Source organism: Clytia hemisphaerica, unplaced genomic scaffold (assembly GCF_902728285.1).
Source record: "Clytia hemisphaerica strain Z4C2 unplaced genomic scaffold, Clytia hemisphaerica genome assembly, whole genome shotgun sequence".
NCBI classification, from domain to species: Eukaryota; Metazoa; Cnidaria; class Hydrozoa; order Leptothecata; family Clytiidae; genus Clytia; species Clytia hemisphaerica.
In genome coordinates, this window is record NW_027104192.1 from 251,696 (window position 1) to 323,784 (window position 72,089).

Sequence of the window (72,089 nt, forward strand, 5' to 3'; positions counted from 1 at the left end):
ATGTTTTCAAAAAAAGAAAAAAAGTCCGCAGAAAAAGAAAAAAAGTCAACAAAAAAAGAAAAAAAGTCGGCAAAAAAAGAAAAAAAGTCGACAAAAAAAAGAAAGTTTGGATGTCCCTTCTCGGCTTCCGTAGAAAGGGGAGGGAAGTTAAGAAAAACACTTTTGAAGTCGTTGCATTGCTTTTGAATTGCTTATGAGGGAACCACAAGCAAAAAATCAGCGTTTTGATACTGGTGTAAGCCTGTAATCAAGCCCTTGTGGTTAGCCCTTGTGGTTAGACTGCAGTGGGTGACTTTGAAAGCACTCAGAACCTCTTGGGAACTTGTTTTTGATCGATATTGAAGTATTTTGCAAATATTGTAGAAGTCTACAAACCTTTCGTCCATGATTGCAGAGATGTGATACTCGTTTTTTTTTATAAGGAACCTTAACTTTGCTCTGAGCCTGGAGTTCCTTATTTTTACAGAGAATTTAAGCCTCAAAGTTCCTTATCGAATTCCTTATTTACATAGCTGCTAAGTTTGGATAACCATCTCTTACTGTTCCTTAAAACTTGTTTTCTTATTCTCAGCCTGAGCAGTTCCTAAACAATTCCTTATTTTTTGGACCATTTTCAGCGTCGAGCTCCTTATAAACGTGTTCCTTACATAAAAAAAAACGTGTAGATTATTTCTTAATGTCTTAAACCTGTTCTTTATTCTCTGAGACGAGTATCCGAGACGGTTATCTGATATTCCGATGGCGTATTGGCGGCCGCCCACGCTAAAGCTCTGAAGGAGCGGGCCAATATACCATCGGAGACCTATAGTAGTCATCGTTTGATGTACCGCATCACAGTCGTGTCTAGCTGTCCTTACACTTTTTGCCTGACTATCGGCTGCACCCGACTGAATTTAGCATGAAAATCTCTGCTGCCTGAGAAGTCCTGAGAAACATTCAAACCTTCGATTGTTGGCTGTTTTTGGTTTATTTTGGTGGATTTATTGAAACTTGACAGTTTAATTACTTTTTCAGTATTATATTTAGTACTTAGTGTAATTTCTTAGTAAGTGCACCAAGTTAAAAATGCTTGACATTGATTATTATCGTTATTTATTTGTTTTTGGTGGTTGACCGGTTATATTTTCAAAGGCCAAATCAAAGAAAGGTATGTTTTATTTAGTTTTACCAATAATTTTTATGCTGGAATTTTAAACTGCTGCATTCCAATTTAGACCTTTAGAGCCTGTCGACCGCCCTCCATGCAGAGCAGCGGACCGCCCAACCCCAACCGACATCAACAAACTTGTTGATCATGACCTGTGTGTTGTTTATTTGGAAAAGCCAGAATCGTCCTTCATCAATAACAAAGTTGGAGGGAGGTTCCCATATATTGTATCAGTATCTTGGGGACAAAGCTTTTATTTTTTGGTAACAGGACCATCTTTGCCTATATGTTTCGCCAAACTCTATTTTTAGAGGCTGACATGCATATTTCAGGTAGTGAAAGATCTAGTGCAGGTGTAATTTTCATTTGGTGTGTTGAGGCAAGCTTAGTGATTCTGCAAATAGCAAAAAGTTCACATATTGCTGTATAAATTGGACTAGATTGAGGGAAATTTGGCTCATGGCCACTCTCTTCTAATTGTTTGGTTCGTGACATTGCTTGTTTACTTTTTTAGGCAGTGAAAGATCTTGAGAATAGGTGAAATTATCATTCGATGTGAGGAGACAAACTTATTTATTCTAGTAGCAGCAAAGAATTCGCATTTTATTGCTATAAACTGAACTGTAATTGGGTTTGGGTTTAGAGCCACTCTCAATAAATTTTTAGTTCGCGTCCTGCTTTGTTTACATATTTCAGTTCGGAGCACTATGTAGAAATCGCACGGGAAATTTTTTTTGCATGTGTACTCTTAGTTCGGGGCACTAGTAACTTTTTACCGTCTCCACTCCCTAAATTTTACGAACGCGGTCAGGAGAAATTCCGTAATCCAAAGGTTCCAGATGTTAAAATATGCCCGACCTTCAGAGCAAAGCGTGTCGTAGCATATTTCCACATCTGGTACCAGATAACCGAGACGGCCGCTTTATAAAATGTTCACTGCGGCTGCTTTCATCACTTTATGTTCATTTTTGGCATTTTTATGTTGATTTATTTATTTTTTCTCCAGGCAAGGTGCCCCTCGTTTATAATTGAGTGTGCAAAATTTTTCCCATTTTCGCCAAAAATTGTCCAAAATAATAAAAAATCGTGTATCTGTCCAGATACACTTCTTGAAAGTTAGTAAATTTAGGAACCTGTCAGATATCTTCAGAGCCTTAAAAAGGAACCCTGACAAGCGGAACGTCCCCGTACCCAGTTTTGCCTAAGTGCCTCCCCCAGGGCACGGTTAGCTGTCTAGTAATCATTTGAAAAGAATAGTCAATTGATTCAGATTGATTTAAATGCGTGTCCAGACAAGAAAGCCTCAAAACCAACCATAAAAAACTTTCTTTTACACTCTCTATTTATTTACAAGCAATTCATGATATTCATGATGTAATCTTTGCGCCTAAACAATAGATGTGACGTAACAACTTTGCCGCCATTATTGGTGGCAAAAAATTTGACCCGCTAACCTATTTTTGTATTGAAACCGGGGGTTTACGAAAAAGAAAGCTTAATATCTTGTGGCGTAATATAATAAAATTAAATATCTTTTGGAAATCTATTGTAGATAATTTAAGAATTTCAATTAAAGAGTTTTTTCTTTGATTTGGAGTATTTGGACTTTTGTATTAATCTTTTCTTATTTTTTTCCGGGGGTCCTTGCTTGGAAAACATTGAGGAACGCATTTGTTTTGCCACCAATAATGACGGCAAAATGTTTTGATTCGGAGTGTCAATCAACGAAAAGATTACATCATGAATATCAAGAATAGCTTTCAATTTATTGAATAAACAAAAAAAAATCATTTTTCACTTTCTTCCTTTTAAATATAGTGTTCTTTTATTACTAAGCGCAAATCTTTTAATGAAGTTATGTGTTTCTTTTCTAATTCCATAAAAAATATTTTTCGCGCCAAAGTTTTCCGAAAAGTTCGCCACATTTTGGTCTAAAATTGACCATAAATAGCATCTTCTGCGTGAATTATCTTGAGTTAGGTAATGAAATCGGCTATACCCGTTTAAATATACTCGGTGATGTATATTCAACTCGGCTCCGCCTCGTTGAATATTACATCACCTCGGGTTAATAAATCCAATAACCAACGAAAACCTATTGAATATATGTTTTATTATATACCTAGAGGCAAAAACAAAACATTAATTGTGTCAATAGTCGAACGTTTCACATAAAACACTCCCATAATCGAACGTTCGAATGTTTTTCTTTTTTAAAGATTTTCTTAATTACTTTGAGTCATAAAATTTTTCATGAAATTCACAATAGATTTTTTTAATGAATTTCTTTGATAACAACAAGAGCGACAAAAAAAATCAAACTTTGAATGCAAAATGTGAAAAAAAAATTCTACCGTGGTATAATAGCCATGGTATACCAGGAATTATTCAATGGCTGTTTTTGCCTACAGGTATATAATAATAACATTTATCTCCAATATTCTGAGATAAAGCATATGGAAAAGACACTGGATAAAAATGTTGAGTGTGTTCCCTCTAACACAATACAACTAATAATCTAAAGCTCTTCATATGGAGTAGTTAGAATGTTGAATGATATGTAACAGTTTGCAGTTGCGTTTCCATTTCAGGAATCCTCTTCGACCTCGGGATCTTAAAGAAGCCGGAAATAGTGGAAGTGCAACGAAACGACTTGATTTCGGACCACATTGGTGGCACTGAAACAGATACTGAAAAATTAATTAAATCAAGCTTCGGAAAAATCCTTTTTGTTGACGAAGCATACAATCTATCGTCAGAGAACAAATGCTCAAAAGATTACGGAAAGAGAGCTTTGGATTTTGATCATGAGATATCTTTTACCACCACCACCCAATTCCAAATTCCAATAGATCCCGTGATAATTTTCTGTGGCTATCAGTCAGATATGAAATCCTTGCTGAAAGTCAACAGCGGGTACTTAAGAAGAATAAAGCAAAGATTTCATTTGGATGATTATACCCCAGAAGACCTCTGGTGTATTCTGGAGGGTAAGCTTTAAGCTATTGATGTGAGGTGTCCATATGGACTTGGGCCCCTCGTTATTAAGTGCTTTAAAAGCTTGCCAAAGGAATACATTTTGTTAAACAATGCATCACTTGCCGATGATATGTTGCATGATATCACCACTGCACAAGAAGAGAGGCTTTTGGTGCCACAAAATCTGAACTAACAAAATTGGCTGTCGATAATTTTACTTTGGGCATTAACACTTTTCTTAGTAAACTCCAAGAGGACCTTAAGGTGGAAGTGCGACGCTTGGTGGATAAGTTGACACAGATGCCGGGGCCTGTTGATTCTGAAGTGGTCTTACATATCAAAGGAGTTGGGCTTATACCAGGCTCCCCAACGATGTGGCAACGTTCTTTCAAACTTACGAAAAGATGCCTGTACCAGGTTCACCGACGACGTGGCTAAGTTATTCGAAACTTTAGTTTTATTCATTTAGCTTTTTTGTTTAAAAACTTCTGTACATAAAAATAATGTTGGAAGTATTTTGTTTTGATTGTAATTTATCGCGAGATTTCTTATTGGTACAAATTGTTGCGCGTACTAATTTTCGAGCAATTTCGCGCAAAGGCCCGAAAATGCACGAAATTTAGTCCTAGAATTCCTCTAGAAAAATTTAAAACAACCAAAAATTCACGATCAATAGAGTCTTAAAGTTGTATTTTTTTATTTCATATTTAAATAATACCAGAATATTAAAGAAAATACGCTCGTGCGTGAAAATTAGCACCAATTAGCCAAATTCTGGAGCCGCTCGCTGCGCTGCAGTTGATGCGCGTGTCGGGACAAAAATCGAGGCGGAAGCCATTTTGTTTACATTTTTGGCTGAGGAAGCACTGCAAAACAGTGCTTTTTGAGTAGATTTGGTGATTCTTGGGAAGAAAGAAGAAGAATACTGCTTGGAACCAACATTAAATGTATTGGAATAGACTTCTATCATACATTGGAATAACAGACAATACTTTTTGAATATAAAATGAATGTGTGAAACTTGCTTTTTTGTTTACAAACTTCACTCAAGTAGTTTTGTCGATTTTGCTGCTTTCGAAAGCTGTTGATGAAGACTATTAACTTGCAGAAGTAACTTTATATTGGTACAAACAATGACTATAATAGCTTCACAAACATTCCCTATCATGGAATTCAGCTGGGAAAGATTTTTTCGATCGCAATGAACAGTTTTGATATTGATGATATGAGAGAGATATCCAAGATATAGGCTCATAGTTCAAACATGGTTTCACCCATCCCCTTAGATAAAAAAAAATTCACAATTCATCTTATTCATCTGAAAAATGGCTAAAGAGACACCATCGGTCGGATCGGATTCATCACTGACTGCGCTGACGGATAAACTTTACTTTTAACTCTCAAAATTTTGTCATTGAATCTTTCCATCCAGTCGTCAAAGACCGAGTTATAATGTTATAAAAGTGACTGATTTTGTAGTACGTTTTACGTACAGGCTTTGATTGGATCCAGGACAAGAAAAGGATAAGCAAATCCGAAGAAAGTGCCAAAAAATTCTGAAATTTTGGAAGTACCGCAAAAATTGAAAGTACGTTACGACATTGACATGACTGTGTTTATCATATAATGGATTATTATTGTTTTGGATATCCAGCACACCATCAACGGCTCTAACTTGGGACGAGTGGTCATATTATGGGATGGTTGACTTTCTGGACTGTATTTTCACTGTTAAGTCTCTGTTGACAACAAGTTTGTTTTCTATGATTTGCGACTATGTTAATTAAATGACTTTGGAGGTTCGGTAAAATGATTGCCGAATTGCTGTCCCAAGTTAGAGCCCTTGACGGTACAAATCCACTTTGTAGTCATTGCATTTTCAGGCAAAGTTATGATGCCTAAAGCACTGTCTGAAATTATTTTTTATTTGGATTATCAGTGCTCAATTCTGTTCGGTGGAAAAGCTTCCAACTTCCCAAGTACTGTCACAAAGGATTATGATAAAAAAATTACGAGATGTTTTTACTTTATCATTAAATATATAAAATTTGTACAAAGTTTGCATCAGCCAAATATTTTTATGCTTGAAAATAGTTTATAAATTCTATTCTGTTGGATAATTTTGTGGTGGTAAAGATAAGAAAAACATAACATGAAGTCAAAATACTCTCAAACACTTAAACATGTTTATGTATCATTTTACTTTTTACCTATTTCCCAACCCAAAATCTACTTATCATACTCAACTGAGGCCCAAAGTGAGCAGAAAAAGTTTTTCTAAGAAAAGTAATAGCCCAAATAAAACATATACAGTACAAAAAGTTCATAGGCTATAGGCCAAAGACTGAGGCTGGGATAATTGAAAATTCCACAAACGATGAGTGATTATAAACGTTTCATGTTTGGAAGAGGCTTTTTCTTGAAATCCAATAAAAGTTCCAACATAAATCCAATCTCTTTTTCCAATTTTTTGCTGGTAAAAAGAAGGGGGAGTCTCACTGTTTTCTTACCAAATATCTGCGAATGCCGCCTAAAAACGAAAGCGAAAGTATTTTTTGTCCCTACAAGCTGCGCACGGCAGCGCAGCGAGCGGCTCCAGAATTTGGCTAATAAAGTATGAATTAGAAAAGAGCAGAAATCTCACAAAACATGGAAACAAAAAATGGCATACAGGAACGGTTGAAAGAATCGCTTACTATGAATACTCGTACAGAAAGGTCAGCAAAATTAACTTAAGATGATTTTTTCAACTAATATAATTGAGTTTAAGAAATTAATCACAAAGTTCGAGGACCTAAATATGGTAAATCTTCTAAGCATCTTTATGATAAAACTCAAGGCGAACTGAATCAAATTACAAACGCTAACATAGCGTACACCCCTACCCCTACTCTGGGGGGGGGTCTGTATTAGTCTGTAGTATGATTTCATCCCTTACTGTAACTAATTATTTTAATTATTTTAATTATTTTAGACCTGAAGAAGAGCAGAAAGCGTAGAAAGAAGATTTGCAACACGGCAAGAAAGAAAAAGATGTAGCTTCGGGCCCTTGCATAACCCTCAAATTTCTAGTAGCTCAATGTTCTGCAAAATAATTCGCATGGTTTTCCTTGTTCAGCAACCATAAATTTCATAAATGTCTCATGATCAGCTTTACACGGAAGTTCACCCCTGATGAAGCTAAACAACAAGAAATCCAACACCCTTCAATACCAACAGTGGTGAAGTTAAGCCAATATGCGTATACTGCCCGTATGCCGTCACTATCCCTTCTATTTAACTCCTCCCCTTTTCAATTCAAATATGAAATCAAAATCCTGCAAAATCAAATACTCTGACTTGGCGACAAAAACACCGAAATAGACAATGAAAATCAAAATTAAATGGCCGTTAAATAACTGGACTTTGGTGCTGAAAGACCAGGTGTTAGCAATGGAAGCTTTGTTCCTGTAAAGCAAGACGTTACCGTCGTTTAGTGTAAGATTCCCATTTCTACACTAAGATTTTTGTCACTTTTCCGTAATCTTTCCACTTTTTTTCCCGGAATAACCGGCATGAGATTGGAAAGGGTTTGTTTCTAAAGGTACGGAAAATACCAACAGTGGTGAAGCTAAGCCAATATAGTTTCCTGCTGATTTTTTGCTGGTGTTTTTTTTTATGTTTTAATTCATCCTATTTTTCTGGAATTCAGATTTAGTGAAAAAGACTTGGATGGGGTAGCGAGAGTATACTGCGAGGTGAACAAACTGAAGCGAACAGTTATAAAACAAGCTGCATTTGATATGGATATCAAACTGAACCCTACCCCTTAAAGATAAAGCGGCGGTTCAAGAATTCGCAAAGGCGGTTATAAACAAGCGCTTGGATGTGGTGTCATCGCAAAACCAGTCGACAACAGAGACAAGGTTGTCGTATTCATTGACTGGAAGAATGAAGAATTTAAGAAAAGGATGCAGTGTGGTCACATCAAAATAAAGACGCGTTTTAAACTCATTTTAAAAACTGTTCTATTGTTCTTTAGACGAGTTGAGGGGTTTCCTCGGAAAATTCATTTTAGATTTTAAAACGTGCTCTGGACCACGTTTTAGCGGCTAAATTCTTTTGTTTTGTTTGAAATGACAACAAAGGAAAGTATACCATCTTGAAAGAAAAGGAGGAGAGACACAAGAATTCCCTGGTTGAGATCTGGAATGACCTAACGATCGACGAGAGAAAAGCCAATGATTTAGCAGAACTCAAAGGGGCATCAAACTGGCTTACAGCCAAACCTCTTAAAAATGAACATTTTGACCTCACAAAAAGGGAATTTTTCGATTCAATTGCTATATATCGCTGGCAGCTCAAGCACCTACCAAGCATTTGCGCATGTAGTACAAGTTTTTCTGTTGAACATGCTTTGTCTTGCCCCAAAGGTGGCTTCATATACCAGCGTCATAATGAGATCAGAGACACTTTGGCCATGACACTAAATGAAGTCACCAAGGACGTCACCATTGATTCGCAACTGGAACCCATCATCGGAGAATGTCTTGGTCGAGGTGTAATCAAGGAGGATGGCGCCAGAGCTGACATAAGCGCAAGGGGATTTTGGACTAGAGGCCAGCGGGCATTTTTTGATATTAGGGTATTCAATACCTATGCCCAACGGTACTCTAGGGTGAGTCCTACTTGTACTTTTGAAATGAATGAACTCATGTCAATGACTTTAAATTTTCTGAGAACAAAGATTTCTTTTGCATTGGCAAGGTCAACTGTCCTATGCATCCGTGGCAGTAGAATTCCAAAGAACAGCATCACAATGGTTCAAAATCAGAACATTAAAATAACTGAAGTTATACGCTATATTTGAGTTTTTTTTCTTGTTATTCCAACAGTATTTTGAAGTCAATTTTTCAATACTTTTTGAAGTACTTTTGTCCACTTTTGTTTTTTCGCCTAAAGAATACTTTTTGTATTTTATTCTAGGATTAATGGGAGTTTCTAAACATCGACCAGAAATGGCGACCACGACCAGTGACCACGACCGGCGACCAGATAAATTTGGGTTATCGAGTTTATCTGCTCTCTCCACCGTAGAGAATGTTTAAATCAAGTCCTCAGAATACTAAAAAGTGACCTTTGAAGTAACCAGTCATTTTCTTGACAAAAAGACACTATTTGACAAAAATATTGACAGGGTCATTAAGTATGATGTTTGTAAGCTTTGTTAAACCAAATATTTTAATTATGCTGAATGAGATGCCTTTAGTATGAATAGATAGAACTTGTCAGTAAGAAAAAATTGGGAAGGCCAGTTTTAGAGATATGATTCTAATCAATTATTCTATTGTCTTTACGCTGACAAAATGACTAATTTCGACAGAAATAACAATCTGATGATGAAATACAAAGCTTCTCAAACCATTTTCAAAAAATCTTGTGCCACTAATTATTGTGATGCTGATAATACAAAAGGATAGAAATTGACACCATAATCAAGCTCCAAGAGCGTCGAAATAGTTGTTTTGCGTATTTGGCACGTGGCTTTGATTAGATGAGACAGGGGTGAACTTACTCTTCAATATTAAATATATTCAAATGATTAGAGACACTCTACGTTGGAGAAAGAGAAAAAACTGGGAGTTTCTAAACATCGACCAGAAATGGCGACCACGACCAGCGACCACGACCGGCGACCAGATAAGTTTGGGTTATCGAGTTTTTCCTCTTTCTCCACCTTAGAGTCCTTCTCGCTTCTCCTATGATCATTTATTTATCGAATTGAAGAGTAAAGCTCACCCCTGTCTCACCTACAGTAATTATAAAAAAGCCACGTGCAAAACGTGTAGGACAGCCATTTCAACGCTCTTGGAGCTTGAATAGGGTGTCAATTTCTATCCTTTTGTATTTTCGGCATCAAATTAATTAGTGGCAATTTTTTTGCTGAAATTCATTTAAGAAGCCTTATATTTGATCATCAGATCATTATTTTGTCGAAATAAGTCATTTTTACAATGTAAGGACAATAGAATAATTGATGAGTTTGATATCTCTAAAACTGCCCTTCCCAGCTTTTGCCTACTGACAATTTCTATCTATTTATAGTATACTAAAAAGGCATCTCATTCAGCGTAATTAAAATGTTTGGTGTAATAAAGTTTACAGGCATCACACTTAATTGCCCTGTCGATATTTTTGTCAAAAAGTGTGACTTTGTCTAGAAAATGACTGGTAACATCAAAGGTCACTTTTAGAATTCCAGACTAGAGTAATTCTCAGCCAGCCAGCTCAGTGGTTCATTTGAAAGCCACACCAGGACTCGATATTTGGATGTTCTGGGGATGTTCTCTACGGTGAAGAGAGCAGATAAACTCGATAACCCAAATTTATCTGGTCGCCGGTTGTGGTCGCTGGTCGTGGTCGCCATTTCTGGTCGATGTTTAGAAACTCCCGAAAAAACTCTACAAACCTGGACAAACCAATTTTATCTGGTCGATGGTCGTGGTCGCTGGTCGTGGTCGCCGGTCGTCATTTCTGGTCGACGTTTAGAAACTCCCAGGATTAATCTTTTAAAGATATATTTTCATTATTCAAAATAAATAAAAAAAAATTATTTTGTTTTCCGATTAGCTCTATTGTGTTGAACTCCAATATTTACTTTTCAAAAATTTTCTCATATTTTTTCAAAGAAAAAAAAATTGACTTTACTGTGAATTTACAGAGACATTTTATCAGACTAGTGTGTGGCGTGTGGTGTGCTTTCAGCGACGCTGAAATTAAACCAAAATTAAAATTATGATTCATATTCACGCTGCGTGAATATGAATCATAATTTTAATTTTGGTTTTGGCTGGCCACAATACTTTTATCCACCAAACCAAGTGATTCAACCACCACAGCTACAGCAGCCCCATACAGTAGAATGCAGCGACCAACAACAAGCAGGACCATCAAAACCAGGCAGAACAAGGAGCCTCTAGTGAAAAAGTCGTGAAGCGGAGAATATGGGATGACCAACAAACTATGTGCCTGGTACAAGCTTGGGCTGATAAATTTGAGAAAATTGGAGGCATGGAAAGAAGTGAAATTAGAAGTAGACAAGGTGGGTCCAGCACGAACTGAGTTGACCAAATCAAGCAAAAGATTAGAGCCTTGAGAGAGACTTTTAGAAACTCTAAAGCTAACAATAAAGGTACCGGGGCAGAAGCTAAGATTCCGGCTCATTATTGGATAATGGATGATGTTATTGGCGACCGAGAAGCCACTGTACCCAAATTGGTACAAGTTGGCCAATGTGACAGTGAAAATGGGGAACAAATTATACTGCTAGTGCTACAGGTGATTCCACCAGATGATTTCCAAAACCAACCAGGAACGCCAAATCAACAGGTTCGAGACGAAGAGCAAGAGCCACCAGGTAAGAAACGCACATTCTTAGATGATTTACCAACTGAACAAGATGTACTACAAGATGTGTTGAACAGAATGGGAAAAAACGGTGAATTAGAATCAGACGATCTGAAGGATGAACAAAAACCAAAACAGGAGAAGTTGAAGGCTGATAAACCTATACCTAAAAACTTAAGTTGTCGGATTTTCAGAGAGAGGTGTGAGCCCTTCAAAAATCACAAGTTGATACAATTAGAGAAAATTAAATCAAACACCAAGAAGCCATGATTGAGCTTTTTAAACAAAAAGTGAACTTTCACAAGATCTTCATGTTTTTATTTCTACCAAAAAGTAGTTTTTATATATTCTACAATATTTTCTTTTGTTATAAATAGGTATTTTGTCAGGTATGAGACTTATCCATCACTGAAATATCGAATTTCTTACCGCAGTTCGAACATTTTCAGCCTCTGTTTCTTCGTCTATTTGTCTCATATTCAAATTATTAATTTGTCCTTGTCTCCTACGATGCTCTCCTTCTTGACGCAAAACCGCTTGCAAAATATCATTATCATCGTAATAATTATCGTTATTTTGTTGACATTATGTACCATATGGGCACGCTACGTCTTATGGACATTCAATGGACGGCTTTAAGACCTTTAGACGTCCTAGAAACGTACATTAGACGTCCAAAAGACGTTTGTGCCCATTGGGTAACACACAACAAGTGATAATGATTTCAGGAATATTCTGTTTTTTTTAGTCAAGCCTCTTTAGCAAACATCTCCATCTTGATTTCAAAAAAGCTTTTTCTACTGAAGATCAGCAAGAGGATAATTTTCGATTGAAATTTCTTTGACCAGGCGTTGGTCGTAGATGCATTGAGTAGGGCTTCACCAACCAATTGTTTAAGAAATAACCTCCATCTCCAAGCAAAAGGGGTCTGATATCTAAACCACCCACGTCTATGACAGGTGATACGAGAATTTGATCTGTTTCGGCTTTTTGAAATAAGTGAGAATGCCGCAGTACTCTTGAATCATGAACACTCCCGGGGCAACCTGTTGCAACATCAATGAATTTTAGATTCTCTCCCACAACAGCTTGCGTATTGATTGAATAGTGTTGCTTTCTACAAAAATAATCAGTTTTACTTTCACCTGATGGGCCTAGTATACGAACGTGAGTTGCATCAATTGCACCTACAACTTGAGGAATTTTACAGTAATAATCGTCCTTAAATTTAACAATTGCTTCTGCTGTTTCTCTCATGGTTTGTGGGAATCTTATGAACTCCTCAGCTCTCGAAGAGATATTTCACAAAACTCTTTGGTTTTCTCCACACTGGTAGATTTACCAACACCAAAAGTCTTACTTATAGTCCGATAGGTGTTACCATTTGCAACTCGCTTCTCCAAAGGAATCGCTTGTCTAAAATTTGTATCGTTTCTCTCCATTCTATCTCTCACAAGTTCAACTATGTCCATGAATGTTTCCCCATTTATTCTAAAATCCATTTTCCAATATTTTTGATAATCGGGATCGAGCACTCGGGCAAGCATTTGATCAAACCATCGTTCTTCTCTTTCAAAATCTCATATTTCCCGACCACTTCTGTCGGAGATCATGAACATTAAATTTGGAAATGCAAGCTGCAGACTTTTGCTCCGATTTCTGGTAGCAAGTAGCATGAACTGTCTTTTTTCCTGTGATACAGCTTTTTCTTCGAATGGAAAATAGCAAGAAGCAAAGCAAATCGCTTCTGCTTCGATCGATCCATTTTTTTTATTCTGATTACTCTCACAGAATTTAAACATGGCCAGGCAGAAGAATAATTGATTTAGAAAATAATTGTATTTTTGTGTACTTAACCCTTTTTTTCGTGGTTTTGAGCCATTTTAAATTTTACAACATTCTTTCACATTCTTTTCTCGATTTTTCTTTCAATTTATTATTTGAAAATAAATATCCTTTACATTGCAATTTATGAATTCACAATTCTAATTTTATATCGCTTAAAATCAGACGATTTCATTATGCCGTGCGGACGCACGTCATCCAGTGACAGTTCATCCTCAGAGAGTGATTCGAGTAGCTCGGAATCTTCAGAAGAAAGACACAAGAAAAGAAAGAAGAAGAACAAGAAGCACACCAAAAGGAAAAGAAAGTCAAGGAAGAGAAGCAGAAGATCGCCTTCTGCATCATCCAACAACGAAGAACAACCTCCAGAACTTTTCAAACTGGAAGGGAATGAATACGAGTGGAAACTTGACAGTAGATTAGTCAAGTATCTGGAGGGACATGTAAATAAATACATCCCTGACAAAGAACTAATTTGGTACATAATGGTACTAACACCAGTCCCTTCCAACATCTCGCTCAACTTAAAGTTAGATAGCTTGATAGAATGTCTTCTCAAAGAGAAATGGTCATTAGGAAACAAAACTTTGACCGTAGACAAGTCAGTTGCTCGAATATCAAATAAAATCATTGACATTTTGGCACCCCTCGCCAAGATTTGGCAGACTGTTGAACGTACAAGATCAGGAGACCAAAACGAGGAACAGAATCTCGAGCAAGTGGCGACACACTTTCAGCAGTCAATACTGTTTGTTGGGCAAGCATTAAATGTCACTAACTTCTTTCGAAGGAGGAATGCTTTATCTGGTCTGGGTATCAAGGAGAGCCAGATCAGCACTTTGATCAGAGAGACACTCACTGAAAAATCAGAGAACTGTGAGGACAAATTGTTTGAGGAAGAGACTGTGAAAACTCTCACAAAGCAAGCCAAATTACACAACCAGTCGTTGAAACAATTTTTATTTTCAAGGCAAATTCAGGATCGGAATAAAATGCCCTTTTCATGGAACTCTTCCAGAACTGCCAGCAGCGTGGACGAGCGAAGAATTCCCGAAGATGGCTTGCAATACAGAAACCGAGAAGAGGTAATTAGGATGAATGTAAAACCTTTTAACTTTCATATAGGATGGAATATAAGGTTCATCTTGACAAAAAAAATGATCAGATGTATTAAAAAGCCTCACCCCTTCATGTCCGATTCATCGCTAGACCATTTTTATTTGGATAGTTATGCATTCTACCTGGTTATTTCCAATCTACCATCACCCTGGGTTTGATTTCAAAATAAGGAAAGTTGGAAGGTATTTGACCTTAATCTTATTTTCAATGCCAGATTGAACCGCCTCTATAAAAAACTCACTCCGCCTTTAAAATGGTGCTATAAAATGGTGAATAGATCGCGGTGCTACTACGTCCCTACTGGAGAAATCCAGTCAAAAATGAGCGTGACGTAACGTACCCCTTCCTCTGGAATGGCCAAATCGGTAAATTTAACACAAAATCTTTTATAAAGACCCATGATTCCATTATTTCCCTGTTTTATTATAGAAATAAACCAGCCGAGGCCGGAAGGTCAGCCAATAGAGCTTAGCTAGATAGCTTTAATAAGTGGGTTAACAGATGTAAGAGATGCACTGAAACAGAGTAGACTAAATATGTTGAATAATGTACAAAATGTGAAACATTTGATAACTTGATTTAAAATTATGTAAAACAAGCCTGAGAGCTCGTCCAACCCCCCCCCCCCACGAGAAGCTCAAAGTATACTTCTCTTTAGCATTGTCCATATAGTACGTACGCAAAGATTTTCCAAATATTTGACACCCCCTCCCCCTTGTACGCAGAGAACAATAGAAATGACTTTGTTTAAACAATAGATGTACGCTTTGGCTAAACCCCCTCTCCCCCCTTCACTGTGTACGTATATGGATGGCCCCTCCAGTCTGGGTAAATAAATTTTGTAGTTCAGTACCGTCAAGTTACACAACATGCACACAACCATCTTGAAGGCTTTGCTGGTCGCAAATGATAATCGAAAGCAAAACTTAAAATTCATAACTATGCGGGGAAGCTCATTTTTCCCTCGTATTGCTTTAAACTCGCTTTTGATTGGTCTATGAATTTGGGCGAATGATTTACCGCCTTGGCGGAATAAACACACAACCATAATAAATAAATTCAACAGGGCAGCGGTGTAGCAATTAATTTCAACTTGGAGTCCTCTCTTCTGTGCCAAGCACTGGCAGTGTTTTTTAAACTTTAAAACAATGTTTAAATGAAGACCAGATTGATCTGTTTGTTATGGCTGTGCAAGTTGTGACGAGAGTGTGTATGTTGTGTAACTTGACGGCAGCCCGCTTTCTGCAAGTCTGATAAGAGACATCTATAAACTGTTATCGCCATTCATTCCATTCCATCATTCAGTCAAAATGTGCGCCAAGGTTAGGAAAGGTTAGAAAAATACAATCTGCGTCCGGAACTGCGTGAAAAATAGTCTGATCAATTTCAACAAGAACTGTATATATTAATATTAATATAAATGATCAAATTCCAAAGACCATTTGTCATAATTTTGCAAGTCCAATAATAGGAGATGTGATGTCATCATTTGGTTCCCGTCATCTGATTTACGGTCAGCAGGTAGAGCTGGAGAGTCGGAAAGCTTTTCCGCTGCTTTGCTGGATTTCCACTGTCGACCTGTGCACGCTCTGTGTTTAAAAGTTTTCAAATCTAAGTAGAGAGCCGCATGCTAATGGAGAGTAAACCGAAAACACCAGTTTATCCACGGTTTCTCAATTTTAAAATTCGGATCAGTCCACACGAATTCCCTTTCAACAAGATGTATAGCTGCTTCTTAACAGAAAAATATTTTCGACTGACCGGCTAAACGACTCCCACTTTTTAAAGTAGAAATGACGGGAACCAAACAGTTTTTTGCGATTCGCCTTCTTTATCACAAACACGTCCAAGTCCAAAAAAGCACGATTGCATCCAGTCTTTATATCAAATTTATACAGTAGCTGTACTTTTGTAAACTTTATCAAATCCCAATAACATTATAACACCATCAATCCCCCTAGAGGCAAACAAGAAAAATATGTTTTTATTGCAAAAACTATTAAAAAGCAGCAATAAAAAGTATCATAAACAAAAACTTGAGCAAACGGCTTTAAACCTTCAAAGGATGTAGAAAAAGAATCCCCTTGATGAAAATCATGTGTTTGATTTGCCGAGTTAAAAAAATAAATGACAGAAATTGAAGCTTGCAACAGATTTACACTGGAAATACTTTGGTACAACTCTGACTTATCACATCTGAATATCGCTTGAGCTGCCATCTTGAAACTACATTATGATCTGTAAAAACAACGCACGCTAAAAGTACCCAAAAAGTTAACCCGATCGGAAGAAAGTTTAGAAATCAAAGTGAGATCGGAAAATCGGATTTTTTTTTTGCCGTCTTATGATGGAAGAAAATTTTACCTATTTGAATACTCAGCTTAGGCTGACCAATTATATTTTTTAGGCAAAGAATCAACTTTTTGTTTCTACACCGCACAAATGCCAATGCGGACAAGTTGTTGCTTTCAACATTCGCAACCTAATGAAGGCCATTGGTGAAAAACCCCTTTCTATGGCAGATATCACGAGCCTTAAAAATTTTGTTACACGAAATCGACTGGGCTGTACCGAAAAGGGAGTACGCTTCACAATAAGCAAAGGTGTTCAGAAGGATGGTTGGCATCTAGCTATCGATAGGCTTAAGCCTGAATTACAAGAAAGATTTGCTAATTTTTTCGAAGGTAAGAATCATAATTTAAGTTTTAGAAAAAGAAAATTTTCCTTAACATACAGAGTTCTAAACTTAGAGCTTGGTCCCTAAAGAATGAAGTGCAAACCCATGGTTCCGAAACTTTTAAAGTCAACCCATATCAAGGCAGCAAAACATAAATGGAAAAAATTACCCTTATAAAAGGTCCATCTAAAATATCCAAATGCACCATAGTAAGTCTGCACGTATCACCATGACCAACCATGTTTTCTACAAAAATGAACTTGCCTGAATTTCAAGTCAATTGGATATTCAAAAGCTTTCAAAAACTTTCGTTTTGGAGGGGGATACCCCCAAGATACACAAAGAGTTACCATAAGTGTTTCGAAAAGAAGCTTACAAATTTGAAATAAATTCTGAGAACAAAATACGCAAATTAACACTTCACCATTGAAAAAAAAAGAAAAAGCTAACTGAATTTTTTAAATATTTTCTCTCAGCCTATTATCATCTCTCTCGGATCAAAATTTATTTAACCTTACTGAAAAGAATCAAGACCACCCATTTGTAGGAGCTTTTCGCCCAATTGAACCTTTTTCTGTTAACCTTTCATATATTACATGATATCATAAATTTCTTTTTGACAGCCAAGAGTCAAGCAGAAGAGGAAGATGAAGAAGATAAAGAAGAAAAAGAAGAAAACGAAGAAGACAATATGGACATGTTACGAGGTTCGTCAATCGTGCTATTCAAGACTTTGAAATTTTAAAAGTTTCAAAAGAAACTGTATTTCCTGGAACTAATTTTCGCGTTACTTTAATGGGATAAATTGTCGCTGGAATTAAATTTCGCGGGGACTTAATTTCGTGTATGGCACTATTGGGTGATAATATTTTCGGGATTTCATGCCTTTTACTGTCAAATTATGCATGTTGGTTGTTAAAATCATGGATTTATTATAGAGACTCTGTATAAACATGGATGAAACGGTGGAGAGCAAAGTATTGCCTTTCTATTGTTTCAGAAAACAATCAATGTACATGCTTTGTCCGCAAAGGACAACTGTCATGGCGGCTCGAAGGACTCTGATTTTGAAAAATGATTAATACTCTTATTTCTAAAAAACTCTCTAACTTTTCCTATTCCTACTTTTGCTAGCTAAAAGTTTGAAAATAAATGCTAGAATAATCAAGAAAATACGTTTATGAAATCTGGTGTGAGAAAGAAATCATCAGACGAGTAAAATTAAACAAAATGCTTAATATGACACAAATCTTGAATTGGGAATATCTTTCCAATATTTCTCCGAGAAGAGCTGAGATTGACATATATTAGACGTGAGTTTCATAGCTCCACTGTGGTATTAAAAACTTTTGGTGGCTTGGCGGATTTTTTGAGGTTGAAGTTTAAAAATTTCTGGTGTCAATATTCAATTTCTTATACATGTCTGTATCTTTTTCGTAATTTAAAACGTCGTAACGACGTATAACTAGTATTCAACTAGATGAGTTTGAATCTCAGAGGAGAACTTAAAGTCTCATTTGGGAATTGGATAAGTGTATTTTGATGATAAATGCAATTAAAATGCTATCAAAAATCATTTTACTAATGGAAGGATGGTGAACAATACAACCATTACTGCGGACAAGGCTTGAACATGAGAGATCAGTAAAAAGAAAAAGAGGTAAGAAAAATTGTATTTGCTAACCAATTTCATATCATAAAGCCTCCGCCCGATCTGAAGTTGGTACGCCCTACTCTTGTTATGACTGAAGGTCATAATTTCAACGACCAATTCTACTCGCGAATGATGGCGGACGCAAATGTCTTGTAAGTATAAATTCCTCATTAAAATTCCTTGAATATCTGTGGCTTTGTCTCGGACAACCTCATAAAACTATTACAATAACTATCTGTGACAACTAGAGTTGCAATATCACTTGTGAATCTTTTTCTATTTGGCTGTTGAAAGAAAGGGAGACCAGACTTACCCACTGCTAGGCAGGGGCTGCTACATACATACACAGTAGTGATCGAAGCTCTCTAGGAGAAGCTGGTACATATATTCCTATCTCACTAGATGATGAGGGGAAAAGTAATGTAACAAGAACTTGCTAAGGGCATTTTTCTGATTATGTTTTCAAATTTTGTGAAACAGCTCCGGTGACGAAGAAGCACCTCCGGCAACGATGACTCGTGTGCAGCTAGATGAAGCGGAAAGGGAGACCTCTATAAGTCTGCCTCAAGAACTACAGGAATACGCAAGGAAGTATGTGACCAAGCACTTTTCAGATAAGGCTATCAAAGACAAGATTTTAACAGAATGCCCTGTGGATAAATGTGGATAAACCACCCAAGTTGGACATTTATATAAAAGAGCTAGTCAATGAAACATTGGGAAAAGCCAAAACCCTACGCATAGATGGATACATTACCCTTATCCAGCAGTCAATAAGAAGTATCATGGGTCCTGTGGCTCGTATGTAGATGTTAGTGGCAGAGGAGAGAGAGAGAACTTAGTTGCCACTATTGATACCAAGCAAAGGCTGAGCTGGGAAGACTTAACTTCATTCGACAATAGTATATACTTATGTTACCAGGTGTTACATATATCTTTTTAATTCTAATTAAAGATAATATTTTTAAATTGAATATGTGTTAGCTATGCTAGCGAATATCAACACACCTTGGGCATCATTATGCGCAAGGCTGTTGATATAGCTATCAGGTCCTAGAGATAATTTAATCTAGGGAAATAGAGTATATGGAAATTCATAGAGTAAACACATAAGAAAACCGTAGTTACAAACTCTTACATTTATCACACCCCCAGAACAACATTTTGTTAACTCACAAGGCTAACAAATGGAGGTTCTACCGAGATCGTAATGATTCGGAAGTTGTTGTGTTGTTCTGGGGATGCGATACGAGAGTGAGTTAGCTTGAGAGCTATAAAGATGAACAAAACAGTGTTGAACATTCTGCATAAAATATTTTAGCATGAACATTTGAGATGTTTCATGGTTGGAATGGTCAAATGATACATTGAGTTGAAATGGCCATTCGAAGTTTCTTGAATTAAAAAGTTTCTTGAAATTGACTTATTGATTGATATTGTTATGGTATGGATATGATTTGGTGAAATCATTTGTTATCCTGAGCAGGACTATAAAATGTTCTGGGGCTCCCTTGAGCAAGGACAGTACCCCACAGCTCCCCTTTGTCAGGGTTAGGACGAAGTTAATTAGAATTTAATGGCAATTACAAGAGGTACGTGTGTAGGAATTTTTGTGATTTGCGGGTATTTATGAGAAAATACGAATGTTGTCACTTACAAATATTTATGATGAAATATGAATCAAGAGTAAAATAAAATCATGATGTGGTTCGCGAACATTAGTCCGAACATTAAGAATTGTGGTGCAGTAAAAGCAATTTGAAGATTAAAGATTTAAGGCGCAATACAAGTAAAGAATAGAAAATATAAATGGAAACGTAAAATTGAAGAACTGAAATTTGAGTATATTCCAGGAACGATAACGCGTTAACGAAACTCCATGGTTTGGGGATATGTACTGATGCCTTGTGCAGTGACAGCAGGAACCATGGTTGAAAGTCGACCGCATGTGCGAATCATTCGCAGCGAATAATAATACATAATGTCAGAGCACGCAATCTTTGAGAATTCATCCTCGAAGGGCCCATTATCGAGAACGTTGACTTGAGTTTGCAAGCCTGAATAGAAATAAAATGTCATAGAGTACGTATCATGAGTAATATAGCCGAAGAAAGGCGAGTAGCAATACACAGATGAATATGTTCCTGATGAGAAAGATAACGGTGTATTTGCTTAACGTAAGCAAAATGGTAGTCCAGCAAGATTACACATTTAAACGTAAACACGCTTTGGGAAGGCATCTAATGAAAATGAAGTATTAAACAAATAGAGGCACCAAAGATTATGTACCGTATGGGAAAGAGGAATCCCAGAAAGATATAAAGGAAAAACTTTCGAAATCAGCAAAAGGCTAAGATAGAATTCAATGTAAAAAAAAAAGGGATGAGAAATATTATGCGCAAAATGAGAGAAAAATTAAAATAAAATTAGAAGATTTAAATTAAAATCAATGAATCAAGCATGAACACATGCTGAATGTGAGGAAGCAGTTAAGCGAATAACTTGACTAAATTCAAAATCTCATCACAGAAGATGAAAAAAGTTGTTTCTCAAGCTGAAAAGTTTTGAAAACAAAGCAAACAAACGAAATATTGTCTAGATGTTTCGAGAAATGTACCGAAGAAGAGGGTATTAAAACAACTGCATAATGTCAAACAGAACTGTTTTAATGATGTACAAACAATCGAAATGAACAAAAATTGGTATTGCACAAGTGGTTGAAAAGAATGCCCAAAATGAAAGTATGCACATGACTGCATAAAGAAATAAACATAACATCTAAAAGCAATTTGTTTGCAATTAAAAAGATAGTTCGACATAAAGAATCAAAAGTATGCACAAGAGGTGGTTTCGCAGTGGGAAGAGATTAATCTCAACAACAGAAGAAAGCGAGTCAAAAACAAGCTTATCTTCAATCGAAGAAAACGAAGAAGCTAAAAAGGAACAGTCAAACACACCGTTATCAATAGAAGAATGGTTAAAATGTCCTGAGAGACATAGTTTGGTAGTCAAAGATGTCCGAAGTGAAGGAACGCATGGTTTCACTGAGAAAACAGAATAACATAACAAAACATTATGAAGAAGCTGCCCATGGTTACGCAGTAAAAACGATTGCATCGACAGAAGAATGCTAAGTTGATCCATGCTTGTAAGACGCAGAGAAACACAGTAATAGCTTTCCAAGATAATTATGCGTTATCAGATTCTTAAAAGTAAGGTAAATCATGTGGAACTCGACAAGAGACTCGACAAGAGAAATCTGAACTATCTTCATCAAGAAACTAAAGCATCAAAATTCTGATGAGGACAAAGATAAGGAGTACAATTATGAGCATATGAACAATGAAGAGAGGCATAGGTTATAGCAGAAAACTTAAAGCGCAAAACGAAAGACTTCAAGCCAAGATTGAACACTTTCGTGAGAAAATGAGTTTCACTAATATGTGAGTGAGTTTACTTGAAAATAATTGCGCAGTTTATTACATAACATATTGCAACTGTTAGATGTCAGAAGAGATGATGTATTTGAAAGAAAACTTGAGTTGCCAGACATGAGATGTTAGATATTATCGCCATGAACAGTGAACGATATGAGAATTCGCTACCCTCCATCGCATTGAAAATTGACACTCATTCTATCCGACGACGAAGTCTTTCTGACACTATGGTTCAATTAACATTTTATTATATCACTAGAAATCAATATTTTATACTTTAAGGCTGTGAACCGTTAGGGTACCAGTAAAAAGAAATTGTTTTATTTAAGAGATTATTTTACAAAATTTGTAGTATTTTATTAGAAGAAAATGTGAAACATTTTTTATTTCAACGGGGCTGTTAGCTATGCTAGCGAATATCAACACACCTTGGGCATCATTATGCGCAAGGCTGTTGATATAGCTATCAGGTCCTAGAGATAATTTAATCTAGGGAAATAGAGTATATGGAAGTTCATAGAGTAAAGACATAAGAAAACCGTAGTTACAAACTCTTACATTTATCACACCCCCAGAACAACACTTTGTTAACTCACAAGGCTAACAATATGACATTGAAAATTTAGTGACTAGATCTTCACGAGCTACATTGTAGCCATTGTTTAATTAAATGAATTTGGATTGATTTCCAATCATATCAATTTTTTCGTAATTGTAATATCTTCTGGAAGCCTTATTGAATTTACTCTATTGACATAGGTTTATATAATATGTTGCTGGACCCTGCTTTGGACTAAGGACTCGTTTACTTGGAATTTTTTCGTGTATATTTGAAATGGCTGCTTCTTACTCATCTTCAGCAGTTTTTTTTCACTCAAAGCTATTGGCAGTAAACGATGAAAGGGGGCTTGTGATGTTTGTCATATGGAATATACAAACAGGAACAAACCAAAATGACATGAATTGGTGGTTCTCTCTTCATGTTCAGCAAGTGTAGAGGTTTACAATACACAAAATTCTTCATTTCGGTCACGTTAAATTGACTCCAAATGACGACAAAAGCTTTGTTTATGTATATCAAAAAAATATTTGCTGTGCAGGCCCTTGCAAGAAGTCATCAAATCAGGGGGGGGGTCATGCAGTTATTATATAAACACTATGACAATTACTACCGTGGTGGTATATAAACCAAAATTTGGGAAAACAGTTACTCCCCCAGTGGACTAACTGCAACATGGGTGGTGCCTAAGCCCAAAATTGTCGATTTTGGTAGGATATGGTGTACTAAGTGAGCACATTTTTCAATTTTTCACTTAAAATTTTAGGCTTTTAAAAATTCCGGAAGCAAAAAAATTCAAAACGTTTTTTTCAAAAGTAAAAAAAAAAACATAAATTTTTTCTTCAATCAAGGCATGAAAGATATTTTAACAAACTTGGAAAATTATTGAGATATGTAACTCTTAAACGGTCGTTAATAAGACGTACCCAGTAAAATGGTATCAAAAATGAGGAATTCAGTGAAAAAATTGCCAAATTTGGCATTTTTGGGGGTGGTATACACCAATTTTGAGGGTAAAATCAGTTAGTACACTATGGAATAACTGCAAGGGTGGTGGTGTCTGTAGAAAATGTCCAAAATTGCAGTTACTCCACATAGTGTCAAGGAGTAACTGCAAGACCCCCCCCCCCCTGATCAAATGAACAATCAAAGATTCTTAAATAAAATTCACCTGTAAACATATTGAGAATAAGGCAATCAACCTTGTGCACCAGGTATCATTTTCTGAAGATCAAATAAGATCTTTTACCCCCAGATATTTCTTAGGCAGAAGGAAAAGACGAAAAATGAAGTCGTCAGAAGAGACTTCATAATGGGTTATTATGCTCTCTGTCAACGGAAAATGTTCGTCAAAAATTAAGAGAATATTGGCTGCTGAATTTTAGATAAGTGGGAGGTATAATTAAACAATATTCAAATGCTGGATCTGCTTCCAGGTTGGTATCCAAAATATGGAATTTGAGAAGAAAGAAATTCAAACACTGATCTACTCAGGGGGGTACATGTTCAGTGTAGGGACGCATGGTCGGTGGGGTGGTGATTTTTCGAAGTTATTTCCATTTAGCACATGGTAGTAAAAAGGGTGGTCCCCTAAAAAAAATCCCAGACAAAATGACTACCATGTACTAAATGGGGTGTTACCAAAGTAAACTTTAATTTTAAAGGATCTAGTACAAGTATATTCAGCTAGATTTGATCAAACCAAATCGAAAAACTGTCAGTTGTATTGTCGTACTGCACTGTACTGCATGTGCCATAACTAATATCTTTCTTTCTTCTTTCTTTCTTTCTTTGTTTATTTTTCTCTTTCTTTCTTTTTGTTATGTTTAGAGATTTCAATTTCGAATGTTTGAAATATTCGAATTTCGAATGTTTACATAAATCGGTGCCGTGTGTATTTTTGTTATTGTTTTTCATAATGGTAGCCAAAGAAGTGGAGAGTATTGAGGGTCGAGACCACTGACCTTTATATACCCTGGACCAAGCTTCTCAATCCCAGCCAAGGAAAATCTTTGATCGGAGTTTTTTGAAAATTGGTACCCTAATGTCGGCACTACTCGATAGCGGTGTAAATGCATCGAGAGCGCTAGGTCTACTTTTCCTCAATTTCTTTTGATGATGTAGCGGCGTTAGACGTTAATTTTTAGCATTGCAATGGCTTCTCCTTGGGTACCAATTCTAAAAAAACTCCAATCAAAGATGGCAGATATTGCTTGGTCCAGGGTTATATAAAGGTCAGTGGTCGAGACAAACCTGGACAAACTAGTTTATTTGATAGTTCTTTATTTTTTTTTGGAATTTGTTCTTATTTTAAATCACTGCTGAATTCTTTTATTATTGATATTTTACAGATTTTTATTGTGGAGAAAGAAAGCTAACGATTGTATCAGAACATTTATTGAAAGAAAATATGTTCAACATTTAATATTTTTGATTTGATTTGTTCAGAATGCAATCTCCAATAAAAATAATCTGAATTTTCATTGTATGATAAATAGGAAATAGTTGCAAAATAAAAATAAACAAGTCAGTCAATGGCTTTTTATTACCTAACCCTCTGTTCAACACCCATCATGATCCATCCAAGACTTTGTATAATCTAGTATTTTTTCTTTTACAGTGTTAAAAATAATATATAGAATGGGAAATGAAATGTCCAAATTGTGACCGAGAAAAAGGGAATCTTAACTCAAAGAATTGGGAAAGACATGTATCTAGCTGTCAAGTCAAGTCAAGTCAGGACGCAAAAGAAAGAATAGAATAGACCCCCCATCAAGGTCAATTCGAGAAATGTTTCAGAAAATAGCTAAACCTAATGATTTTGAAGACAGGAAAGATGATATTGACTTCACGTGATATCAAAAGAAAAAAATAACGATGCTGATAACATAAAAGAATTGATGGAAGATGTAATAGATGAGGTTTGCAAAAACACCTTAGAAGTCATTGAAACAATTGACACTATAGAGCTCACAGATGATCATGACCAAGGTACTAAAAGGGGTGGTCCCCTAAAAAAATCCCAGAAAAAAATTGTACCAAGTACTAAAAAAGTGTAGTGGTCCCAGATTTTTTTCAAATTAACGAAAATCATTATTACCCCATGGGTTACTACACTGAACATGTACCCCCCCCCTCCCCTGATCTACTACCTGTTTTACACTTAGCAAGTAAGGTCAACCAGTCAGTTTAAAGCAAAAAGAAAACCTTGGTGTTACTTTACCACTGATCTGCAAAGTCCAGGCGAACAATTTTAAGAATACTGTTACAATGAATATCTATTGAGAGGATGAGAAAATAAAAATATTGAGTCATGAATCACGAGTCAGAAATCTCGAGTTGTGAGTGAGAAATCTCAAGTTGTGAGTCAGAAATCTCGAGTTGTGAGTCAGAAATCTCGAGTCGCGAGTCAGAAATCTCGAGTCACGAGTCAGAAATCTCGAGTCGTGAGTCAGAAATCTCGAGTGATGAGCTAGAAATCTTGAGTGATGAGTCAGAAATCTCGAGTCAGTAAAAAGACCAAAAAATGAAAAGTTTCTTAGCTAAATCTAAATTTACGTCACCGAAAGTAACTATTGGTATGGATGCCAAGTTATGTTTTTATGGCAGAAAACATAACATAGTATAATTGCGACCCCCAAACTCTTTTACATATCACTGCTTCAGGTCTTGTCTTGGAGATCAAAATGAAAATAAAACTTTCCAAAAACCATAAAGAATGGAAGGAATAAAAATGAAATAAATAAATTTGAGTATCATACCACCAACTTATGCCACTCAGCTATTTGTCTTTGTGGAGATTCAAGCATTTCATTGAAATGTTGGATTTCATGAGGTGTCACTTGTCTGGTATTGCTATGGTTACCAAGTACAACATTTGCAATCTTTTCCTGTTTGATCTTTGAATCGTAACGTATAATATCAAAGACAAAGACCAGGCTTCGCATACTTTGGTTATCAATTGGAAACACTAATCTTTCGTTGAAAACAGGACATATTGTCTTTTTGATGACTCTTGTCCTCCGTTTATCCAGCACTGTATTGTTTCTCATCAGACTGATTTTAACAAAATGATCTGGGGATGAAAAAAATGAAATAGTTACAATTTTCATCTTTATAGGGGTGAAACGTCACTTTAAAAAGTCATCTGAGGCGGCGGTTACACGTAGCCGGGGTGAATTTCCTAGCCGGGGTGAATTTCACTCCGGTCTATAAAGAAAACACTGTTTCTGTATACACGTATTTAGGCGGGGTGAAGCCGTTTTTAAGCGGGTTGAACTCACCCCGGGGTTGAGATCTTCATTTTTTTCTTCTTTATTATCACCTTCATTTTTAGAATTTTTTTAAAGATTTTTTTATTTCAAATTGTTCCACTCACAAATATCTCTCTAACGATACCAAATTTATAAAGATTGAAGAATTTCTTCAAAAGTTATAGGTAAAAGAAAAAAGAGTGCACACTTATCGTGGACAGACTTTACGTTTTCACGCTGGGGTGAAAATAAGTTAAAATTTTCACCCCGAACTGAAAAAAAGGGTTTTCACCCCGCCTTTCGCCGACGTGTATCCCAAAATGATTTTCACCCCGGGGTGAATTATTTTTCCATTTCACCTCGGGGTGAATTTCAACCCGGCTACGTGTAACCACCGCCTGAAATTGGGCTTTTTTCATACTGGGGGGGGGGTAGAAAATTTGCAAAAAGGAACCTGGAAAAATTCTTTTCATGACTTAAAGTGAAGGGAGGACGAACTAATATCAGTCCTTTATCCCCTGGAAAGTTTAAGAATAATTTTTTACCCCCTGGAAACACAAATAAACACTTCTTTACACCTCCTAGAAATTCTTCTCGAATTACCCCCTTGGAAATGTTTATCACTATCAGCCCCTCTGTATGGTTATAAAATGGAATGGCCCGTAGAAGTTATTGCAAAAAATATTGTTTTGACCGCTTTAAATATTGATAACTTCCACTTCAAATTATTCAAATTAGACTGAAAATTTTGCCCACCATAAGTAAAATTCCTTGAATATTGAGAAAGGCGGTATTGATGGGAATGATCAATAATGGGTAGGTAAATTATGAACTTGATTAGTGCTGGATTTGAGTATTTATCGATAAACTACAATTGCACATTTTAAACGAAACCTATCCTTTAGAAATATTGAGAACTTTAAGTTTCAGAAAAGGCAATACTAGGGTTGTGAATGGGTTGGATAAAAACTATGATTTTATTGATATCTGCCCAGGGATTATAATTTTAAAGGTTTTGTACTTCAATAAGAGTGATATCTTTGCTTACTCATCAATTTTAATTTTTTCAGGTTGAATTGACATAGATATGAAGCAAGATTGATCAGAACAAGGAAAATAAAAACAGTTTGTTGTTTATTAAAAAAAAGCACAACATAACAATAAGGAGACACTGTCCTGATATGAGACATGTGTCTGGTATGAAACAGGAACACTTATGTAAAACTAAAACCTTTATTAAAAATGTTTGACTATTTTTTAATTTCAATGAATAGGAGAGTAATGCACTACAGAAAAAAAAACGTAAGCTTGTGTAGGCTTATCAAGCTGTTTTTAAAGAGCTCTATCATTTGATTGATATAAGCCTTTTTAATCTGTTAATTAATGCATAGAAAAAGTGAATATTGGCATTCAAAAACCATTAATTGATAAGAGAAATGGATCAATGAGAGTACAAGTGGGCTAAGCGTGTTTGACTAATTCTCATAAATATGCTATGAAAAAAGATGGACGAGTTACCACCTCTAATCCTGCAACATTTCACTGTTTTCTTACGTGACATTTTGTCTTTTTTGCAAAACATTTTAAACTGTTATACTTAAAATTGATTTATAAAACCCTTATGTTTATATATTATCATTGAAAACAACTGCTTATAGAGATACATTACAGACGGCAGACAGCTATTTAAACTGATTTAAAGGAAATCACAAATTAAATAGTTTTCCTTCTGGAAACAAGATAACAAGTGATACGGAAATTGATATGATTAAGGAGTGATTATCCTGTATAAAACTTAACAACATCTCAGTCGATTTATCTGTTTTCATAGATAATAATAACATGATTGAAAACTGTTTTGTTTGTAAATAAAAACTCAAAAATATTCCTCCTTAAAACCAAAAACAGGCTACTTCATAGATTTTAAACAAAAAGAAATGGCCAAAGTCTATGACAAAAAACATTGCTAAGACTATTTTTGTATTGTAAGGGAAAACCACTTAAAACTCACTGAAAGAATGCATACATACCTGGAGCATGACTACTGCCCTCTCCATGGTATGGCAAACCACTTGCTTTGAGTACAACAATGCACATTCTTGAAACAGCAGGTTGATAACATAGAGATACCAGCAAACTACCCATATCAGTATCCTAAAATAAATCAAGTGTTAGATCATGTTATGTAAATCGAAGACCCAAAATGTTTGACTTTACACCGAAGAAAAACCTGGAGAAAAGAACTTCTTCTAAAATAAAAACAGAACAAAAATTATTGATCATTAATAGGCATCCTCATAACTTATTGCCATGTTTTCTTTGTTACATTATTAGTAGTGTAAACTGGTGGCAATTACAGAGAACTTTTTCCATATAACAACTTTTTACACGGATATCTAAATATGATACAAAAAATAAAATCTTACCACATTAGTTCGACGTACATTGAGATGCTTTGTAATTGCTTCACCTTCTAGAGAGACTTCGTCTAACAAAATAACACTATCCGCAACAAACTCACTTCTTGAAAAACGATCATAATCCAAAATAACAAATTTGATTGCTGAACTACAAAGTTTGTTGATTGGACAGCCATAGAATGTACATGAATTTTCTTTAGGATAGCTTAAAATTTCTAATTTAAAAGCACCAAGGTTCTTGGAAACTTCTGTCAGTGGCATAGCATGAGCATTTTGTGGATACAAATAGACTTTCACAAAGGGAACAGAAATACCAGTTTCTCTGGATAATGGTAAATCAATGAAGTCCAGAATCTAAAAACAAAAATGGAAGCTATAATCTGAAAGTTTGAGACAATGGAAAAATTGTAAAGCAATCGCTGGAAATCAAAAAAAAAAACACAAAGAGCAAAGCCCTACTTATTAAAAGTTACAGGATAAATATGAAATCTTAAATTATATATACAGTACCTTTATTGTTAGTTCTTTTTGATTTTGAGTATCATAAACCAAAGAAAATTTGATTTTTCCACTGGCACAATAAGATATTCGTTTATTTTGTTTAGGGTGACTTTGCAAAAATTGAGAATTTGTAGCTTTCCGCACAGCATTCCTCCATAAACCGTCAGCATTAATGTCTTTTGAAGCAAAAACACTTTTGGCGGGTAGTGATATAGATTTTGACAAAGCCATTTTCTTTGGAAACTCAGAAGCACCATGGTTAGATGATAACGGTGAAAGTGGAGTTAATGGTGATAAAGGTGTCATTGGTGTCATTGGTGTTGTGGGTGTTGTAGGAGTGGTTACATCTATATTTTCTTGCTCTTTGACAGATAAAAAATGTCGTTCTATTGTGCTCCCCATAGATTTTCGTCTCTCATCCTCAAAATTTGACACAGAAACTTGAGGTAATTTCAAAGTGAGTTTTGGTTTGTGGTGTGAATTATAAGATGAGCTAATAGCACTATTTGTCTTTACCCTTTGATAACCAAGAGGCACTTGTTTACTGCGATACCAATAAAATATTATAACAATTATTGCAAGAATCAGCACAGTAATACTCAAACTAATAACAATTTTTTCTGATGTATTATCATCATTATGAGTTGGAAGTGTATTCTTAAGTTCAAATCTTTGATGATGACTTTCATTCTTTTGCAGATATGACATAACTTTTTTTAGTCTGAAAAATGAATTTGAAAGATATTAATATATAAAGTTATTAATTTAGTCTTATATGCAAGTGCATAATTTAAATATTTTTCAAAACACTTTGTCAATTTTTTTCGTAGTTTTAAACCCTCATAGTGCATTTTCTCTTCCCTCCATCTTTGGAGTGCACTTTTAGAAACTGTAACCTTGTCAGAATCTTGACCGAAAAAACCCACTAAAGGGGCCAATCCATATTCATTTGACAACACATAACATCAAATTTATGTTATGGTGTGGTAGGGGTGTAATTTCCAGTAATTCATTGACGTTGCCTCCGTATGGTGTATGATGCTTGTTTTTGCAGATTTTCACCATTCTGACCAACCATTCCATATAAGCCTAATTCACAACAGGCAAGAAGGAAGTTTGACTCATAGCTTATGCCCTGATTTGGTTCTTTTAATTATCTGGATCTATTACAGTACTTTCATCCCAGAAAACTAGAGTTTGATTGTTGTTGTTTTTTCAGTAATCTAAAGTATATAATCCAAGTTGATGTGAAATCCCATGCATTACATATCTATCATTATTGAGAAGATAACACCAACTCGATGTTATGTGTTGTCAAATATGGAAGGGTTTCCTATACAGGATACATCAAAATGCAGAAAAAGGAAAACAACATACAGCGCCTAGATTAGGCCCTAGTACAACCAAAGCAAGAAAAATGGCTGATGTATGGAAGAAAAAATCTCAGCTCTAGTTTCAGAAAAATCACCCTTACTCTATTTATTCTATATAGAAAGAAGTTAGTAAGGGCGAGTTTTTCAGGCTTCCCAAAGTGCATTGTAAGGGTTGAACTGAGAAAGTGTACACTATAAGTGTGTAAAACCAGTACAGTAAAACTGAGAAAAACCAGAGAAAAACAAAAATTTTGGAAAATCTGTCCACGGTATGGATGGCCAGATCAGAACCCAAACATTTTTGGGCCAAATAGCAAAATATACTTCAGGCCCGAACATTGATGTTTCATAACATAGCTGACAACTTCGCCTCACCAAAATGCGAATGCGGGAGAGCTCCAAGTCAGAAAAATTTCCCCAATTAATAATAATCCAATTTTTCAAAATCAGAAAATCAGGAAATCAGGGATTTTTTGTTCTGATGTTCCAAAATCAAGAAGATTTGCCTGTTCGTTCTTTCAAAACCTGTTTTGTAACCTTTTTCAGGAAATCAGAAAATTTTTGGAAATGCGAGAGAAGAAAATCCCAGAAATTTGGCAGAGATTTGGCAGAATTTTTTTCATGCCGGAGAAATTGTTGGCATGTGAGAGCTGGTGAGAGTCTCCCACTCAATGATGCAGGAGAGTTGACAGCTACGTATGATGTTTGAGCCACAAAATTCTAGCTAGATTTTCACCCCCGAAAACCTGGCCGGAACCGGAACATGTGCCCGAACAACCTTGATTGAACATGTGGGAACCAATTTCATATGTTTGGGATTTTTTCAAGCCAAAAAATGCCAAAAGTTGACCTATCCACAAGCCCTGATGTCCACCAGCAACCAGTCACCAGACAAGTTCGTACAAGTTCAAGGATCAGGAGGAAGAAAACAAAGATTATTACCATCACCTGTCAAACAAAAAATTCCAACATAGCTAGAAAACGAATGAAAAAAATCTCTTACCAAAATTGGCAATCAGCATCAGCAATTCATTGAGAGAAATGTAGTGAGGAAAATGAAATGAGGCGAATAGAAATTTAAATATCCCCTGTCCAGTCCACTGTTCCATGCAGCTTTTCCCGAGGCCAAAGAGCATGTGTGAAGAAAAAAACAGCTAGAGTTTTAAGCTTTGTGATACGACGTCCCTGATCTTGAGACGTAGCTTTGTTTTTTCGGAAAAGCGTCTCAAAATTTATCAATTTTCAAAGACGTCCTCTACTGTAAAAAGTCAATGCCCGGTAGAAAAGTTTCCTCGATTTGGCGGAGAGGGCGGTATCCGCCCCACAAGGTAGGTCGAAGGTAGTAAAGGGGCGGGGCACTCGATTTAAAAACGGCCGTACCCCGCCGGCAACCGTATTTATTGTGGGGGGCGTACGAGGGTCCTGGACACCGAAATACCGACAGTTTTTCACAAAATTACCGCAATACCGACACATTTTTTACGAAATACCGACACCGACATTTTTTTCAAGCTGTCGACAAAAGATGAATAGTATTTCCAAGATTTTGCTTATTAATATTATCATGTTTTTTTCAAAATTCTAATATGACATATCACATAGGAGGGATTTCTGAGAAATAATCCTTGATTTTAGCACCGTTTCTTTGACGTTTCGAGAAAAATTACCGTATCACCGATTGAAAATTTAACATTTTCCGTCACCGAAAAGCATCTCAAACACCGAAATACCGACATATTTTTTGTTAATCACCGAAATACCGACGCAAAAAAAGGTCAATACCGACACACCAGCAAACTGGTACGCCCCCCTTTATTTGACCCAAAATTAGATCTTTGTTTTGATACAGATTACGTTTTATAATCGTCTAAAGTTAGGTCACAATTTCTCAATAGATGGCATGGAAAATACGAAAATGTTACCGTTTTGTCGATTTGCAGCAACATTATTAATCATAAATTTAAATACTGAAAATGTTTTATGAAAAAGTATCAAGTTCTATCGAAACAAAAATAATTTGGTCAATTTCTTTTCATTTCCATTTATATATATTATATATGTATCATTTTATCACATCCTCTGCTCAATTTTTTCAATGTAATCCACATAATTTACCAAAATGTACTATGTAAAAATAAAAAAGCTCCTCATATCTTGCAAAACGAAAGATACTCGAGACAACCCATCATCAAATCAAAAAATGTTTGTTTAATAGGAAATTGTAGGCCTTAACCTCGTTCCCTGTGTATTATCAGCTTTTTGATGCCTACTGATAGCGCTAGATATTCTCTGGCGTCGATCAGTAAAGTAAATAAAGTCTGGGATATACATGGGAACGAGGTTGTGCAGGCCTATGGATAATTAGTTGTATACAAACCCACAATTAGGGGGCACCCCTATGACTGTGACACAGAACCGCTTTGACCCCAGGCCCCATCGGAAAAATTGGCCAAAATTCTATCCTCCGGTGGGAAAGTACCCTGGAATTTCAACCCCACTGGGAAATTGACTTATTGATTTCATCCCACTCGGAATTCAATGTTTAAAAATTGCACTCCAAAACCATATCCCACTGGATTTTTTAACCATGGAAACATAGAATTGCTATCTCCATTGGGATGTCAATAGGAATCTTTACCACCCCCTTTCTAGGGTCGATGGTGTAAGGCTAGAACATAAGAAATCGGCAAAAATCAGTCAATTGTATATCCCAGGGAGGGGGTACTTGGGCAAATAGAGGTCCAAAGTCCCGCTAAGGATCGGAAAAATCAGAAAATCAAATTTCAGTACCACTAAGGGTCCTAGAAATAGGAAAATTTCAACATTTTACCCCCGGAAAGATTGAAATTTGGCCAAATTTGTCCCTATAAGGGTCGTAAAATTCACAAAATTTTCCTTTGTTTTCTCCTTTTTAGTCCCGCACCGGTAAGAGTCCGAGGTATGAAAGTTGGGCAGCACGCCCACCGTCAGCTCGCAACCCTAGTATCCCCCTCCGGGTTATATATTAGTTGATAACAACAATTCCTTGCTATGATGAGGCTGGTAAGCTTCTATTTATATGGCCATTTCCTCAACAAAAAAAACAACTAAAATACAATACTTTCCAATTTACATAATTTTTATACAGAGTTATAATTTTTCACAAAATATTTACAAATGTTAAATAATAATAAAATTTTCATGAAAGTGTGGATGTGTACGTATATAAATGTTTGAACCCAAACTCGAGCCTAGCCCCCTAGCTCACTTTGTAAAAAATCATTTCATTCCATCAGTAAGATCAAAAAGTGGGAAGTGGGTCTCGGTACGAGATTGGTTCAAACCGTGAAATTTATATATAAGGCGAGACCAATTTAATTTGTTGTTCTACGGGCCCGACCGACCCTATTTTTTCTAAAATCAAAAAAATAATAATATTGAATTTCCACTACAATATATTTTACACACTAGTTATTTGTAAGAATCAAATTTGAATTAAGCTGAAAATTAATTCAAGAAATTGAAAAATTTAGAAAATCAAGCATTCCATACACTAAGATTTTATCATGATATTCATCGAAGATAAAAAAAGTGAAATTTTGATCCAAATATTTTTTGAAAAACATTTTCGATACTTTACCAATCCTGATAAATGAAAAATTTATTTTTATTTTACCGACCGACCTACCCATATTTTGCTGACGATCTGCCCGTAGAACAACAAATTATATTGGTCTCGCCTAAGCGATGGTGAAAATAAACAGGTAAATTAACTTACAAAAAAGTGCATTTTTAGGATACAAGAACAGTTCGAATCCTGGTAGACGAAGTGCACATTCTATCAAATCCAAACCTCTCCTCCCACTTTTACAATTTAATGTTTATTTGGGAAAAAGACCTAATTTGGTCACCTCTCAGCCTTTTAGAACGTGCAGGAGGGCTTAAAAGCTACAAAAAAGATGTGAAAATTCGAAACTCATTATATTAAACATATTTTTCATCATGCTTCAGGATTATCTTGCCCCTTTTCTTTTGCTTCCAAAAATTCTTTGGTTTTTCGTTCGTCAACTTTTTCCTGAAGATATTCTTTCTTCATAGTTTTCTCTGTTTTCTCGGTAATCCCTCGGTCATATTTGTGCTTCCAGTAGCGCCATATATTCGTGTCGAAACCTTTGAAATAAAGACAGTTATAGTTCTCCGGTTTGTACAGGTTTACATTATCTAGGGTAAATCACCCCAACCCCTCTGGGCCAGCAATAAGTAGCATTTTTCGATCTGGAAGAGCCCAATTTCGGAAATCAGAACTTCACGTGACGCTAAAACGAATATGCAGAAAGGTCATGCATTTTTGATAACGAAAGGAATTTGCAATAACGAGATTCTTGACATATGTCGATTTGGGAACAAGTAAATAAATACCTTTCTTGTTGGCTCTAAACAGCAGGAGAAAGATGAATCCAAAAACCAAAACAGTGAACGGGAAAATCATTATACACACCATGATAAAGAAAGAAGCTGGCTCTTCACGTGCTGTAAAAGAAAAAAGAGAGTTGTAGTAAGGTGAAACGGGAAAATAAAGACTTCCCTCACATCTCCGCCATAGAAATTCATATTCTACAATCATCACTGCATTAATATTTGGCAGTAAACACTGCTGTTTTTCCATCTCTTTACATTCCTCTGGTTACAAAAAGTGTAAAAAAGAGAAAAGTTTATAATCAGCGCTGCCAGTATCCTTCTTCTATATTTGGCTTCAACCCTATTCACACTAGGCTTTTAAGGGTGGTTCAAAACTAGGGGGCTGTTCCTGTACCACCCCTTAACTTTTGATCTACAATCAGCGAGGAAAAACTTGGCACAAAAGGGAAATTCACCGGGGTGTTTTGAAACCAAAATCGATTTGTAAGTGCTCTAAAGTAGGTTCGAAGGGTAGAGTTTTAACTCTGAGTTTTAACGCTAGACTTATGGCTTAGGACCTTAGGATCTGAGGATCCAAAAGTTCAAAAATGGTCCAGTAGGGCTTGAAATATAGCCTAGAAACCAATAAATCCCTCCCAGATCGAAATGATCGATGAAATCAAGTTGAAGGCCTGAAATTGAAATTCTTGCTCGAGCTTCAATTTTCGAAAAATGGTAAATTTGCCAAAAGTGCCAATATATTATGGCACTGATTGTAGTGGGTCTTTTTGAATGAAATTTGGCACTCATCATGCCCAAAGTGAGCATAAACCGAAAATTTCCTTTGTTCTTATAAATAGCTATTGTATTCTAACAAAGGCTTTAGAAAATAGTTATTCTGAAGCTAAACAAAAGTTTCATGTCAAAAGCTCTATTATTTCAGGAGCTATTAACATTACTAGCATTATTAGCTTTACCTCCGAAGAGAAACAGCTTCCCCCTGGTACGAATAAGGGTTAACAAAAAATATTTCATTTGTGCACAGCCTTACTCTCGGGTACCTAATAGCCGGGGGGTTTGCAATAAGCAGGGGGGGGTTGGAAACAATCTCAAAACTTAATAAGCAGGGGGGGGGGCTTGGAATAAAAATGTTCTGGGTGGAAAATTTTTGAATAGGAGGCTAATACACCAGAATTAGGACAAAAAAGGGAACTTTCAAAAACATTTTCCCAAAAATCATTAAGCAGTGGGGGTTGGAATAAGAATGTCCTGGGTGGAAAATTTTTGAAAAATTAATTAGCGGGGGGGGGGGGGACGGCTATTAGGTACCTGAGAGTAATCAGGTAATTAGGTCCCCTCTCCCCAATTATAAAAAATTTGAAGATTTTCCACCCTCCCCCTGTTTATTAGGCATCTGAGATTACTTAAACCAGCCCTCTCCGTGCCCAACCCTATATTAGTCGGTCATATATATAGGATTCATTTAACAACCATTAACAACGTCTGACCATGGATTTAATATGTTCTATATTAAGCTCTATATTCAATCCATGGTCTAACTTACGAATGACAACTGGAGGATCTTCACGCCAGTACCAAACATCAAACTTCAATTTATCATATTTGAAACTGAAGTCTCGAAAAGCTGCCAAGAAATCCGAAGGGAAATCGAAAGTCCATTTGTTAAAGATGATGGTAAAATTGAAATCGTATGAATGGATGGTTTTGTTGCTGAAAAGAGACGGAGAATGAACACCTTAACCTCGTAAATCTTTTTTCTGTTTTCATGTCTTTTTTGCCCTCTTTACCAATGTTTTTCATCAAAAACATTCAAAAAATATTCCATTCCATTGGATTCCATTTATAAAGTTACAAGATAAAATACTTAACTTAAGGGAAAAAAATTGGCGGGAATTTAATTTGGTGGATGGCCGAAAAAGTTTTTTCATAGGGAATTTATTTTAGTGGATCAGAGAAAAAGCTAATTTTGGCGGGAATTTAATTTGGCCGATGACGGATTTTTATATCCAAAATTAGGGTGAAAACATTCATTCTTTTAGAGGAGAAATTGTGAAAAATCGAACATGAAGTGAATAAAAATTAATTTGGCGGGAATCTATTGCCGGATGGCCGAAAAAATTAAATTTGACGAGAACTTAAAGGGACATAACAGTACTTGCGAAATTTGTAAACAAACTGTATGCAGCGGATACAAAATCAAAACAAATGTCACATGTCAAAATAAAAAATCAAACCAAATATGCCTAATTTTCATTGTTCAATTGTTTTACAAGTTTGTTTTGGACACGTGATTTTAATTGTTCTCTTTAATGACACGTGGTTCACGCAATGTTTACATTTTACTACTTTAATGTCCCTTTTTAATTTGGCGGATTCCAGACAAATCCGCCAAAAAATTTCTTTCCTTAAGGTACAATCAGTCACAAAATACTTGGCACAAAAGGGAAATTCACCGGGGTGTTTTGAAACCACAATCGATTTGTAAGTGCTCTAAAATAGGTTCGAAGGGTAGAGTTTTAAAGACTTAGGACCTTAGGATCTGAGAACCCAAAAGTTCAAAAAAGGTCCAGTAGGGCTTGAAATATAGCCTAGAAACCAATAAATCCCTCCCAGATCGAAATAAACGATGTAATCAAGTTGAAGGCCTGAAATTGACATTCTCACTCGAACTTCAATTTTTGGAAAATGGTAAATTAGCCAAAAGTGCAAATATATTATGGCACGGATTGTAGCTTCCTTCACAGCACATTCAGACTGGAGATGTGGACTTGACAGGGTCGATTTTTGGTCATTTTTGCCACATTTCAGGGTTGAAATGGGGGGAAGATTTTTCGTTCTGAAAGGGTCCCAAATTTATCAAATATTCATATCTGACAGGGTTCACTTTTCAAACTCCAGCGGCACGTCCCCGTCGGTCATCAAGGTCAGTGCCCCCCCCCGGGTCTAACATAGTGGTTTTGATATGTACTTCGTAATTTGAAAAATTATACTTACTGTCCGTAAGTCAGATTAGTTGCATATCCCATTCCCAATGGAAATGCCACGTACTGAATTAAAAAAAAGAAAAAAGTATGTGATTCGATGATCAATATCAAGGTGTGAGGTATGAGGACTTATATAAGTCAACAAGCACCATACACGAATCCCTATTTGGACGTAGGGTGCTATGGTAAATCCTTTGTATGGTGTAACTTAAGCCACACGAGAGTGAAAGAAATTCGACAAATAACATTATACATTTAAGCATCTAGGTGATTTTTATAATTATGTAAGACGCAATTTTGATTATGCACAACCCCTAATTAAGGCTCCTAACGAACGAACGAACGAACGAACGAACGAACGAACGAACGAACGAACGAACGAACGAACGAACGAACGAACGAACGAACGAACGAACGAACGAACGAACGAACGAACGAACGAACGAACGAACGAACGAACGAACGAACGAACGAACGAACGAACGAACGAACGAACGAACGAACGAACGAACGAACGAACGAACGAACGAACGAACGAACGTAAGAAAATACTTACGCGGTACCAGGTTTTGATGGTTGGAAGCCAAACATCTTCAGGTTTCAGGTATTCAATTTTCTCTTTGGCAGGTAGCTGGAGTGAAAAAGAATGAGTGAAAGACCTTTTGGCGTTTTTGACTGTTAACAAGACTAGAATTTATTCTATTTAATGCCAGTCTTTTTAGGGTTATTCATCTAAAGTATATTTTATTACATGAGTTAAAATAAAATCTACAATACACCTGCATTGCCTGAAGATTGCGCCAACATGAAACACCTTGTAGCAATTTGTAGATTCGTTCTTTGTATCTTGATATTTCGCTCGAACTTTTTCGAATTTTCTTGAACTTTATGATTCTATTTATTCCACTGTATTTTATTACATGAAAAAGTCTGGAAATCAAATGTTCGTTGGAAGGATGATTTATTGAGTGGAATTGAAGTTTGAATTTGAAAATGAAGATGAAAAATGAAGAAAGAAGATTCTTCCTGCTTGACCAAAAAGTGTAAGCGTTATAATTTCTTTTTTCTTTCTTCAAAATACCTTGTAAACTTTTGGTAGTGTAAGAAAAAGACTGGGTTAGATTTTTTCAGGGAGGTTTGACATCAAAATATCTCAAGTTATTGCATTCTTTTCCTCGTAGACATAAAGAATTTTGACATTATTCCTTCCTAGCAAACTCTAACCAAGTCTCCCAACACTTCAAGAGTTGATTATTCCGAAAGGAGAACTACAACTTCACTTTTTTGGTAAAGTAGGAAAAAATTTTCTTTCTTCAGTTTTCATTTTAACATCCTCAAAAAGGAGGATTTAGATAATCTACTCAAAAGTATCCTTTCAACGAAGTGTTATTTTTGATTTAGCTTACCGGACAAGAGAGAGGCGAGTCTCCATATTCTGAGTACGAACATTTCCAAACATCTTTAAGCCATGGATAATCGTTAGAGACTCGATCACGCGTAGCCTTTGCAAATTCACTCGTCACGTTATCATATTCCCACAGACCTCGAAAATACTCGATAACCTCAGTATATGGAATGACACACTGATTGTTGACTATACGCGCACTAGTCCCAGCGTAATGGCACAAGTACTCGTCTGAAATTGATAAAAGTGAAAATTATGTTAAGGCCGGTCTCCACTTGCGCGCGATACAATCGCACTTTTTGGCTTCAATTCTAATTGCTTGGAAAAAAGATTACGTCGTAAAAATGTAGCGCGCACTTCATTTTTCTTTTGACCAATAGCGTGGAAGCTTTGCTCGAAAAAGTGAGATTGGAGCGCGCGCAAGTGGAGACCGGCCTGTACGCACTTGACATTCTTGATATTCATGACGTCATGTTTTTATACGGTAGCACCTAGACGATCCTATCGGCTACACAAGAATACTATAATAAACAAGGGATGAATTTGAAAAAGGTGGTTAGCCCGGAGGCGGAGTAAGCAGTGGCGGAGGTATTTACGGTGTTACAGTGTTCCAAACTCTACCGCAACATTTTTCCCGTAAACCGCCCTAACGCCCTGACTCTGCCTATATATTTTCCCGCGTTTACTGACCCTCTAACGGACGTCCAGGTAACACCCAAAAGAGCCCGAGTGCTGCCACCAGTTTTATTGTTTGAATTTAGATTCAGCAGCATCACCCGGTCTTTATTGGGTGCTTCCGTACAAAATTACGACATGAATATCACGAGGATCACTTATAAGGATATCCAGGCTTAAATTTAAAAAAAGATAATGTATCCCGAGCATGGGTCGAGCTTCTATTCGCGAGCTTCATATATTTAAATTTACGAGATCGCGCATATGGAAACTGCACCATAACGTTAGTCTGAATCGCAGACCTCTATAGATATACTTCCTATAAGAAACTTTTTTCGCTAGAGGATGAGCAGAAGCTTAATGGCACTCAGATGGTGAAATTTTCATCCGACACGCTAAAGCTCTGAAGTTCGGGAAAATTTTCAACATCTGGAAGGTTTACATTACGGAATTTTGCGAGACCGCGTCAAGAATTTTGCAGCGGGAGGTCTGGTAACCCAGCCCTCGTTTTCGGGGATTGGCGAGTCAAACCGAAATATCTATAGGTTTACGCACAAGGGCTGTTGAACCCGACTGATGGTGCGGCACATCAAAGGCCGACTATCATTCCTCTCCGATGGGAAATTGGCCCGCTTCTTTAGAGCTTTAGCGCGGGCGGCCGCCAATCCGCAATCGGAATATCAGATAAAGCAGAAGCCTGCTATACCGTAAGCATAGCATAGAATACTCCAGACTCAATGGACTTTTTTTATAAGAACAAACTATATATGAGAGCATAAGGCTTTGATGGCCAAAATATCAAAAACAAGTTAAGAACATCAAGGCTTTGCAGACTCTAAAATACTTAATTTCTTAAGAAATTGCATACGAATAATATTTTAGTCTGTTAACTCGAAAAGTTAAGAATATCTGATAATATTTTTGGACGTTCTAATAAAACAAGCTAGATGCTGAATGGACCTACCTGATGATGAAAGTTAGATAGCAATGCGAGGAGAAAAAAATCAGTCAGAAAATATATCGTCTAGCGAAAATGCATAACGCAATAAATTCATCATTGATTGTTGATGGGGGGAGAGGGAAGGGTTGTAGGGAAAAATTAATAGAAAGTTCTGGTCGCAAAAATCAGTTTTATTGACAATTGAATTATGCTTGATGGTGAGCATTGTTATCAATAATGTTTTTGTGTGAAGAACATAGAAATACAAGGAAAACATATAATGAAAATCTGCAAAGACGGCGATTTCCGGCATTTTCAACCGGAAAAAATTTTTTCTCAAAAATCGAACTCGGCCATGTTTTGAGCATTGCAAATACGCATCTTTCTGCAAAAAATCAGAAAAAGCTTTTCCGGCATATTTCTGGCATTTTCGGCCGGGAAAAAATATTTTTCGAAAATCGGGCTCCGTCACATTTTAGGTATTGTCATTTTGCATCAGTGTGCAAAATTTCATGAAAAAATATAAAGTACAGCTCGAGAAATTCAAGAAATACCGTTTTTCCGGCGAAAATAGGCTGTTCCGTTCCGGCGATTTTTTAGAAAGTTCCGGCTCCAAAAATCACTTTTATTGACAATTAAACCATGCTTGATGGTGGGCATTGCTATCAATAATGTTTTTGAGTGAAAAAACAACGAAATATAAGGAAAAGTCCGATGAAAATCTGCAAAAACGGCGATTTCCGGAATATTTCCGGCATTTTCAGCCGGAATAGAATTTTTCTCAAAAATTGGACTAGGCTATATTTTAGACATTGTTAATACGCATCTTTGTGCAAAAAATCAGAAAAAACTAATGATGAAATCTCGAGAAAATGCCAAAAAACCGTTTTTTCCGGCATATTTCCGGCATTTTCGGCCGGAAAAGTACGTTAATTGAAAATCAGGCTCTGTCATATTTTAGGTATTGCCATTTTGCATCAGTGTGCAAAATTTCATGAAAAAATATAAAGTACAGCTCGAGAAATTCAAGAAATGCCGTTTTTCCGGCGAAAATAGGCTGTTCCGGCGATTTTTAGAAAGTTCCGGCTTCAAAAATCAATTTCATTGACAATTAAACCATGCTTGATGGTGGGCATTGCTACAAATAATGTTTTTGTGTGAAAAAACAACGAAATATAAGGAAAAAGTCCAATGAAAATCTGCAAAAACGGCGATTTCCGGGATATTTCCGGTATTTTCAGCCGGAATAGAATTTTTCTCAAAAATCGGACTACTTTTAGGCATTGCTAATACGCATCTTTGTGCAAAAAATCAGAAAAAACTAATGATGAAATCTCGAGAAAATGCCAAAAAACCGGTTTTTCCGGCATATTTCCGGCATTTTCGGCCGGAAATGAATTTTTTTCGAAAATCGGACTCCGTCACATTTTGGGCATTACCATTTTGCATCTTTGTGCCAAAAATTAGGAAAAACTAATGAGCCAATCCCGAGAAAAGCTAGTAACGAACGGACGAACGAACGGACGAACGAACAGAGGTTAATTTATAGGACCTACAGCCCACCGGGGTAGGTCCAAAAAGTAAACCTTATCGGGGAAAACTTCGTCGGGGAAAATTTTCGTCGGGGAAAAATTCGTCACTTGCTGGTAGTTGGTAAACGCATTAAGGCCGGGGAAAATTTTCGTTGGGGAAAATATTCGTCACTTGTCCAAAATTTCGTCACTTTTCCCCGACGAAGTTTTCCCCGATAAGGTATTTTGCAAATCAAAACGAGGTTTACCAATAACCCAGAAGCGATCTTTATTGACTTTGTCGGTTTCATCTTGAGACAAAATCTCCCATTCCAAATTCATGCTGATATTTAACATGGTATCGGTGACCATGGCATCTTCCAAATAAAAAGGGTCGTGGTCAACCGACTCATCAGTCTTCTCTTTAAACCACGTGGTATGAAGACGAACTGGAACTGTCCCATCGTCCCTAAAAGAGACACAAAAAATGATTACCTCATTACACGAATATTACTAGTCAAGTATTCAACGGCCTTGAAATTAACACGCAAAAAATTAACACGAATTTTATTTGCTTTTTCAAGGACACCACGGCTGGTTTTAATTAAGGTTTTGAAATTTTTCAATTTGTGTTAATAAAATGACTACTTTAATCGTAGAAATTTTAGCGAGGATAATTTTAGCGTATATTAGCGTATATTTCAAATCTTTTTTTGTTGAGACGATCGAGACTTTTGTTTTCTTTACAATACAAGCTTGTGAGAATCTTCGAACTTTTTTACCATTTAATTTCAATAACTACTAACCTCTGGATTTTCGTGGCGAACTAATACAGTTGGCTCTCTCTGATTCGATATTCAAAGGACCAAACATTTTAATCGAATTAGAGAAAAAGATTCGAATTACAGAGAGTAATTTAAAGGACTTTTTATCTGAGGGGACGAATATCTATTTTGATACGAATCACAGAAAGAGTTGACTGTACAGGTGTAACTCGAGTATTTACCTTATTACACGAATATTACTACTTTAATCGTAGAAATTTTATGCGGTACATATTCCAGCCGCGGCTTTCTTATACTATGGTTTCATGTATGAAATAAAGGTCCGAACCAAACGATTTGAATTCAAAATTTTCTTCAACCAAGGGGGGGGGGGGGGTGAATGAAAAAGTACGTACTCGCCATGGGTATAGCCATTTGCGTACGCTTGCGTACAGGGGGGGGGGGGTACTCAATTTTTCGACATTTTAGTGCGTACGTACTATGTGGACGGCCCCTAGGGTCTTAGGAAAGTTTTTTTTCATTTTCCAGGTAGTAGCTATCAGTGGGAAAAAGATTGATTAAAGTTCGATCACCCTAGCTTTAAGGGATGAAGATGAATTTCCCCAAGGCATTTTTTTGCATATTTTGACATTTTACAATGAGCCCTCTTGATCATTACAAAGAAAATAAACACACAAGCTTTTTTGTATACTAAGCTCTCTTACCCTAATTCTTCAAGCACTTCGAGTTGGGTTATGTATCCCGTATTTAAGACAAGTCGGTGAAGCTGAAATGTAGAAAGAAAAGTTCAATTTAGAGTAGAGACCATCGAGTTTCATACCAAAGGCTAGTGGCGAATTTTCAATCTGTCACATACGAGAAAAGGTCAATCCTTGAAATTTGTGCCGCATTCAGATGAATGATCGAATCCTGCATGTTTTTTTTCACACATAACATTTTTCAGATTCTGACGGCAACCCAGCGTTTGCATGAGAACAACATGGATAGTACAACTTATGTAGAAAATAAGTGGCTTCAAATTCTAGTTTTCACTAATTATGGCGAATTTCAACTTTTCTAAATTTGCCACCACCGAAATTTCAATACTTGGGTGTTTCCGTCTAAAGCATTACGATAAAATTCGTTACGTAATGAAACTTACACCAAACACAAAAAAACTTACAGTGCCCGATCGGTTAACAGGTGGTTCGTTTGTTTTATCCCACAGATCGATATGAGTGAAATTTAATAAACTTGTTCTCAAGAAACTATCACGAGGCGAATCTTTCTCATTGTATTCTGTGTTCCTTGCTTCGATGGTGAAAGGTATAGGTGTATTTTGAGTTCCGTTATTTGTGGTATATGTCCGGTCTTTCCAGTAATCCGGTATGCCACACCATACAAAAGTTACGGAAGCGAGAAAATAGATCAATTTTGCTGACATGGTTGAACAGCTTACCCTGAAGAAAAAAAGGATAAGTATTTATTTTATGTTATACTAACTCGCGCTTACTTTTGCATAGATATCTTATACTGATATATATGATTACTTGACAAAGACAAACGTCGAAATATTGTACACGTGTGTGTTTTTTCTGTGAAGTTATATAAAATCCTAGATAGAGCAGAGCTACTGTGGATTTCCCAAGCAACAGTAGGCCATCTTTCTCGAAAGTAGGTCACAGTAGGTTACAGTTCGGTACCGGCATTGTGTTCGACCAAGCAAAAAAACCTGAATGGCGCGAAGCGACGAAAGCTTGATCGATCAAATTGCCTGCACCGAACTATGGTCTACTTATCAAAAATGTCGAAGTATTTTGATTCAAATAGGGACGGAGCAGCTCTATCTAGTGTCTTATATAAGATGGTTGTGGTGTTATATGCAAGCAAAGAGTACTTTCCATCTTTATTACAAATACCCAAATCACCTAGGCACCAAAAAATAAATTTCTAGGACAAAAAATAGACTTTGTTTAATGAATTTTCAACATCAGAATATGACGGACTAAAAGTAAGTCCATCCCTTTTATAAAGTGTGCATTACCTTAAGATTTTGAGATAAATTTTTGCGAGTACTGTAAAACACCCCTGTAAAACACCCCTGTCTCACAGCCCCGGTGGAGCTTTTTTCCTCAGTGGGGATAAAAATTGCTAATGAGGATAGAAATTCTATTGTTCTAAGGTTAAAATATCCAGTGGGGATGGGTTTGGAGTGCAATTTTAAAACATTGAATTTTGAATGGGGATGAAATCAAAGTCAATTTTCCAGTGGGGCTGAAATTTCAGGGTATTTTCCCACCGGGGATGAATATTTTGCCAAATTTTTCAGTGAGGCTGGGTTTTGGCAGGGGTGTTGTAATTAACAACAAAATACTCCGAAAAATTTTTAAATGAAGATAAAATACTTACCCGAAAGTGTCAATTAAAGTTTAACACTCGCATGTCTGAGACACCATCAACTTCCTCTTCAAACTTTAAAAAAGTGTTGGCTAAGAATTTTTCCTTGTTTTTCCTTTTTCCCCACTGTCAATTCATTATGATGAGACATTATTTATAGACTTGAAAGTATAGAAAATATGACTTCATCTCAATCACTGATTACTCCCTATTTATTTAGAATTTTCAAACTCTAAAAAATTAATTCGATTCAATATTCAAAAGTGCTCAGTTGTATTTGTCCCGTATTTTTTTCTTTGAATAATGTTTTAGTGCGGGGCAACGCTGTACCCAGTTAATGAATACACCTAATAAATTGATTTTTGCAATGGGCTTTTCAAGAAAATATTTTTGTACATTGGGGGAGGGTGGTTGGGAGGATATATTGGATATTTTATCCGGGGGTAGTGAAAAATGTGCAAAATTTGCCTTGTTTTAGGGGCAAACTTGCTCTGATAAGGGGGGGATTTTGAAATCCTCCACCCCCCCCCCCCCATTTTCAGATTTTTCTGGAAGAGCCCAATCTTTTGTTACTAACTTATCAATAAAAATCATTTTATCAGAAAATTATGCGGAATCAAGATGAGGACTATGATTCAAACCTCCATAACTCATATGTCTCCAAATCCCGAATGGTTGTGGCTGGTTCCTTCAGGGACAGGGGGCTCGAGTTATAGACACTTGGCTTTATACGTCGTATCCACAAAGTTTTGCTCTTCTTTATTTTGATAGGGGTGACTTTATATTACTGAACCAGGCATGACGATAAAATGGAGAAAGGGGGGCTGTTCAAAGCAGATACACGTTTGTTTTTTTATAAGAACATCCAAATGTTTTGAAGCCTTGGGACGTCCTTAACTTTTTGAGTTTTTAGCCTAAACATTTTCTTAGCATGTTCTTATTTTCACCATTTTTCGAGCATTTTTGCCCATTTTCATAGGAAATAGGGTGTACTAGAATCCAGAAAGCCTTAAAATGTTCTTAACTTGCTCTTAGAATTTTGGCCATCGAAGCTTTATGTTCTCATATAGTTTGTCCTTATAAAAAATACAGGTATCTACTGAAGAATTATGTAGAGAGGTGATCTAAGCAGTTGAATTCATGTCCACGATTTTCATTCATGTTTTGCGTGTTTTTGCATGGACAAGCAATCGTATCCAGGAAACTTCAAGGCGTCAAAATTCTTCGGCCTTAAGAAAAAAACACTCACGCAAACAATACGTTAATACAAAGAAAAACCGGAGGTAAGTTTTCTAACAGTTGAACGTCAATCGTTAGAAATTCCACTCCCCTTACACACTTTTTACGTATTCCAAAGCTAAGTGTAGCCAAACGAATGGTTATTTATAAAATCTTTGTTTCCTGATAGGATGTCATTTGGGGTTATAATTATCGAAGAAATTTTTTCTGCATAAACATAAACAAACTGCATCGCCTGATATAGATGAATACTGAATTCATGTCTGTATAAATAATAGGTCTCAATGCATTGGCTTGTCCACTCAAACATATTGTTAAAAATACGGTCCAAATACGTTATAGTTAAAGACAGAAATTAATAATTGTCAAGTTAATGCCTATTTCTCTTCTTTCCAAGACCTTAATTTTTAGAACTTTAGTTTTCTCCCAAACAGAAGGTTGTGGGTAAGACCATCCACAGAGAAACAAATTGAAAGCTGTGAGCCTTGTACTCTCGGGTACCTAATAGCCGTCCCCCCCCCGCTAATTAATTTTTCGAAAATTTTCCACCCAGGACATTCTTATTCCAACCCCCCCCCCCCCGCTTATTAATTTTTGGGAAAATGATTTTGAAAGTTCCCTCTTTTGTCCTAATTCTGCTGTATTAGCCTCCTTTTCAAAAGTTTTCCACCCAGGACATTTCTATTCCAACCCCCCCCCCCCCCGCTTATTAAGTTTTGAGATTTTTTCCAAGCCCCCTGCTTATTCCAAACCCCCCGGCTATTAGGTACCTGAGAGTAACCGCTTTCAAAGGATTGGTGTGAGGTTAAAAACTAAAAGATAAAGAATTGGGCCCTCGATAGGGCCTCACTCTAATTGTTGGAAACTTTTTCAAATAGTTGTCATCAAGTAGAATTGAAATATTCAGGGAAAAGCCGTTTTCAAAAATTTTAACTTAAACTACTTTAACCGGATTAATTTTCGCGAGATTAAATTTCGCGGTTTCGCGAATTTTCACCATTTTCGCGAAAATAAAACTCGCGAAATCGTTTGGGATAGCTCGTTCGCGAAATTAAATCCGCGCGAAATTTTTCAAAGGGCTCATTCGCGAAAAAAAATCCAAAAAATTTCGCGAATTTTTGAAAGATACGGAGGAAGAAGATAACGGCGAAGATGACGACGAGGACGCGTGGGTTTTGCCAGAGAAGCAACGCTCTGCATTTGACATTTTTGAAAATTTTGATGATGAGAAAGAATTTTTGTACCATAGTTGTTTTTAGCAAAATTGTCAAGTTTCAAGAAAATCGTAAAGATGACCGAAGTAAATTTTTTTTAAATTTCTTCCCTTCGCAAAATTAAATCCACGCGAAATTTTTGAAAAGGCTCATTCGCGAAATTAAATCCACGCGAAATTTTTCAAAGGGCTCATTCGCGAAAATAAATCCAAAAAATTTCGCGAATTTTTTAACGTTGAGCAGTTCTGGTGGTTGTGAGGTTCCCAGCTGGCACACAACGTTTTTTCGGAATTTTACTACCCTTAGCGGGACAAATTTTACCAATTTTGACCAAAGTTGAAATTTTCCTATTTTTCCGACCCTTAGCAGGACTTTGGAAGTCCAAAAAAGGTACCCTTAAGGGCGGCACATATGCACATATCGTACCCTCCATTTGCCTAAGTACCCCCCCCCCCCCAGGGACGTAGGCAATCGCCGCGAAATTCACTAAACAGATCTGTGAGCCAGGTATAGCCAGGTTGTTTGTATCTTTGTTGATTGTCTATTATCTATCTGTACCTCTATCTTTTGCTTCGTATCTATATACATACTTTCGTGAAAGTAAATGTTCCATTTATACGTGTAGAGTATGGTCGTCTAAATGGTTGACATAATGGTTCGGTTTTTGTAGAAAAATATTACTTGCGTCCTGTTCCAAAATATATTTTTCTTATTTTATTTAGATATATATTTTGAATTTGTCCGATTCTCGTTGATATTCACAGACAAGATTTAAAGACACGACTCTTCATTTGCTTTAGACTAACAGGTCTACCTTTCCTTGTAGTACGCAGAAACGCGGGAATAGAGCTTATAAAGTGTTCTTAAAAATAGAGATTGCCGTGGGAGAATGGTTTGGAAACAACGGCATGGTTTACTAGTCTACGTTTGTTTAAACTTTTTCATGTTTTAACGAGACTTGGCGTGCTAAAGCTCCCCAGGTAGCACAAAACGTTGTTTTAACGTTCATTTAACGTTATATGGACGTTATGAATGTGTTAGATAAACGTCGAAAAAAGTTGTGTGCCAGCTGGGTCCTTTAGCATCACATAAACAGGCATAGCACAACAATTTTAGTTGTGTATTTACACAAATCCTTTTTCACATAAACAAGCAACCTTGCATAATGCGACAACGTCGTGCCGTGCAAAACAAAGTGTTATGAAAAGTAAAGTAACGTTTATCCCGCAAAGAGGAAAACGCTTTTTTGGAAGATTATATACACCGTCAGAATGAAAGCAATTAAACTTCTTTATCATATAACAGAATGGTTTGTTTTGCTTGGAAGGATATGGTTACAATTTTTATTTACAATAACAAATAACATAACAATCATTATTATATAATGAGGCGCATAAACAAGTTACATGGTCGATGCAAAAACATACACGACCAAAAACGATCTAGACTCTAGCAAACTAATTTGTTGATTCGTCTAATAGAGGGCAGGGACATAAGAGAGACGCTCGTTTGCTGAAATCGGGGCTACTAGGAGAACGAGGAAAAGTAATAAGCATGCAACCAAAATGGTGCAATCTTAATTGTGATTTAAAGATATTCAGCTGTCTACTAATAGCCAATCACTCAATATCAATATCGTTAAGTTTTAAGTATTGGCTAATTTCATATTTCTCTGCTATCATCTGATAACAGAAATTAAGCATTGGTGATGAGCCTAATCAAAACAATATACAATATACATAACTCTCTTACTGCTCTCGCTAATTATTCGGATCTTTCTGTATAATTCGAACAAATTGGACACCCCGTTTGAATTCAAAATAGTTATTTTACGATCCCAAATAGAGAAGAAACATTGGGAAGATTCTCCTTATTTTTTTCTCGTGAAATAAATGAAACAGTTTTAGTTACTAGAGAGTAATGTAGTATAGTTGCTATGAACGGAGAAGATCAGCCCCCGGGGGGGGGGGGGGTACTAGGGCAAGATGGGTTACGGGGATGCTCCGCTGGTCAGGGTACCTTTTCTAACCTCCACGAATCCCAGGTAGGGTCGCAAAAATACAAAAATAGAAAAATCAATCCCTCGTAGGGTGCCTTTTTTTGGAAAATTTGGGGAAAAAGTAGAAAATTTGAGAAAATTTTGGAATTTCAGTCCCATTCAGGGTCACTTTTTTCGCAAATTTCGAGTCCCACGTAGGGTCCATTTTTCGAACCTCAGCGGAGCACCCCCGTCGGTCGACAAGGATAGTACACCCCCCGGGGATCAGCCATAAGGAAATCATTTAAGGGGGGTTCATGGTTGGCGGAGGAGCTTTTTTCGGACGGAGTGGCGGAATTTGGCGAAAATTTAGACGGAATTATGGAAATTGGGTTCTCTGACGGAGACGGAAAATTAGACAATTTTAGTGCGGAAAAACAGAATTTAGCAAAAAAATTTGCGGAATTTCGGAATTGGTAAAAGATATTCAAAATTTGCGGAATTTTCGACAAAAATATTGAATTTCAAAGGAAATTTCGGTGACGGAATTTTGGTTCAATTTAAGACGGTTTGACGGAAATTGGAGAAAAAATTGGCGGAATTGCGGAATCGGGTACCCCCTGAAACCCCCCCCCCCCCCATTTAGGAAGGTTTAAAGGGAAAGAAAATAAGCTTAAAAGCTGTACAATGGTTAAGAAAGGCATGGTCATTCAACTAGTAGTAGGAAGTAAATCTCGACTTCAAAATGCATGGTCGCAATAAGGAAGTCGGATGCAGAATGAAGTTTGTCATGGTCGGTCATACTAAGACACTGTGATATAATATTGAGAAAGCTATTGATAAATTTCAAATAGCTTTGCTGGACCCTTCTTCGACTCCAACCTCGTCAATGGCAATTGGTAATAAAAAAGCATGGTTTGAATGAACTTTGAAAATAGCTCTTCAATTTCTGATGACCCAACACACCTTGACATGACGTCACCAAATACACAACGTCATCACGTTAATACCTTTTTTCTCTTTTTATAGTAGTACACGGTCATATGTTTTTTTCTTTCCCTTCACAACTGGAATTGTTTTGACAAAAAAAGTTCGACGTTAATCTCTGTTATCTTAGAAAACGTATCAAAACTGATATTTATTTTTACCGAGATTTTATAATCACGTACTAAGCTTTGCTCCAATCTTTTTTCTCATATGGTTAAACGCAAATCATAACATTAAGTTCGGAGAAATTCTCACGATCGCCTACGTTAAAAACAACAAAAAGTTTGATAATATCAAACTCAAAACCCTAAACAATATCTACAACTTGAATATACCATAGTACCTTGTGGTAGTTTCTAGTCTGAAATTCAGACCTAGAGGTCTGAAAGCGAAAATAAAAACCGAAGATAATTAGCACATATTTGTTAATAGATATCGAAAGCCATACAACTAATACGCATCAATCAAGTCTAAATGATACATAAAAGAAGTTAAGAACATAGACTTGGGTTCGGGGTTGTAAATCCACAACCATGTACCATTTCCTAGACCTGCTTTCCATAGGAGCCGAAAACGATCAGCTCCAAAGTTTTAAGTGTTTCGTCTGTGCGAGTTAACGGGGAGCAAAAAGGTGTTCGTGTGATGATTTCGTCACGTGGCAAGAAAGATAGCGCTGAGCGAGGGATAGGTCACCACGTAGAGTATTTTGGACGACACATGAAAACATAATGATCAATTTGATAAACGTTTATCTATCTTTATCAACAGAATTGGAAAAGAGGGATTTTTATTGCCATTTGATGACGTCATAAGGTACTTATTCTAGTGATGTTGCTTTTCCTTTTTCAGTTTGAATGAAGGACGATGGGTTTTTCTTCGATCTTCTCAGCTACTGTACAACCTTAGCAGAGAGTAATATTCTTAAACGGTTGAAGTATATGTGCTTGAATCTTAGCCGAAGCTTTATATACATATTGCAATGTTTACGGCTTCACTTACAATATCCAACATGTCCATAAAGCCTTTATTAGAGAGCTATGTGGTTCCGACCAACCTAGCAATTTTTACTATTAGCTTTAAAGGTCATTCCTGGCAGGAAACATACTTTTGAGAGATGACTTCTGCTCGTTGACAGATTGAATATTTATGACCTGGAAAATTTATGATACCTGTCTCAGCTTTTTTTCTCTTAAAAAGCCGCAGCGGGAAATAGACTCTTTGAAGAGTTTGAGAATAAATCTTGGAAGACTGGAAGACTTCAAAACATTCCATGCGAACTTTCTGTTCAGATAAAATGAACTCAGTAGATATACCATAATAAATGAGAAATTAGCCCAACTCAGTGGAGGGTTTCAAGAGAGGTTCTTGATTCGTATAAGGGAGGTAAGGCCACGGTAATGATAGATAATGACGCATCACATCCATCCAAAACACCATTTCAAGAAATTCTAAAAATAGAAGTTCAGAATCAGACTTCAATGAAAGATAGACCATTCATTGGTGAATTACTTTCGGGTACCTAACAGCCGGGGGATTGGAATAAGCTGGGGGGGGGGGGGGGGGTTGGATAAAATCTTAAAACTTAATAAGGGGGGGGTTGGAATAAAAATGTCCTGGGTGGATAATTTTCGAAAAATTAATTAGTGGGGGGGACGGCTATTAGGTACCCGAAAGTAGTATTTTAAATAGTGTATTTCATTCAATTCTCGTCAGGGTTACGCAAAGAAGAGATAAACCAAGAGTATTTCACTAGAATTTACAATTATTTCGTAATTCATTGACGAAAATATTTCAATCCAATATTGAAGCAAAGCAAAGTGAAAATTTCGATACACCAGATGTTCAAACAAGTTTATTGACTCTCGTCGAATAAGAAATTAGAAGATTGAAATGGTAAACAAGCATTCAAGAGATGATGAAGATTGGAAATTGAAAATACAATTCTAGATTTTCGGCGAAATTTAGGGAAATTTCGCTTTATCTGATCTCATAATAAACGAGACAGTCTGCACACACCATGCTCTAAAGGGATATAGCCAACGTGAAGATCTGGCTTGGTTATTCAGCCAAAACAATCAAAACGGGGGGGGGGGGGGTTTGGACTGACGGTATGAGCGGGCTAAAAATTGGCGTTCAAAATCGCACCCTTACAGTGCAGTGGTTTTTCCCGAAAAATACACCCTTACAGTGCGTTTTTCGCCAAGTTGAATACCCTTATGTCGTTTGAATCAAAACAAATAAAAAATAGACACGCTGGGTGTGATTCTTCTATACAGTATATATTTATGTAATTTTGCATCTAAAAAGGGATCCAATACGTACTTGATCCAATATTTGAAAAGAATTAGGTAAAGGGGATTGAATCCCTTAAAAAAACTTTGACTGGACAATTTCATTTTTGTTAGAATTTAGAAATTCATACCCTTACAGTGCAGGCGGCAAAAAACCCACCCTTACAGTGCATTTAGGATGCCTTGAAAAACACACCCTTAGTGCCCGCACATACCCGTCAGTCATTTTGCTGGGCTACCCCCCCCCCCCCCGGGAATCAAAACCTTGGGCCTTAAAACAAACGCGATGTTTCTAATGTTTATGTTCATGATTGACATTAGACTTTGCTATATTCTAAGACGAATCCTATCTAAGAGAAAAGCCCAAAGCCGAAGAGAATTCGCAAACGTTTTTTTTTGCCGAAAAGAGTTTACAGTCGGTAGAGTTGCCAGTTTCATCGAAACTCTCCCGCCGATTTCTTCCGGTATACCGCCATAACGCCATACCACCATATTTTCCCGCCTTTACTATCACTGACATTTGTTTTGGTGCAATTGTTTTGCTTTGTCCAGGCACCGCGCTTAAAAGTCAAATTTTGATGAAAATATCTAAGCAGTCCGTTAACCTGGGCAAACCATGGCATTTAGATTCATACGAGCCATACACATAGCAATTAAAATCGTCTAGGGGATTACACTTTGTCATGTATTCTTGCCCTATACATATCATGAGCAGAAATCACTATCATTTTTCAGAGCTTATAATTAAAGTTATCGGGAACATGATTAACAACAGGAGCTGGAAACTCAGCCTTGGAACTTGGAGGTTCCAAAGGTTTGATTTTCAATTTCATTTATTGAAAATTTAACCTTATCTGACCTGTGGCAATGTGAACTCTCACCGAGTTTCCAATGAAGAGGTTTCTTAGACTAGACAGACCAAAACATTAGTCAAAGGATTGTTGGCTCAGCTTCGAGAGCCGAGGTTATTTGACACCGATCGAAATATTAGCCCATATAGTATATAGCACATGAAATTATCATCTTTTTGGCGTTCGTTTTTAAACTTTTCTATATATAAAGTCCTGGCAAGTAAAATCATGTTTATTTATAATCCAATTAATCCATCCAATGCCAATTACCGTTAATTCGCTCAGTCACTAAATAGAGAAAACAAACATCGATATACTTTCGTAGTATTTGGCAAGAAGGCTAGATCTATTTATAATTCATCAAAGAGATGCCGTGTCGTAAATACCAAGATTTCATCATCAGACGTAATAAAGATGGATCAATAATTTTTTAAATCAACAGGTCCACCTGGCTTGACTTTACTTCGAGTGATCCTATTCTTGAATAGGTTGAATTCAAACTGGCAAATGAACCAAAAAACAGAATCTACAATATACCAATATAGTTGAGTCTCTTTAACTCGAGCCTCTATACATCAAATGTCTCCTAATAAATCGAAAAATCTTTTAGTCCCTTCAGTTAACTATGCCTTATAAACCAGTCCCCTTAAATCGCAAATTTCCCTTAACTCGAACAGATTTGCAGTTCCCTGCGATTTCGAGTTACAGAGAATTGTAGTTTCATCATCGCATATAATGTGATATCATATTTAAAAACATTTTCCAAAAATTTTGGATTCGACTTAGCCTAGAAATCTAAGCTAGTTTGATTCAGTCACTAGGATAAATCTGTGTTGTGACTGAAAAACAGTATTCCAAGGCAAACTTAAAATCCGTAAATATAAAAAATCTTTAAAGCGCCGAAAACGCTATATTGCCATTAGCCGTGTGTCCTAGCCTTGTGAATACGGGCTTAGTTAACTAGGCTAGATTCGACTATCCTATAGAAAACTATGGCTAGGAAGATGACGCTCTTTGGTCTATCATATTTTCATTTTTGGCAAAAAAGACTCTGATAATAGCACATTGCATCATTTCAGACATTATAGGCATCATACGTGCGCGTGTAGAATATTGAGCAATCTTCGATGATATTCCACAAGGAAGACAACACGCTTTTTATAAGAATAAACTAAAGACTTCACGACCAAAAGAACAAGTTGAGAATATTTTAAGGCTTTCCGGACTTAAGATACCCGATTTCTCAGGGGAAATAAAAAATAATCACAAAATAGTGAAAATAAGAACATGTTAAGAACCTTTTTAGCCTTAAAACTCAGTAAGGAGCATCCGAAAGCTGAGATAAATTTGGATGTTCTTATAAAAAAGTGCGACAAAACGTGCGAGTCGTGGATAGGATGGGGAAGCCGTTACTGTAACTGAGTGAAGTTTATTCATGATTAAAAGTTTCCCGCTTTAAGACAACTGGAACATTTCAATGATTGTTCAAAGCAAAATAGTTCGTGTGATTATGCAATCAATCTCGTACCCAGAGCAACTTGCACCACTTTTTGATTTCACTGATGGACGTGATATAATACAATGAGTGGTAGGTAGATTCATAAAAAAGAGACTGACTTGGACTAAGTTCGACTTTAATAAGCAATTCATCAACAATTAAAGGAAAATGGGCATTAATCCGACTTTAAATGCCTAAATCAAGAACATAGCTTTGTTAACTTGACTTTGTTGATTTTGGTCTTCGTTAGTAACTAAAGTAAAGTAACTGAATGATTGGTTTAGAGTCTTGAGGATGTCATCAACCTGTTATGTTTTACAGCAACTAAATTTCAGATTTGAAAAAAATATTGCTTTCATGGTGCATGACGGCGAAAAAAAGGAACTGCAACTGGTATAACTCTAACGGGCTTTCGCTCTAATTTTGCTTTACCGGAGAACAACAAATTTTGCGATTTTGGCCGATACATAGAAATTTGAAGACTCTGACCGAAGAAGTGTAGAATTTCTAGGAAAGTGAGTGAAGATTATGAAATGAGAATGAAGATTGAAAAACCTTAAGGGGGAGATTGAAAAACCATAAGGGGGAAGAAGCAACAGGTTGGAAGGGTAGGAAGGAAAAGGGAAAAAAATTAAGAATCGTAAATCCGTTCGAATAACAGAAAGAGAAGAGAAAACACCAGGATGAAATTTTGTAAAAACCTCCTCGTTTTTTTTGTTACAAAATATACTTGGAAATAGAAAAAGTAAATTTATTCAAGTGACGTCAGACCATATTGAAAACTTGTTACATTTCACAGCCTACATTGTTCAAACCACCCTTGTAAAGAACACGATTAAGCAATCATGAAAATGAAATGGGAGTGGGATGTTTCCAAATTTGAAACCTCAAATTATAACAAGATTTCAAACAATTCGTAATAGGCCCATCCTCTCAGCCTTCTGCTATCATGTTTTTGGGGGTCTTGATTCTCTGGTTATCTCAAAGCCGGCAAATCTGACAAGGAAGACATTGAACGATTCTCATATGATAAAACAAAAAAATGTGGTCTTTCGTCGTACACGTTTTTTTTATAAGAACAAACTATATGAAAAGATAAAACTTCGATGGCCAAGTTAAGAACATTTTAAGGCCTTGTAGACTCTTAGGAGAATTGACAAAAATATTCACACAATGGTTAAATTGAGAGCATGTTAAGAACATTTTAGGCTTAAAACTTGAAAATTAAGAACAACCTAAGGGGTCAAAAATTTCGGATGTAAAAAAAACTTGTAATCGAAAATAGAAGAATACCAAGAAACCGAAAGGAAGGAGGGAAGCGAAAATTCCTTCATAGGATGTATAGATGGTTGTGTGTGTGGGGTTCTAACTTTCCTTTAAGAAGCTGAGGTTGTGTGGAGGATGTTTTAACCTTCCTTTAACAAGCTGTGTTTGTGCGTGGGGAGTTTTAAGAGCTGAGGTTGTGTGGAGGGGGTTTTAACGCCTTCCTTTAACAAGCTGTGTTTGTGTGTAAGGGTTATGTAGGACTCTTTTAAAAAGCTGTAGTGGGACGTACTTAAGTTAGATCATGATATATTAGATGAATAAAATATGATGCACATCAGGGGGCAGACTAGGTGATGATATGCAAAAATGATCATATCCAATAGAAAAATACTAATGATGAATACCCCAGTGATGAGGGAATAGGTAAAAAATGATTGACAAATAATAATACCTAATGTAATTGGGAAATTCTATCGATAAATCGCTTACAATTAAATCAAATGATTGACTACAAAGAGAAAAAGCGATAGCCAGTTTTCATCATAACGAGCTCAAAGATCTGAATTTAATCAATTAAGAGCCGTTGGTATTATAATCGCCGTTGACAAATCAATCTCAAAATTATTGTCTGAGAATTTTTCTGTTTGTCTGAGCATAAATTTTGAGATTGACCCTGTTTCATGTAGATGATGGGATCCTTCCCACCCCAACCGGCACATAACGTTGTTTTAGCGTTCATCTAACGTTATATGGACGTTATGAACGTTAGATAAACGTTGAACCAACGTTGTGTGCCAGCTGGGACTATGCAAAATGGGCCAATCTCAAATGTCAGGATAGCTAGACAGAAAAACTCTTAATTTTGTAACTGGTCCTTTTGATTTGTCAACGGCGTAATCTGATCGTTTGATTTTCTCGGCCTTGGGTCTGTACATAGATCGGTGCACAAAAATGGCACACATTTTCATAGTGGACGTTTTTCTCTTTAACCCCAAGAGAATATATAGAGTTCGATGATTACTACACCCCTGTCTCACGACAACCCCGATAGATTTTTTCCAGTGGGGCTGAAACTGTTGAGTATTTTTCCCACCAGGGATGAAATTTTGACCAAATTTTCCAGTGGGATGGAGTACAACCGAATCTGTGACACAGGGGTGTATTATTAATATCAACTTGTCAAAGTAAATTATCTTGCATTCGAAGATTCGAAGATTCACTAATGCACTAGGTATAAAATCAATGAGCTCTTTCGATGAGAATGTGCGTACGAGTGATGTAATTAAGTGTGAGATTTCAAAGGAAATTCGTCAAAATCAAACGTCGACTGATGAATGATTATCATTCTTCCATCGGCAATAAAGCTGATGAGATATGCAAATATACAAGGAGTCATTCCATTCCTTAAATTCATATAGAATACAACAAAAAGGAAAATAAAAATATCAAAAATGAAGAAATTTTGATCTCCAATGTGTCATTTCCAGCTGTATAGCTCTTTTGTTGTCCATTTCAGGCTTTAAAGGTGACGAAAACTGCATATATTGTTATGTTTTTGGGTGTTGGTCTAATTTGCAATTTAATGCGATGCTGAATCACATCCTCTTGAGCTAAAGACATAACAAATTGGAAAACAGAAACACGTATAAAGGAAATTATCTATTTCTTCTTTCGAAAAAAATGTTTTCTATTGGTTTTCACTTTCAAGGTTTCTAAGAAACAAACACAAAAACATCGTGACATATGATGATTAGGAAAATCTTCTCTGAGGAAAAATCTTGATTTTGCGAAATCAATTAAAATGTAGGTCATTTATATAACTGTATAAATTGTTTGCTCCCTTGGTGATTTAGGGTTGCTAAGCATTTTGTTACCGTTACTTTTTAACAAGCCGTTGGATTGAGTAATCAGTTTTTTGTCGTCGATATCAACACATTGAGAGAAATTTGATATTGGCTTTTGATAACCCACCCCTTGAATCGAAGCTCTAATATCACACAAAGGGCGCAAGATTTAGAAGGTAAAAATCAAGGAGTAGTAGGTGAGAACCAAGCTGTCACAAAATATCTCTCAGCGAACGTTAAGAACTTCGTTAGTTGTTCTGTTACTTTCAGTCCATCTTGTATTTAAATGTTTCAACTTTGCCTTTGAGGGACGATATCAGGTTATAAAGCTGTATCAGACTCATGATCTACAAAGAAATATTTTTACACTTCTTTCTTTCTTTTTGAATGCCAGTGAAAATGTTCATTCTTTCTTATTCCAAAGTATGGTGGAAAAACAGGCCCGGCGGAACAACCGTTAAAGTGGGGAGGCTGAAGGCTCAAAATGAGATAAATTCGCTAGGAAATTTGAGAAAAATCTCATTTGCTCAAAAGTGGGGAGGTTGAAGTCTCCCCGCTTCTGCCGGGCCTGAAAAGAGGTTAACAAATACTCATCCCTTCAGTGAAGACTTCTTGTTTGCGTCTAGCACGAGGAACTTCGAAAATATACCAAAATATACCGAGACAGGGGTGATGTTAGTAGTGCAATTGACTAAAAACAAGAAAAGCTCAAGAAAATTCATCATTGGTTACTGGGGAATCCCAAACAGGATGTAAAAGTAGAAAGCTCCCAGATGATAAGTAAGTTCGTGGTTGAAATTATTGAATTTAATTTTCCCAGTGTGTACAAAGAAGAGATTTCCTTTCAAAATCATCAAACTTACATTTACCCAGTTATGGTAGAAAATAATTAATCCAAATTATTGCTGACTCATCGAATCTAAAGATCTCGTAATGCTTTGGCAGAAGGAAAAGCAAAATTCCGATCATTTTTCGTCTTACATGTGCTTTCCAAAGAACGAAAGAGAGGAATTCCTTCATGAAAATGAACTGAAAGTTACTACATAAATGACAAAAATATATTTGGCAGTGAATTTCTCAGAACTTTTCTGAAAAAGCAGTATTTTAGCCTACATACCAAGAAATTCTGCAACCACAAAAAATTAGTTGGCAAATACTAGTATTTTCACTATGGGCCTACTCTCCTAACGATAGTTTATAGATGTCCTTACTATGCTTACAGTAATGTTAAGAAAATTAAAAAGTTCTGAAAGTTCAAAAATGAATCAAGTTTCTAAGAAAAAGAACGAAAGTTACTAGAGACTTTTTTAATTGAGAAATCTGAAAACATCACTTTCAACTTTCGCCCACTAGCGAATTGAAAAATTTCTTTTAGTATGTGTTTCGACACTTAACACGCGGTTTTTTATCGCCTACTCATTTTCCCTAAGGCTTTCAGCAACTTATCCCTGACTCTCAAAGATCTTCTGATTCTACATATTGTAGAAAATTGTCAAAATGTTTTCCTAAAGTTTTATGGTTTGTTAATTTCAGAAAGAATTTCGATGAGATGCGATGTTATATATCTCGTATAGCCTGATAGACTTCCTCAAGACACTCAACCAAGGTGGAAATTGGGAAATTCCTACTTTCTCAAAGAAGGGGATCCATCAAACTTTGGAACATTAGTGATACTTGAAGTCTCGAAAAGATGATATGAATACGAAATACTGTATCCTACATTATTTAGAAGAAAATATCTATCCCATTACTATTCTTGTAAGATCTAGGATAGAAATTTTATGCTCCATATACACGATACAATTTATTGGCGAAATTCATGGTTTCTTGCATAGAATAGCATAGATTTCTGCACGTTCAATATATGATGACATATTCCACAACAGTTTGCCCCATATTTAGAGAATAAACTCCAAACTTTGAAGTCTACTATACATGTTCACTGCATGATAATTTGAGATGCCATACAAGGAGGATATGCGAATCCCATACACGTTTTTTTTTATAAGGAACACGTTTATAAGGAACTCGAGGCTGAAAATGGTTCAAAAAATAAGGAATTGTTAAGGAACTGCTCAGGCTGAGAATAAGTGGATTTGAAAATAATGTACCTTATTGGGACTAATTTGACCAAATTTTGATCTTTCAAGGTGCAAAAAGTTCAAAATTTCCTATGCAGTAAGGAACTCGATAAGGAACTTTGAGACTGAAATTCTCTGTAAAAATAAGGAACTCCAGGCTCAGAGCAAAGTTAAGGTTCCTTATAAAAAAAAAACGTGTATTTAAAGAAATTATCTCTCGACATAGTCCGAGGTAAACACGTTCGAAACTCATTTTACGCGCAGAGAGATAGCGAAAACATAGTGACATCATATTCCCGAACATTTTGAATTTAGAAAATATATTCCATTTGTTGTTCCTGGAGAAAACATGGCAAGGAGGATATGCGAATCCCATATTTAGATAACGTATCTCCCGATACAAAGGGGTAGGGATGTTGGCGAAACTCATGTACACCGCGTGGTGAGACTAGCCACGTTTAGTCATAAAAGCGTGTACCCTTATCACATGATGAGATATCATGATACACGTATTACTTCATACATTTTACACACAAAAACAAGAAGTACACGTTTTTTTCTTTATTAGAACCCAGTTTATAAGAACATTTAGGCTGAAATTCGTCGAAAAATTAAGAACATCGTAAGAACATGCCCAGCCTCAGTTTGGAAAAAAATGACAAGAAACTACAATTTTTACTCTTTTCAAGCAGTTTTAACCAAACTTAGGGATAGATTTTCTAAAATCGAGAGTCAAATGTTGTCCAAATTTTACCAACTTTAAGTGCTCTTTATTTTGCATGATGTTGTCGATTTAGAGTAGTCCGAAAAATTAAGAACGCATTTAAGAACATTTTAGACTGAAAATTGCTAAAAAAATAAGCACATCCAGGCTCAGCCAAATTTTAGGTGTTCTAATAAAAAAAAAAACGTGTATGAGGAGATGATGAAATCGTTTTATCATACTTGTTGTATTATAGTACGGTGTCAGCCTGTTACACGTTTGATAAAAAAGATTATCAATGTTTACAAGCGTTTTGATGAAATTTTAAGAAACATCCGATCATCTCAAATGATTTATCCGCATTTTCATATTCAATATACGTCCTTAAAATTACGGAAAATTTCAAGCATGAAGCCTATCGAACATCGTTCCAAGCGGACGAGTTAGCTTGTCTGGTTATGTATGGAAAGGGTTTTAAATTGACGAGAATCTCTGTTTCGTTTTGATCTTATAAATAATCGCGTGACTACAAACTCTCTAGATCAAAATTTATTTTCCATTGCAAAGGTTACATCCACGTCATAAATAATGACGCGTTTAGCGCTAAATTATGCAAAAAAAAAAATAAAATAAAAAATAAGATGTTTGATTATGATGATGATGAAAAGTCGAGAATTTTCACGACTCCACTTTTTTCTGTCTCTTCTGGAAAGTTTTTATAACGTGGATTCAAGATTCCACACATACGACGACTTCCTAATAAAGAATGTTATCAATCAAAAAAAAGTTTTAATTATTCAACAATATCTAACCAATCAGATTGCTCGTTAAATATTAACCAATCACAGTGGTTGATTTAGTACACAAAACACGTCATTTATACCATACAATACAGATGACGTAAGATGAAAGATATAAATAAAAGAACAGGAGAGGGGAATAGATAACAACATTCACAACTTGAATTTCTCAAGACGAACACATCGTAGAGAACAAAATTCAAGAGAGGAAAGGCGAAAGTTTTTTAAAGTGGTGACATACACTAAACTTTAAAATCACTAGTTATATCATAGTTTGTCTTTCGTTGATTCAGCAATAAACATCATTAATAATGGCTTCAGAACAAGTACCAGAGATTCAAGTGGAATTCCAAAAAGTTGAATTGGAACGACATGAAGATGGCTTCACTACAAGCTCTTCTGATGAAGAAAGAAGATCACCGACGGCCATGCGGACAATCAAACTGGTCCCGCGCGCACAATTCGAACGCTTAGATTCAGGTTCGTCCATTGGTGAAGAGGAGGATCCACAAGAGCTGACAGAAGAACTCCGTGAGAAAATCATCATCCAAGCTGAATATTATTTCTCTGATGAAAACCTGAAGAAAGATGGATTCCTTTTGAAGCACGTCAAACGAAACAAAGAAGGCTTCGTCAACCTGAAGCTTCTTGCTTCCTTCAAAAAGATGAGATCGTTGAGCCGTGATTATCGTGTTATCGGTGAAGCATTGAAAGACTCCAAAGAGCTTGTTATCAACGAGACAGGTTTGAAATTGAAACGAGTGACACCGCTACCAAAAGAACTTTTAGATCAAGCTCGTGTCAAACATATTGTCCTCACCAAAATCCCAAACGAGAATCCTTCAATGAATTACATCAATGAAGCCTTTGAAGGTCACAAAGATGATGTCGTTTCTGTCAGAATTATCAAACCTGGAAAGAAATTCCCTAACGATTTACAATCCCATTTCTCAAGACATCCAGAGCTTCGTGAAGAAACAGTCGCTGTTGTCGAATTCGAAAATCCAGACATTGCCAACGAAGCAATCAAAACCAAATTCTCCAACAAATACCAAGGACTTCAAGCTAAGTTATTGGAATTGGGACCCAAACAAGCCAAAAAGATCAACAGCGCCAATAACAGTGACGCCGGAGATTCAGACTCTGCCGTCGAGCGACGTGGCTCAACCAAAGGGAAACGAAACAGTCGCTTATTGGAGGTATCCGGACAAGAAGACTATCCGTCATCTGGCGGTTCCGATACCGAATTCTCCGCTTTTAGCAGCTGTAACAAACGATACAACAGATCCAGAGGAAATTCACCAGCAACAAGCCCAAAGCTGACTCGAAAGGCTGGTAACTCACCCAACGCTAGCCCCAAAACCTCACCTAAAAATGGACGCAAGAACAAAGTCTCACCAGAACGTAAACAAAGCAGTAACCAACATAAGTTGTCTCCACTCGTCAATGGTGTACAGAAAAACAGCCCCAATTCCAGCCCAGAATTCGAACGACGTGGTATAAACAAATCAAGAAACAACTCATGGAACGAGCGCCGGTCGCGCGGAAATTCATTCGAAGGTGAATGGCGCGCCAAATCAAGAGGAAACTCATTCAACGAAGACGCACCATCTTCGACAAAAGAAGCAGAACTTTCACCATGGTTAAAACGAAGAATGATGGCCGCCGCAGAACAAAATTTGAAAAATTCACCAATCGCCAACAATATCCCACAACTCGAAATTATCCGCCAACCAAAAGGACCCGATGGTTCAATTGGCTTCTCAAACCATCCTTTGAAGAAATACGTATTGGTACATGCTTACTGAGAAGCTCCAAGCATCTCTAAAACAGACAATTACAAATAAACTTACATTACCCTTTTCCTCAAAAAAACGAAAATTATTTCCTTCAAAAACACACCATGTACATATATATTTTTAACGATTTTATTTTTTTGGAAACTTTTTACATAATTATTTGTTAAACTGAAAATATTGTATTGTATTTTAAGAAAATTCTAAATATGAAAAAAATGATGCAAAATGTAAAGGAGATTTTCATTTTTTATTGTCTTTAATTTTAAATTAAGAAGAAATTCTAAGTGCTTCCTATAATGGTAAAGAAATTGTGAAAGAAGATAATTATTTTGTAAATCTGCAAGGATTTCAAAATACCATCAAAGTAATTAAATTTAATGATACTATTTTGGTTGAGGAAAGGATATTCGATTCGATTTGCAAAAAAAAAAAAATAAGGTTTCGTAATGCGATCAGAAATAATTTTGTTTCACTGTCGTCTACTTATTCCAATCGAGTATGCTTCTTATCTCCTTAATCCTGACAAAAACAGGACGTAAAGATAAACATCTTTTCTTTTTCAAAGAAAAATGATAAATTTCATTCTTCTTTTAAGGTAGCTTCTAAGTTTAGCCCCTTTTTTATCAAAATATACCTTTATAAACACATTATCAGACTGCTTATCGGTCTTTAAATCTCTCTTGTGACGTATTTGGGTATTTGACCTACACACGATCTTTTTTATAAGAACATCCAAATTTTTTGAAGCCTTCAGAAGTTCTTAACTTTTTGAGTTTAAAGCCTAAAAATGTTCCTAACGTGTTCTTATTTTGACCATTTTGTGAGTATTTTTGACCATTTTCCTATGAAATAGGGTGTTTTTGAGTCTACAAAGTATTAAAATTGTCTTAACTTGTTCTTAGCATTTTGGCCATCGAAGCCTTGTGTTCTTATATAATTTGTTCTTATTAAAAAAACGTGTAATTTCATTTTTTTTCTTTTTCACATTATTTTCCCATGGATAAGCATCTTTTTTCTTCATTTGGGAGATGCTATAGATACAAAAATAAATAAACTATCCACGGGTTCTTGAGAATTGAATCTGAATACAGATTTGTTTTGATATCAAAATGTTCTTTTTTTATTTTTCATCTTTGTTTTGAGGAAACTTTTTAACCTGAGTAACCCGAGTTCCAACTCAAAAGTTCGTTTGATTTTTTAACCGAAATGTTATTTTTGACCAAAACTTTTAGTCAAATTTCGAAAATTCTATTTAAAACTGATGTCCCTTTTACTCCTTGCGAATTTAGACCCTTTTACAATTTTACCCAAATGGCAAATAAACTTAAAAAAAAGTTTTTGCTAAGCTCTGCAAAAGCAAAAATCGTCTTGAAATTTTACAACACAAGGCATCAAAACAAAAAACAACACAAGTCTTATGTAATTTGGCAATTCTCTCTCTCTGCTAACGAAAGCTTACAAATTGTTTTATAAACATTTGTCAACAGATTTCGTCCGTTTTCATCCGGCTTTTAGCATTTTCAAATCCGCTTTCGACTTTCGACCACAAATAGACAGAAAAACATAACATCAAAAATGAATCAATCAAACATATGCGTTAGTTCAGCTAATGTTTCCAGCTCCCCCAAATAGGGGTGGTACAGTCACTTTCGGTCGGGGTTGTGGACGGCAAAATATGTCGTTCTTTGATAGCTAGGGTTAGGGTTTGTCTTTCTTTTTAGATGGTCTAGAAACGTTAGATGAACAGTCTCATATACACGATGAAGCTCTTGACACCAGAATTTAAAGACGCAAGCAGTAACTTTGCTTGAACAACATAGACGGGGTATTCCGAGGTTTGCTGTGGTATGGACGGTAAAGCAAGATACGAAGGAACTAAAAAAACCTTTTCTGGAGAACGTAATTAATGTGATTAAAGATCAGCCAATCCAATTCTTAGGCATTCTTATTCTTGGCATTTTTGAGCCTCGGAATTCACATAAAATTGCTCATATAATGAAAAAGGTGTATGAGTTTTTGCCAGAAAGAGAATAAGTACTAGTGAAGTTCATTCAAGAAACTTGCTTATATAGCAGGAAAATTATTTTATTTTTGTTTCCATTTATGAATGAAATGTAGCTTTCAATGTTATCATATGACGTTGTTAGGGAGGATTTATTTGATAGCTTAGTGTACGATATGTTAGATAAGATGATCAATTTTATTGGTTGGTGAAATCAGCGGTCAGTCATGTGTCTATCACTTTTTCATTGAATTTATCAGGAATTCTTGCAATTTATTTTGCTCGAAACTCATCACTACAACATTCTTTCACTAAAATCTTTATATACTTTTACTTCATCATGTGAGGATTGTTCTAGAACTTAGCGACGACTGATCGAAGCAATATTTAAAAGAAGAGATGTTACCTAAGGCCAAAACGAGTTAGACTCGCATATATGAAAAAGGGGGGGGGCTTTCGCATTATGGAGTGTAGAGCTATTGACTTGTCGAGAAATCTAAAAAGATAGTTATTACAGTCCATTGTCACTTTAGATTCATTGACGTCATAACTAGTTATGTACAAACTGAAATTTACTGGTCGAACAACCAATCAGTTTCACCGTTTCACGCGCTCAATATAAAGCAAATTCTTCACGCATTCCTCGAAATAGAAATTCAATGACTTTCCTTCTAACGTAGAACTCACATGATCATGAAAATATACATTTGGAACTTTAAAGTTGTGTTATAAAAAATTCGTCAAAATTTATCGAAAGTCCCAATATAACGAAGGCAAATATCTGAAAACATGGATTTGACATTGTGTGAGGATAGGAGGTACATGATATATTATTAAACGGTTTAACCAATATATTTCAACACTTTTTTTCCAATAAATTGGGTCTGTGACTTTCAATAAAGGTATAAAGGATGTCAGGACAAGGTGTATACTTTTAAAAACCAACAATCTAGAATATAACACATTCTCAAGTAACCTCTTTGGATTAACTAACGGTCAGATTAACTGATAGAAAGAAGAAGCATCATAAAAATACTACAATATGATTGGTGCAACCATATTATTCACAACCTTTGAAAAAGAAGTAGTCACCGCTTCGTCTCTCCCTGGAAAAATGTTATGGGCGTTATTTAGGGCGTTAGCTGGGTGCTCAAACAACGTTTTACACCAGCTTAAACCATCTTTATAACATGCACATAAATGAATTTTCAGAGGATCATTTTGTTGAATATTTGTAAAGACGTTGACTTTTCGTGCTTTCGACTATAAAAACAAACCGAGAGGTCTTTTAAAACCACATATGGAAAGCTGAGATTAACCTTAACAGTTCAGTCTCGACCATAGCGTGATAGTCCACAGCTAGAACCGGAAGAAAATTGAAGTACGGACAGGCGCCGTTATATTTAGAATGTCATAATTGGAATCAGTTTTACTTGTACAAAATCGAGACTGTGATGGCAAGAGTTCTTAAAAGGAATCATAATCCAGGCTACAACAAACTGTTTGGTGTTAGCTTGCAGAGCAAAGATGAAGTGAACTTTTGTATCATCACAAACTTAACACAAGAATTTATGATTATAACAACGCTTGACAAGTTACGACCAAAGGGGAGGAGATAAACAGAAATCAATTAGTTCAAAGTCAATCAACAGATCGAATTGCTAAAATTATACAACCAAATTACTGTATTTCAACGGGAATATAGTAAATGATATTTCCAACACAATAAAATTATTATCTTAACGATTCTACACAACGAAATCGGATCCTGGCTGTTGCTATTTATAAACTCCTTTTTTATTAGAATAGAACAATTTTGTAAGAACACAGAATAAGGTTGTTCAAAGTTTTGCTTAAAATGAGAATAATTTCAGCATAAACCCCAAGCTAGTATAAATAACCTAATCAATCTCAATTTGAAATTTAAAAGTGAGAACAACATAAGAATTATTTGAGGCTCATAGGACTCACAGTGCTGAAAAACAGTGACATTGGAGCTATTGATTCTTAATTGGAAAGCCTTGTGTTTAAACCAACTTTGTGCCACTGATCCAGACTTAGGTGTTAATAGACTTTCCAGCTCAATAGATCAATAGAGTTTTAAGACGACTGATTCTGCAGATCATCTTGACATAATACAAGTATTAGGTAACGCAATTTAAGATTACAAACTAACAAATCCATTCAAACTGATGAATAAACTTTTAAATAGGTTTAGAATAGGACGAGAACGCTTTGGGATCTTTTGTCACTTGTTTTAGGGAAATAGTTTAAATACCTATCAGGCTTCTCCCCGCAAAGAATCTGAAATCTTTGATTGAGTTGACATACGTAGATGTAATTATTGAACAGGGTATGACAATAAATTTTAAAAATCTACCCGGGTTGGAAAATTTCGATTAATTTTGACTGGGTTCACCTATTATCCTACTTAAGCTAGAAAATAAGTCATTTTTTGCATTTTTTTTAGCATTGGGTTATTCACCGGGGCGGACAAGGGTGAATGGAGAGAAATAATACTCCTTTCAGCGTTGGTCCCTACTCTATTCCAGAAGTCGACATATGTCCTATTACTATACAGTGACCAAAAAATAATTCTCTGCTTCCCCATCTTAGATATATTTCAAGAAGTCTATTCAAAAGACCTTTCAAAAGATATCAGATCTTTTCAGCCCACATAGAAGTAAGTAGAGTGCTGGCAAAAGAGTCAAAGAAGTAAAGAAAATACTGATTACTGAAGTGGGCGAGGCTCAGGTAATTGGAATCGGCCTCAATGTGGGAGGAAGGAAAGGGAAAAGATAGAGTTTTCTTAAGATGATAAAACATATGTCATTTAAAGTCAAAGTCAGACAGTCCTCTCTCCGTAAATCGATTGGTAAAGTTAAACTATTCGAGTTATAGAGATGTTTAGTTGCGTTTTTTAAGCTGGTAGGACAAGAAACTAAGTTTTAGTTGTCAAGAATTTTGAGTTTAGAAAGCTTCTGTTCTGACTCAAGAAGAAAAAAGATCAAAGAGATTTTTACATAGGTCATTTAAAATTAGGCCGACATTACGCCATAGAACGACTGAAAATTGATCGAGCTTCAGGGATAGGAAAATGTTTGAGTTATTAAGAGGTTTCGGTAGGTAGAGGGTCCAGTTGTACACAACTCCTGTCACGATTCAAGTGTGTCCTTCTGGGTTGAGTTGGATTACCTCATATCTTCCTCCGTTTTGAACGTAATCTCTAAGGCCTAAAAGCCTGAAGTTGTCTATTGTGTAGACTAAGGTCTAGTATCATTATAGAGTTGAGTAGACTACAACGTATCTTTCTTCGTTTCGAACGTCAATCTCTAGGGCCTAAAAGTCGTCGAAGCTGTCTATTGTGTAGACTAAGGTCTGGTATCATTATAGAGTTGAGTAGGCTACGACGTATCTTTCTTCGCTCCGAAAGTAAAACATCAAGGCCCAAAAGTCTGAGGCTGTCTATTGTGTAGACTAAGGTCTAGTATCATTATACACCAAATGGCGTAATGACAGACCTCATAGTGATCAACTTAAACCAAATCAATTACATAGTGGTCATCCACTAATTTTTCGTTTTTTCCTTCGATGGTTTAATAGGAACTTCCTATTAGAAAAGAAAGGAAGGAAGGAAGGGAAGAGAGGAAGAAAGAGAAAGAACATGAACAACTTCTGAAGAACCCTTCTTCAATCTGATACGTAGTGTAAGCATTCGGCTATGGTGCGCGTGAAAAGATTGTGGGTTCAACCCTTGACCGAGCCATACCAACGATTCAAAGATTGTACTTGATACCTCTCTGCTTGATGGTAAGTGGAGCAATGGATCAAGGGTAAGTGGAGCAATTCAGGGAGAAATAGTGACACCTCCTCTACCTTCACGTAGATAAAGAGGGACCCTTCGGGACACCTCAAATTGCGGCCGCAAACTTGAAAATCAAGGCTTAATATCCATTACCCAACCAATGATAGTGAGGTGTGGGTCATTATAATACGGTTTGAGTACGAGATTACAAGGGCATTCGAATTTAAGTTCCTGTTTAACTGATTCCAGAGAAATTCTGTTGACATGTCTCTAAAGATCCTACACATTGTTCTGTTGTCTGTAAACAGGTGCCAGTCTAGCACATCAAGCAATAGTAGAGGTATTATATCATTTCCATAGCATATTATACAATAATTTTCCCACATCTTCTCGCCAAAGGAATCCGGCATAAAGTTCCTTGTATCTTGTCATTAACAAAGTGTAAACAATCATTTAGTTTTATAACACACCAACAAAATTCAAATACCAGAGGAAAGCCAATGTAACAATGGTTTTAATTAGTATCCTTATTGTGTGAACTATAGTATATTCCAATATCTTGGTCAGATATCCTGACAGAGAACCTTATTTGGTTAAGTGCCTACAATGGCATTTCTGGTTCTCGGGAATAATGGATAGATAATTTTCATGGTTTCGATAGAATACATACTACTACGTATTGCAGTTTGTTTTGAATTTTATATTTCTAAAGGTTTTGTAAGTAAATAACTTATCATATTAGAATGGAGGTATTAAAATATTCTATATAGAGACACAACAGTTGGGAGAAGCATATTGTAAAGTGTTAACGCCATCAACAAAATTAAAATTGTTGAAATTGTATCACATTGGTGTGATATGGAAGTAATAATAAGTCGAAAAGTGAAGAATGCATGCAAAATGCAAAATAACAATAGGGAATGTCTAGAGACGAGGACTAGATGCTTAGCAGCAATTTCCTCGTCTTGCTCGACCGCAGTCAAGATAATGGTTTCAACTCGATGGCGTCAGGGGTCGAGGTCGTGCATAGCAGTACCCAGGTGGCCAATATAAAGGCTAGTATATGACGTGCCGTTTGTTTCAAAATTATTTATTGCGGTTAAAACGGAATGGCCATTTTCGCTTGTTAAAATTTATATTTTTCGCTTGTTAAAAGTCATATTTTTCGCTTGTTAAAAGTCGTATTTTTCGCTTGTTAAAAGTCATATTTTTCGCTTGTTAAAAGTCATATTTTTCGCTTGTTAAAAGTCGTATTTTTCGCTTGTTAAAAGTCATATTTTTCGCTTGTTAAAAGTCATATTTTTCGC

General features: G+C 36.2%; 3 protein-coding genes across 3 annotated transcripts; 1 reads left to right on the forward strand and 2 right to left on the reverse strand.

The window, feature by feature from the left end:
• Positions 1–26,201: 26,201 nt before the first annotated feature.
• On the reverse strand, positions 26,202–30,689 carry LOC136815130 (synaptotagmin-7-like). Its single transcript, XM_067071573.1, has 4 exons — positions 29,987–30,689; positions 29,483–29,830; positions 29,087–29,210; positions 26,202–26,878 (listed from the first exon to the last, which is right to left on the reverse strand). Exons 1-4 carry the CDS (start codon positions 30,683–30,685, stop codon positions 26,559–26,561), a joined length of 1,491 nt encoding a protein of 496 aa, XP_066927674.1. The 5' UTR covers positions 30,686–30,689; the 3' UTR covers positions 26,202–26,558.
• A 4,231-nt stretch (positions 30,690–34,920) lies between these two features.
• Positions 34,921–46,528, reverse strand: LOC136815094 (uncharacterized). The gene is made up of 10 exons (XM_067071532.1): positions 46,437–46,528; positions 45,211–45,487; positions 44,753–44,814; positions 43,533–43,732; positions 40,139–40,368; positions 39,289–39,363; positions 38,743–38,795; positions 37,292–37,458; positions 35,749–35,859; positions 34,921–35,499 (listed from the first exon to the last, which is right to left on the reverse strand). Exons 2-10 carry the CDS (start codon positions 45,469–45,471, stop codon positions 35,330–35,332), a joined length of 1,329 nt encoding a protein of 442 aa, XP_066927633.1. The 5' UTR covers positions 45,472–45,487; positions 46,437–46,528; the 3' UTR covers positions 34,921–35,329.
• A 16,779-nt stretch (positions 46,529–63,307) lies between these two features.
• On the forward strand, positions 63,308–65,207 carry LOC136815131 (la-related protein 6-like). The gene has a single exon (XM_067071574.1). It carries the CDS (start codon positions 63,488–63,490, stop codon positions 64,982–64,984), a length of 1,497 nt encoding a protein of 498 aa, XP_066927675.1. The 5' UTR covers positions 63,308–63,487; the 3' UTR covers positions 64,985–65,207.
• The last annotated feature ends 6,882 nt before the right edge of the window (positions 65,208–72,089 follow it).

What these genes read in the sequence shown, in the direction of transcription:
- LOC136815130 (XM_067071573.1), bottom strand. Translation starts at nt 30,685, where the DNA reads ATGTCATATCTGCAAAAGAATGAAAGTCATCATCAAAGATTTGAACTT. An exon ending in AAAAAGAACTAACAATAAAG is followed by an intron (nt 29,831 to 29,986) that starts GTACTGTATATA and finishes TTTTGTTTTTAG; the next exon opens with ATTCTGGACTTCATTGATTT. An exon ending in ATGTACGTCGAACTAATGTG is followed by an intron (nt 29,211 to 29,482) that starts GTAAGATTTTAT and finishes GATTTATTTTAG; the next exon opens with GATACTGATATGGGTAGTTT.
- LOC136815094 (XM_067071532.1), bottom strand. Translation starts at nt 45,471, where the DNA reads ATGTCAGCAAAATTGATCTATTTTCTCGCTTCCGTAACTTTTGTATGG. An exon ending in GAAGTGCTTGAAGAATTAGG is followed by an intron (nt 43,733 to 44,752) that starts GTAAGAGAGCTT and finishes TGTCTCTTTTAG; the next exon opens with GGACGATGGGACAGTTCCAG. An exon ending in AGATCCTCCAGTTGTCATTC is followed by an intron (nt 35,860 to 37,291) that starts GTAAGTTAGACC and finishes TTTCTTTTACAG; the next exon opens with CACGTGAAGAGCCAGCTTCT.
- LOC136815131 (XM_067071574.1), top strand. Translation starts at nt 63,488, where the DNA reads ATGGCTTCAGAACAAGTACCAGAGATTCAAGTGGAATTCCAAAAAGTT.